The following is a 72,089-nucleotide window of genomic DNA, read 5'->3' as shown; positions in this document are numbered from 1 at the left end:
GAAGCTTAACTTTGACCTACCCACTGCAGGTGCCTATAGGAAACTCCAACTATCTGAGTTGGAAGAGCTTAGGAATGAGGCATATGAGAATGCTCGGATTTACAAGGAAAAAACCAAGGCTTTCCATAATAGGCACATTTTGAGAAAATCTTTTGAGGTAGGCCAAAAAATTTTGTTGTACAATTCTCGTTTGCATATCTTTCCAGGTAAGCTGCACTCTAGATGGGAGGGCCCCTATATTGTTCAAAAAGCTTATCCTCATGGGGCTGTTGAAGTCCTCAATCCAAGTACAAGAGCCACTTTCAAGGTCAATGGCCAAAGATTGAAGCCGTACATAGAGATGCCTACTCCAGTTGAAGAAGAGGTCATGGATCTCCATGAGCCTCTTTACCTTCACCCCTGATATCCTGGTATGTATCCCCTCCCTTGTCCTTGTTCTTTCTTTTCTGCATGCATTGAGGACACTGCATGAATTAAGTGTGGGGGGGGTGTGTTGGACTTTAATTGTGAATTTTGATTGTGGCGATAGTTTTTTGTTATATGCATAAGTCTCTTCGATTTGCAAAGCGAGAGTGAGAGGGAATTAGGTGCCCTCCTAGCATGCGAAATAATAAAAAATCCCTTTTCAAGGACGGTAGTTGGTTTGTATCCGGTGATGGGGATTGAGTTTGAAAATATGAGCGTTATTTCATTTGATGGTTAGATTCCTCTACGTGTTTTATGGACTTTTTGATCTTTTGGCTAGTAGTTGAGACCAATTTGTTTGTGGCAAGGTAAGGCATGAAAGTGGAAGTGAATGAAAAAAAAAAAAAAAAAAAAGGAACAGAAAAGAAAGTGGAATTCCTTGGGACTAGATAGGGCACTATGCCTCATGAAGCAGGGTGACTTGATCGAAATTCCTTGGAAGGAAACTCAAAAAACTCTTGCATCAATATCTCAATGTCTTATGGATATATGCAAAAAGCAAAGCTACCAAGTATTTGGGTGTCTGGTGTATGCTCCACCATGTCATTCAGAGAACAGTAATGGAGTAGAGATAGAGTTTGTGGTTGAGAAAGAAAAAAACTTTTGCCTTAATGCCTGAAAAAAAAAAAAGAGATATGGTCAACAATACTCAATGCCTAAGTCTTTGGTTCCATCGATGCTATGGGGGGGTTTACTTGAAGGTGGGTAGTGTTCAGAAAATATGAGGAGATCCCTTGAACTTGATGCATGCTTGTTACTTGAATTGATGTGGGGTGATAAAATTCAAGTGTGGAGGAACCTTTGTCTCCTTGATCTTTAGTTGAACACTTTTTGGGATTATCTGCACTGTCCTACTTATGCTATGATTAAAATTTACAGCATTCATTTACAATTGAATTTTGAGAGTACATTCACTGCAAACACCCATGAGACACAACTCGTCCACTAGGGGTAACCTAGGGGTTCAAAGGCTTGTTGCACATGCTAAGTGCAACCGTGATTCCTACGAAAGTGAGTTAGGATTTTCTGCATTCTAGGTTAGTTTTTCTTTTGCTTTACTTGAGGACAAGTAACGTTCAAGTGTGGGGGAATCTGATGAGCATATTTATATGTGAAATCTTAGGACATACAGCATACATTTTACCACATTGGACAGAGTTACTTGGTGCTTTCTTGTGCTTTTCAGGTTTTAGGTGAATTCTTATAAAAATGGAGGAGATGATACTAAGAAAATGTTTTTAAGCTATTTAGAGGTGTTAATGGCATGGATGCGTAGCCCATTGAGTCAGCTTCTCAACGGTTCAAACGGCACTTGATTCCGAATTGAAACCAAAAGGTTACGGCCGTTTCCGTAACGAAGCGCGAAAATGGTCTATAGGGGTTTATTTGTAATTATTGACAGTCGGCTGGGGATAAAGTGAAGCAAAAGTTTGGATTCTAGGGGCCTTAATGAAATAACCAGAAGTTATATTTCCTGTACCGAAAGATTCCATTTGGAGGGCTCTGGACAGTCCAACTTCAACTTGAGATATCTTGGGCTCCCCAACTCCAAATTGGACGAAATTTGGATCTATTTTGGGTGATTTTTCGCAAGGAACACAATGGTGAGGCCTATATAAGCACCCCATGCTCTATGTTTTCTGAATAATAGAATGGGTATTTTATTCATTCTTGAAGGAATCCTAGTCATCACTCTTACCCTCTCTCTCCACCAACTTCTCAAGGGCACTTCTAAATTCTACTTGGAATAGATTTATTTTGAAAGATATTCTCTCACCTATGAAAAGTTAAAAAGTCAAAGATGCTTTGATTTTATTGCTTGGAGAAGATATCTACGAAGAAAATGAAACACTTGTTAGAATTGGAAGTTTAATTTTCTAGAAATAGAAGGTCTATGTAAACAATCTTCTCTTTTTCTTTTTTCTATTTTTTTCTTTTTTCTTAGGATTCAAGGCATTGTAAAAGAGGAAAGAGAAGAGAATATTCTCTTTTCTTAGGGAATATTTCTCCTACACTTCCATCTTCTCTCTTCTCCTCTCTTCCACCTATAAATACCCCCTACCTCTCTTGTAAAAATTGCTCATTCACTTAGTGAAATTTTTTCTCTTCTTCTCCTTCTAATTTGTGATTTTTGACTTTTCTAAGTTCTAGTTTGTTTTTATGATTTTTAGTTAATGGTTATAATAGGTTTAGTTTATGCTTTAATTTCAATTTAAGTCTTCAATTGGATTGTAATTTCTTAATTCTAGTTTAGGTTTTAAGGTTTCTAGTCTAAGTTCTTAAGTTGATGACAAGACTTGAAGATTTAGAAGATGAGGCCATGGTAAGTTTATGCAAGTATTCAAGCTTTTCAATTACATTCATGCAAGTACATCCAGGTTTTACTATCTAAACTCTGAATCTCATTCTCCATCTCCTCTATCTCTCTCTATCTTCTTCTTCTTGCCCCTCTCTTTCTTTTATTTTAATTTTATATGGTTGTGGTTTATGGATGCATTTTTATTCCCTTATTTCTTTTTATATGGTTAGTATGTGTGACTGTATTTTTATTCCTTTCAATTCGCTTTAGTTTGATAGGTTAGATGCTCATGTGTTAGGACGCCGATTTAATCCCTTAATTTTGTTAGATGCTTATGAGTTAGGATGCATTGATTTTCGTTAGTTTAATTAGTTTAATTTAACACTTTAATTTGGTTCACTTTGCATTACTTTTAAGTTAGTTAAATAGAGTGGCATATATCTCCTCGTGTTCGACCCGTAGCTACGATTGACCCGTACGCTTGCGATTTTATTTTAACTCAAACAGGCTATGTAGCATTAAAGTACATACCCTATAATTCATTATGGAATATTAAAAAAGTGGAAGGGCTTATGTGCAATAAAAGAGTTTATTGGATACATGACATTATATGGGAGAATAAAATATTTATGATTGAATATCTTTTTATATTATGGCAAGAGATATTATGAGAATATCTCATGAACCATAATTTGGAAAGATTTTATCCCTTTTGAGATTTTATGTCTTCACTTTAATAGCAAATTGGAGTTGCAAAAATTAGAAGATTCACAAAACATCAAAATGAAAATTTGAGCCAAGGCCAAGATGAAAGGAGATCACTTGAGACCCAAGGATCTCCAAAACTATAAAAGAGGGAGAGGCAGGAGCCTCCCACGATTTTGGCAGTACTCTCTCCCACTCCCACGATTTCTCTCTCTCCACTCTCTTGTAGTAGTATATGTGAGACTTGAGTTAGAGAACTCAAGAGGCTTTGGTGATTTTTGTATTCTTCTAAAAGGTTGCAAGGATTGATCAAGCTTCAAAGTGTTGAACAATTTTTCAATCTCTAAGTTTGCACAAGTTGGAAGACTTATTATCTATAGGAAGAGTTTCACTTGCGACTTTAAGGTAACCATGAATGTTTTATTGAAATTGTTTCTTTCCTACTCTTGATCGTGAACTACAAGTATTGACCCGATCCAAATTTTGTTGCGCATCGGGTTTATTCTCAACAGTTCCATCTCGTGTGATTGTTCCTGACTCGAATCTGGAATCGGCACCAACAGTGGCCAATCGAAAGGAGCTGAGGAAGTCAAAGACCTTCAATGATTCTTCGTATTCAACTTCGTTTGCATCATCAGCATCATCGAGAGGTGGTGATGGTGGACTGAAGAGGGAGAAATCGCTTAGCCAAGATGAGTTGAATCGGCAAATTGAAGCCTTCATTAAGAAATTCAATGATATTATCAGGTTGCACAGGCAAGATGCGTATAAGCGTTAGATGGATATGGTCAATCATGGAGTCTATTGATGAGAGATAAATGCTTCATTAAATTGCTTCTGTTACATTTTCTATTTCTCTCTCTCCCTCAGAGGGAGATGCTGATCCACATTTGCAGGTAAGGTTGTCTGAACTCGATTAATGGTAGAAATCATGCCCTTCAATTTTGACAATCTGATTGAACTAATGGACTCATTGGATGATCTAAGTTCATGAGATTTGTTGTTATATTGTGTCGTTTGTCCTCATATCGTTAATTTTCTTACATTACAGGTCCTTCGATGTTGTTTAAGAGCAGGTGTAGATGGTGGAAACTACACTTGTGTTTCTGAATTAGAGGTAGGTTGTTCTAATGGAAATACACTCCGGTTTTAGTTACTGTTTAAAAGGAAATCAGAAATGATAAGTTGTTCTAAAGCTACCACGTTTAAAAGTTTAAGTAGCCTTTAAATTTAGCTTTTAGCTATTAGACGTAATGCTATAACGAATACTTTGTCATATTTGTAAGATCTAATGCTTCTGTCTCATGAAAATTATGCTTTCTTCTTCTTTGTGGATCGATCATCACTTCACAAATTGTGGGTCACAAAACCAGAATAGCTATACCAATTGGAAAGGAAATTCTATTGGAATCTATTTCTGGCTGTATTATGTGACAAACCAAATAGATCATTTAGAAGTTCCAAAGTCACCATTAAGTAGGACAGGTCTCTTACGCTCTTCACTATTTTCTCTTGCTTTTTTCACCGTTACATCTATATTAAAAGAGGGGGAGTTGGAGAGCCATCGTTAAGATGCATTCCAGATATTATGATCTTGGGAGCAAAATGAAGAAAAATCTATATTTTGTAGTCCCTGATTCAGGGGGAATCTTGGCAAGAATATTCTGATTTGTAACTGCAGAAATCGGAATCGGTCCTGGCCAATTCCGATCCGATTCACTACTTTTTAAAACCTTGCTCCCTGCACCTCAATACGTCTTTCTAATATCTCTTTATTATTCACTTCTGGCACTTCAATTCCTAATAAAATTCAGTTCAATATTTTCTAATAAAATTCAGAATCTTAGCTTTCGATTCAATTTTCTTTTACTCTTTATCGTACACCGCAGTCATGCCTAATCTGCAACTCAATTGTACAATTTCATTTCTTCATTCTTGTGTACAGTTCAACGTGATACTTACATGTGCTAAAATTATACTTATAAAATAACAGAAAAAAGTAAATTCTATTTGAAGAACATAAAAGTTTGAAAAAACAAAGAGGAAAACTTGGACTGGGGGTCGATTTTCTTAGGATATGGAACTAAAATGACGTGTGACCTACCTATGGAATTGTGAATACAACTTGAGACATCCTACAAGGAGATCAGAACTACAATGGGCCGGTCTTATTCCTAGCCTTCCGGTTATATTCTCAATGCTCTACTCGATCCGGAATGCCACATGTAAGAGAGAAGGATTTTGTTTTATGTAAACCACGTTAATGTAATCGAAATTGCACGCAGGGTTGACTTTGTGGAGAGACAGCAAGAGGGAGGACAAATATGTAGAGCTCCTAATATCACTCAGATAGTTCTCAAATCTCTTCTTGATTTAATTTTTGATGTTGTGTTTCATCTGGGCTTCATGCTATTATCCTCCCTTCTTCCCTGTTTCGGATTCTGAGGTATTAAATTTTTGATGCTCTGTTTCATTTGGGCTTGATGTTATTGTCCTCCTTTTTTCCCTGTTATGGATTCTAATGTGTTGGTGGTGTTGTTCCTTTTATTATAGAAGTGCACGAAAGCATGCTTCGTGGTTACTTATTCACTTGACTATTTTATCTCTCATTCTTATTTAAATACCACTAAATAACACGATTCCTCCACTCTCTTTTTCTCTTTCTTGATTATATTTTATAAAATTGTTGGTACCCTTTAGTATCTAAATTTTTAGTTTTTTTTAATCTTTAATACTTGAATTGATGGTATACCAAACCCTTTCTTCTCCTTCCCTCTCCACTGTCTTCTCCAAACCCTTCCTTCTCCTTCCCTCTCCACCGTCTCCTTCATCTTCCCCATTCTCGTTCTCTCTAGAAAGCCAAAACAGGTCTCTCTGTTTCCTCTCGTTTTGCAGCCGAAACATCGTCAGAGACCAGTCGAAGAATTGGTAAATTGGTGGTGGCACTACAGAAGACAGCAAAACCACTTGGGGTGACCAAACCGAAGAAGCAGAACAAAACGTTCAACGCTACGTGGAAGATGATCACCGATGGAAGAGGAAAGCCATTGACACGGCACCTGAAGAAGAGCGAGACATGGGACGTTCTTGTTGGAAATGTGTGTCCATCAAACCCGAATTATTAAATTATTGAATTTAATTTTTATATTTTATTATTTGGGCTTATAAGAATGTTCCATAGGTCTTTACCTTAAACTTGTCTGAACTGGGAACGGGATTGGACAGCTTGTTTATATGGTTTCCATATCGCATGTTACCCGAAATGGAGATTTCAGTGCATGGATGTGGGTACACGTCGAGAACATGTATAGATGAGAATCTGGTACGTATATCTTATGTATTGCTACTGGTTGCGTGTGTGATATACTTACCCGTCACTCGATGGCCCTTTGACCTGAGAGATTCCATTTGTTGCAGTGTGGCATTATGGATTTTGGTAAGCCAATGGTTGATGTCCAATCGGACTATAAATCGGTACACTGGATTCGTGATCCTGCATTGTAAGCAAAGGATTTCTCAACATCGAATCCACTGCCTGTTTACGGGGAATATTTAGGAGAGAGAAAGTCGATGATTGATGGACAAAAATCTGGATCCAGTGTTTATTCGAAATGTTTTATAAATTTATTTTCAATATAAAATTAGTATATAATATATTGAATTGTATTTCAAAGTTTTATAACCGTCCGATCACAATCACATATTCTCTCGATCAACGTACATTAAGAATTGGGGTTAAGTAGCATTAAAGTACATATCCTATAATTCATTATGGGATATTAGAAAAGTGGAAGGGTTTATGTGCAATAAAAGAATTTATTGGACAGATGGCATTATATGGGAGAATAAAATATTTATGGTTGAATATCTTTTTATATTATGGCAAGAGATATTATGAGAATATCTCATGAACCATAATTTGAAAAGATTGTATCCTTTTTGAGATTCTATGTCTTCACTTTAGTAGCAAATTGGAGTTGTAAAAATTAGAAGATTCACAAAACACCAAATTGAAAAATTGAGCCAAGGCCAAGATGGAAGGAGATCATTTGAGACTCAAGGATCTCCAAAACTATAAAAGAGGGAGAGGGAGGAGCCTCCCACGATTTTGGCAGTGCTCTCTCCCCCTCCCATGATTTCTCTCTCTCCACTCTCCTGTAGTAGAGTGTGTGAGACTTGAGTCAGAGAATTCAAGAGACTTTGGTGATTTTTGTATTCTTCTAAAAGGTTGCAATGATTGATCAAGCTTTAAAGTGTTGAACGATTTTTCAATCTCTAAGTTTGCACAAGTTGGAAGACCTATTATCTATAGGAGGGGTTTCACTTGCGACTCTAAGGTAACCATGAATGTTTTTTTGAAATTATTTATTCTCTAATCTTGATCATGAACTACAAGTATTCACCTGATCCAAATTTTGCTGCACATCGAGTTTATTCCCAACAATTGGTATCAAAGCGTTGCTTGTACGTTCATGGTTGGAGTATGATTTTGATAGAATAGGGTTCTCCATGATCTTAGAATAAAGTTGTTATTTTTTTCAATAAGAGGATGCATGTTTTGGTTTGATTATATTATGATTGATATGAAAAGGGAAGAAAAATAAATAGTTATTTTTATTAGACTTTTTAGTTCAATTTTTAGAATGCACTCACACTTAATAGTTAAGTAGGTGATTTGCATTCACCCAATTTTGCCACATGTTGATGTGGGATCACATGTATCATTACCTTATTGGACTAGATCATGGAGAATTTTTATTTTATCTTGGTGGTTATGGAAATAGATTTAATTTGTAAATCTATGTGGATGGTAGCATTTAATTATGGAATGTGAAATGTAGAATGTGATGTACGTTACACTCTTTTTCCCCTCTATCTATCTCCTCCCTTTTATTTTGATAAAATTATGTACTCCACCCCTTTGGCAATCCAATGGTGGGTTGTGTTTACCAATGGGGTTTCTTCCCCAAGGAAAGTGTATAGAGAACTAGGTTGTAATTTTATTTATTTTATATAAGTTTAACCGATGGAGAATTGAAGATCTTAAAGAAAGATGAAGGCCAACATATGATGATGGAAGGAGATAGAAACAAAGCATGGAGATGCCAAAGGATGGAGCAAGCACTAATTATTGTGCATCGCTTGATGCATTGGATGCATAGTTCTTTTTACATTAAATTTAATTAAATAATTATTGATTTAGTGGGAATAATAATACATTATTATTCTCATTAAACCTACCATCCCATAACCACAATTTATATATGTGTTACCTTGTGCATTACATTTTCTATATATGGCGATATATTTTGTGCGCGATCGTTTACCCTCCAACTCTTAAAGCATGTGTGATATGGATAGATCTTAATCGTTTGATCTTTGTTCATGACTCCCTTTTGATGATGGATGTAGAGGTAGGTAATGTGGTCCCCACAACAGAGTTGATAAGACGTTATGAGGATCTCACTACCATACGATCTACACCTTCTCCCATTGGATAGGAAATGGACATGGATAGTGGGAGGGCATTGCGTTAGTGGGCCATCTCTCATGATACCATGATTCATTTTGAATCATTAGGAATACACATGACTTGAGTGTGTGTCAGCTGATAGGATATGGATATGACACTCAAGTGGCCAATTACATTGGAAACCTAGGAGGCGGACAGAATAGTCCACCCAATCACCGTATGTGGGCTGATTCCCGATATGATAAGTTTTATATACAAGGTTTGGTGAGTTCCAATACATTTTTTTCATTATGGAGGGATATGAAAAAGATGAAGAACCATTGTTTAAGTTAGCCCAAAACTTTAATGGTCACGATATTCATTATGCTATCACTTATCACCCAAATAATATTAACTAGACCACATTATGAGGATTGACATCACAACATTATGCTCTTTCTCAAGCCTGAGGGACTTAACTCTGTCTTAACAGAAGAGTCTCCCACTGTACCATCCGCTGACATGGATGGGATTGAGGTTACTTCTGAACTTACCGTGGAACACCTAAAGAAAATGGTTGACATCTTCAAATCCTACCATCAAAAGGATTCAAAGACCCAACTGTACATTTTGAACTCCATTGACAAATCGATTGTCGAGTTTGTTAAGGGAATATCTTCTGCGGGTGACATGATGGCTAAGATCAAAGAGTTGTATAGCCAACAAGACACCCATGTAGAGTATGAGCTAGTGGATAAGATCCACAGTCTAGAGATGAAACCTGGAACTTCGGTCTTGGACCACGTGATGAAAATTCAAAACTTGTTCGAACAATTGGAGGGTTTAGGTTCTAAAAAGTTCTCCTTGAAGTGTAAGAGGAACGTCATTTTTAAATCTCTCCCCGACTCATTCAACTCCTTTATTTTCAACTTCAATATGAACAAGTTAAATGTTCAATTGACCGAGCTGGGTAATATGTTACAAGAAGCCGAGAGAGCGATTAAAAAGAAAAAGGCAGAAGTGCACCTTACTGAGGTGAAACAATGTTCTTCCAAGAACAAAGGGAAGAAAAAGAAGGGTAAGACTTAGAAAGAAAAAAGCGGAAAAATTCAGAAGAAGAAATCTCCCAAAAAAGGAAAATGTTTCTTTTGTGGGAAAGAGAGTCATTGGAAACGTAACTGCCGTGCATACCTAGCTTCCTTGAAAAAGAAGTTAGACGACAAGTATATCTCTTCAGAAGGTAATTTAAATGTTTTTGTCCTTTTTGAAACTAATATGTCTATTGGACCATCTAACTCATGACTTGTGGATACTGGATCTACGGTCATGTCTGCAATGTGTTGCAGGGGTTCAAGGAGACAAAAGACTGGACAAGAATGAAGTGTGTCTCAAGATGGGCACTGGAGCAAAGACCAAGGCATTGGCAGTTGGAACCTATAGTATAGAATTTGATTTTGCATATTTAGTTTTAAAGAATTGCTACTATGTTCCTTCTTTTAAAAGGAATATCATTTCCGTTTCAAAGTTAGTTTCAGACGGTTATGTATTTACTTTTGGTACTAGACTTTCAATTCGTTATAACAATAGTTTTGTTGCTTTTGGAGTTTTACAAGGTGACTTGTATTTTCTAGAACAACCATTGATGACGAATGAGATTTCAAATATTGATTTGAAACGAAAGAGAGCTCCAGTGAGTCCTACTTACCTATGGCATCTCAGATTAGACCACATCTATGTAGACAGAATTAGCAGGCCGGTAAAGGATGGACCATTAGAAAGTCTAAAGGTCGAACCATTCCCAACCTTTGAATCATGCCTACAAGGGAAGATGACCAAGAAGCCCTTTCCCAATAAAGGCAGGAGAGCCAATGGTTTGTTTGAATTAATTCACACCGACGTGTGTGGGCCCATTAACATCCAAGCTAGGTATGGTTATGAGTACTTTGTGACATTCACCGATGACTATTCTAGATATAGTAGTATCTACTTAATGCGTAAGAAGTCAGAGACTTTTGAAAAGTTCAAGGAGTTTCAGGCTGAGGTTGAAAAATAGTTAGATAAACGCATCAAGCCCATTCGATCAGATCGAGGAGGGGAATATTTATCAGACGAATTCAAAGCATATCTCCCGACCAAGGGGATTGTATCACAACTATAAAATCCCGGTACACCTCAACAAAATGGTATATCTGAGAGACGCAACCGGACTCTGTTAGACATGGTTCGAACCATGCTCACCTTTAGTGAGTTACCCTTATCCTTCTGGGTGTATGCCCTAGAGACTGGGATCTATATATTGAATAGGGTTCTGATGAGCACATTTATGTGTAAAATCTTAAGCCATAAAGCATACATTTTACCACATTGGACAGAGTTACTTTGGTGCTTTCTTGTGCTTTTCAGGTTTTGGGCTATTTTAGGTTATTCTGGACTATCGGGAGCTGGATGTCCCAAGTTACACGTAAAATTATCTTTTTTCTTTTCATGACTATAAAGAGTACTAAATTTGGAGCAAGTTGGACATGACGGAACGTAAGTACACATTCGTTTAGGCCACTATGCAATCGATTATTCTTTTCAAGCTAGGAAAGGATAATGGGTCAGAAAGGAGCTATAGTGCAAGCCCATAGTCTTTTTGGCACTGTCCAAGGACATTTTTGACATTAAAGAAGGTACTTCTAAGCAATGGTGGAGATCTACTGCAAGTACAGGGTTGTTTCGGTAAGTTTTCAATCTTGAAGAGAGCGAAGAGTTGCAACCCATATGGGGGGACCCACACTGCCTACACCCTCCACAATTTTTGACGGCCCACATGTTATCCACGATTTTTAGTGGGCATGATGGGTATTGCATTAATTATTTTGAGTGGAATCCTCGTCATCACCCTTATTCTTTCTCTCCTCCAACTTTTCAAGGGCACTTTTGGAAGTTTACTGGGATAGATTTTTTTTGAAAAATATTCTTTTATCCATGGAAGGTTGAAAAGTCAAAGATGCCTTGATCTCATTGCTTGGAGAAGATATCTACAAAGAAAAGGAAGCACAAGTTAGAATTAGAAAGTTACTTTTGTAAAAATAGAAGGTTTATGTAGTTAGGATTCTCTTCTCTCCCTCTTTCTATTTTTTCTTTTTTCTTGGGAGTCAAGCATTGTAAAGGAGGAAGGAGAAGGGAATATTCCCTATTTTTGGATTCCCTTCTCCCTCTCTCTCTCCCCTCCACGATTTTTAGAAGGAGAGAGCCCCAAAATCGTGGAGGCCTCTCTCCCTCTCTCCCTTTTCTCCCTTCTTCTCTCCTTCCCCCTATAAATACCCCTGCCCTTTGGGTTGTAACTAGCTAGTTCTAGTTTAGTTTTTAAGTTAGTTTTAGTTTAGTTTTAGTTCAATTCTAGTTCAATTAATTAGTGAAATTTCTTCTTCCCTTCTTCTAGTTTTTGGCTTTCTAAGTTCGAGTTTGATTTCATGCTTTCAATTCCATGGTTGTAATGCTTTTGATTCATGCTTTAATTTTATGTCTTCAATATGGTTGTAATAATTCCAGTTTAGTTTCAAGCTTTCTAGTCTAAGTTCCTAAGTTGATGACAAGACTTGGAGATTTAGAAGATGAAGCCATGCAAGGTTTGTTCAAGTATTCAAGCTCTTCAACTACATTCATGTAAGCAATTTTAGTCCATGTTAAGCGCATCTAGGTTTTTATTCTCTAAACTCTTAATCTCATTCTCCCTCTCTTCTATCTCATTCTCTCTTCTTCTATCTCATGCTCCTTCTTCTTCTTCTTTTTCTTTTTTTTATGTGGTTGTGGTGTGTGGCTGTAATTTATCCCTTCCAATCCGCGTTAATTTGATAGGTTAGATGCTTATGTGTTAAGACGCCCATCAATTCATGCCAATTCAGTTTCCTAGATCCGTATTTTGGTAGATGCTTGTGAGTTAGGATGCATTAATTTTTGTTAGTTAAATTTAACACTTTAATTTGGTTCACTTTGCATTATTTTAAAGTGAGTAAAATCGGGTGGCGTATATCTCCTTGAGTTTGACCCGTAGCTACGATTGATCCGTATGCATGCGATTATTATTTCTTACAAACAAGTTTTTGGCGCCGTTGTCGGGGAGATTATTATCCACGTTATTTTTTTGATTTTTAAGTAATTCAAAGTGCTTTATTTTATTTTACCTTTTCTTCTAAAAAAAAATAAAAAAACAAAATCAGTTTTTGAAAACCTCATCTTTTTTCTCTTCTGTTTCAAAGACTGTGCGCCCAATCTAAAGTCCTTCTTATGCTCAAACCCAACCTCTTTTGGTGTCCCTCATAGGATTAAGTTACCTATGACGCTGTATCTTGACTTGGTTGGATGGAATGGCATATGACTTATCTTTGGAGGTGACCAACTTTGATAACAGGAAAGCGGCATAGTGAGTGCCTTGGAAATAGAAATGTATAGTAGTCCTCCACTCTACATTAGAATCCAATTGCAGTCGCCCGTAGGTAGCTCTTGAAGACTATACGGGTTCTCTTGTTGTCAACCTATATGGCAACCTTACAGCTTTGGAACCATTGTTTCAAATTTTTAGGGCAATGCACCAACTGTCTATTTATTCCCTCATGTTTTTAGTGAATTTTTTCTTATCTTTTATTTTTCTTTAATTTTTCAAAGGGAGACCTCAATTTGGGATAGGTAGTTAGTTTATGCATGTCTGGAATAATGGGAGGTACACCTCCACCTATGACTTTAGGGGAAAGGTGGAACCAAGCTAAAGCACCTTTGACTTTGGGAGAAAGGTGGACCCATGCTAAGGCAACCATGACTTTGGGGGAAAGATTTAAATAGGCTAGGGAAGCCAAAAGTATTGAGATAGAGAATAATTTTGCACCACCCTAGTACAATTTTGCTCCCCAACCCAACTATGGTCTTTCAGGAAATTTTGATTGGTCACATCCCCAGACTATCCATGTTGTGGAAGGATGCCCTAATCTTTATGGGGGTAGCTTTGGTGATGAGAATATGAGTCATCTATTTCAGTATAATTCTTTTGGCACTTACAATCAGGGGTGGAGTGATCATCCCGATTTCTCGTGGGATCAATGGAATAACCAAGCTGGACCACCCAATTTCCAATGTCATGGTCAGTTTGGTCCTCCAATGCCCAACCCTCCAATGCATTCAACAAGAATGAATGAGCTAGAAAGGACTATAGATAGAATGGAGAAGCAACTCTCTCAACTGATCACCATGTTACAGGAGGAGGAAATGGGTACATTACCTAGTCAGCCTGAACCTAGTCTATGTTACCAGATTCCTGTTCAGAATGAACCACCCCATTCCCAGTTTAATGATGTTGAAAGTTCACCACCCCAGTTTGAGGTTAATGAGAGTCACTCCTAACAAGATGATTTTCAAGATGATTTATATGTTGAGATTGAGTCTCCTGAATATGTTAGTGAAGCTGAGTTTGATGAACTACTTAGGGAAGTCCAACTTTTGCTTGAAATTTCTGATCTTAGTGAGCCTAGTGTTTCCACTGATTTAGAATCAGATTTTCATGATAGCATAGAAACCCTGAAAATTCGATCTCCCCCTCTCCCTTTGGAAAACCCAGATGATTGTCATTTTGAGGATTCGATTGTCCCATATGTTAATTTGTCCAAACCTCCTAGGTTTGATGATTTTATTGAGGAGGACAATGTTAGTCATGATGCTTTTGAGGCAAATTATCGTGATCCTTATTTGGCAAACCAAGTTATGCAAAGGACGGATAGTTTTATTGTTAGGATTGATTTGAGTAAACCTCCCATTTTTTAATGATTATCTTGATGAGGTTACTGATATTTATGATCCCTTTCATGCTTACTGCGATCCATTTTTGGTTGGTTTTTCTAAATATGACATGTGTTCTACATTGCAAACGGGAGATAAGGGGAGGATTTATGGCCTAAGTTTCAATGCCTTCATTTTCCACTGTCCCATGAGGACAAATTTTTCTATTGGATATTTCTCAGTTGTGCTTAACTTCTATAGTATTTCTCACTTTACTAAAATTCATGGTCTAGTGTTTTCTGGTTCTAAAGCTCTTTCTATATTTGTCGACCATGGATTGAGATTTCTTTTGATGCCCCAAGTACTTGTTGTAGAGCTCATGACTCTTCATGATCCTCCTTGTGATTATATTTGGTAAGCCCCCTCATCCCCTCCCATGTCCTTCTTTATTTTTTGCATGCATTGAGGACATTGCATGAATTAAGTGTGGGGGGGTGTGTGAGCTTGCTTATTTGGTAAATTTTGATTGTGGCGATAGTTTGGTGTTGTGCATACGTTTCTTTGATTGTAAAGCGAGAGAGAGAGAGGGAATTAGGTGCCCTAGCATGCAAAATAATAAAAAAAATCCCTTTTCAAGGATGGTAGTTGATTTGTATCCGGTGAGAGGGATTGAATTGGAAAATATGAGCGATATTTCAGTTGATGGCTAGATTCCTCTATGTGTTTTATGGACCCCTTGATCTTTTGGCTAGTAGTTGAGACCAATTTCTTTGTGGCAAGGCAAGTCATGAAAGTGAATAAAACAAGAAACAAGAAAGAAAAGTGGAATTCCTTGGGACTAGACTGGGCACTGTTGCCTCAGGAAGCAGGGTGACTTGTTCAAAATTCCTTGGAAGGAAACTCAAAAAAAAAAAACTCTTGCATCAATGTCTCAAAGTCTTTATGGATATATGCAAAAAGTGAAGCTACCAAGTATTTGGGTGTCTGGTGTATGCTCCACCATGTCATTCAGAGAACAGTAGTGGAGTAGAAATAGAGTTTACTGTTGTGAAAGAAAACTTTCAGCCTTACTGCCTGAAAAGCATGAAAAGAAAGTATGGTAAAAAATACTCAAAGCCTAAGTCTTTGGTTCCATCGATGCTATGAGTGATTTACCTGAAGGTGAGTAGTGTTCATAAGATATGAGGACATCCCTTAATCTTGATGCATGCTTGTTACTTGAATTGATGTGGGGTGATAAAATTCAAGTGTGGGGGAACCGTTGGCTCCTTGATCTTTAGTTGAGCATTTTTTGGGATTATGTGCATTGTCCTACTTATGCCATGATTAAAATTTGCAGCATTCATTTACAATTGAATTTTGGGTGTATATTCACTGCAAACACCCACGAGACAAAACTCGTCCACTAGGGGTAACCTAGGGGTGTAAAGGCCTGTTGCATATCCTAGGTGCAACCGTGATTCCTATGAAAGCGAGTTAGGATTTTCTGCATTCTAGGTTAGTTTTTCTTTTACTTTACTTGAGGACAAGTAACGTTCAAGTGTGGGGGAATCTGATGAGCACATTTATGTATGAAATCTTAGGGCATAAAGCATACATTTTACCACATTGGACAGAGTTACTTTGGTGCTTTCTTGTGCTTTTCAGGTTTTGGGCTATTTTGGGCTATTTTGAACTATCGGGAGCTGCATGTCCCAAGTTACATATAAAGTTATCATTTTTCTTTTCAAGGCTGTAAAGAAGACTAAATTTGGAGCAAGATGGACGTAACAGAATGCAAGTACACATTCGTTTAGGCCACCATGCAATCAATTATTCTTTTCAGGCCAGGAAAGGATAATGGGTCAGAAAGGAGCTGTAGTGCAAGCCCATAGTCATTTTGCCACTGCCCAAGGACATTTTTGACATTAAAGAAGGTACTTCTAAGCAATGGTGGAGATCTACTACAAGTACAGGATTATTTCAGCAATTTTTAATTCTTGAAGAGAGAGAAGGACTGCTACCCACATGGGGAACCCACACTGCCTACACCCTCCATGATTTTTTAAGGCCCACATGTTATCCACGAGTTTTAGAGGGAGCACCAATGCTCCATGATTTTTAAAGGGCAAGATGGGTATTGCATTAATTGTTTTGAGTGGAATCCTAGTCATCACCCTTATTCTCTCTCTCCTCCAACTTTTCAAGGGCACTATTGGAATTTTACTGGGATAGATTTCTTTTGAAAAATATTCTTTCATTCATAGAAGGTTGAAAAGTCAAAGATGCCTTAATCTCATTGTTTGGAGAAGATATCTATAAAGAAAAGGAAGCACAAGTTAGAACTAAAAAGTTACTTTTGTAAAAATAGAAGGTTTATGTAGTTAGAACTCTCTTCTCTCCCTCTTTCTATTTTTTCTTTTTTCTTGGGAGTCAAGCATTGTAAAGGAGGAAGGAGAAGGGAATATTCCTTATTTTTGGATTCTCTTCTCCCTCTCTCTCTCCCCTCCACGATTTTTAGAAGGAGAGAGCCCCCAAAATCGTGGAGGCCTCTCTCCCTCTTCCCTTTTCTCCCTTCTCCTTTCCTTCCCCCTATAAATATCCCTTTCCCTTTGGGTTGTAATTAGTTAGTTTTAGTTCAGTTTTTAAGTTAGTTTAAGTTTAGTTTTAGTTCAATTCTAGTTCAATTAATTAGTGAAATTACTTATTCTCTTCTTCTAGTTTTTGGCTTTCTAAGTTCTAGTTTGATTTCATGCTTTCAATTCCATGGTTGTAATGCTTTTGATTCATGCTTTAATTTTATGTCTTCAATGTGGTTGTAATAACTCTACTTTAGTTTCAAGCTTTCTAGTCTAAATTCCTAAGTTGATGACAAGACTTGGAGATTTAGAAGATGAAGCCATGCAAGGTTTGTTCAAGTATTCAAGCTCTTCAACTACATTCATGCAAGTAATTTCAGTCCATGTCAAGCACATCCAGGTTTTTACTCTCTAAACTCTTAATTTCATTGTCCCTCTCATCTTCTATCTCATTCTCTCTTCTTCTATCTCATGCTCCTTCTTCTTCTTTTTTCTTTTTTTTTTTTTATGTGATTGTGGTGTGTGGCTATAATTTATCCCTTTCAATCCGCGTTAGTTTGATAGGTTAGATGCTTATGTGTTAGGACGCCCATCAATTCATGCCAATTCAGTTTCCTTGATGCGTAGTTTTGGTAGGTGCTTGTGAGTTAGGATGCATTAATTTTTGTTCGTTTAATTAGTTTAATTTAACACTTTAATTTGGTTCACTTTGCATTACTTTAAAATGAGTAAAATAGGATGGCGTATATCTCCTTGAGTTCGACCCGTTGCTACGATTGATCCGTACGCTTGCGGTTATTATTTCTTGCAAACAGGTTCCTACTAAAACTGTATCCAAAACCCCATTTGAATTATGGTATGGGCACAAGCCCAGCATAAAACACTTCAGGGTTTGGGGTTGTCCTGCGTATGTACGCAAGCAACAAACAAATATTAAGTTGGAGCCACGTTCTTTTAGATGCTTATTCTTGGGATACCCAAAAGGCATAATAGGTTACAATTTCTTTGATCCCGCAAATTAGAAAGTCATTGTCAGTAAACATGTTACTTTCATTGAAAAAGATTTGATTGCCAAGAGAAGCAACCCTGTTGTCATCGAAGAGATGTCTTCTATACCTGAAATGCCTAATCCATCAATTGAACCAACTATCAACCCCATCGAACCTGATATAGTTCTGGAGCCGCGATGTAGTGGGAGGACCATAAGACCACCCACACGTTATATACTTCTTACTGAAGAATCTAAGACCGTAGAAGAATTCTACATGGTTACCACTGAATCGGATAACGATTTATATACATATAAACAAGCTCTTCAAGATGTAGATGCACCCAAATGGGAGGAAGCCATGCGCTCTACAATTGACTCAATGTATTCTAATAATGTCTGGACTTTGGAGGATCCACCAGAAGGCATAAAGCCCATTGGATGTAAGTGGATTTTCAAGAGGAAGAGAGACGTAGATGGAAAGGTTGAGAGATTCAAGGCAAGACTGGTAGCAAAAGGTTATACTCAACAAGAAGGTATAGACTATGAGGAGACCTTTTCGCCAGTAGCTATGATGAAATCCATCAGGATTTTGTTGGCAATAGCCGCACACTACAATTATGAAATCTGGTAGATGGATGTGCAAACTACATTTCTAAATGGATTTCTTGATGAAGAAATCTACATGCAACAGCCAGAGGGGTTCACTTCAAAAGGTAAAGAGAACAAAGTGTGCAAGTTGTTGAGATCTATTTATGGACTCAAGCAAGCTTCCAGGAGTTGGAACATCCATTTTGATCATGTAGTTAAATTGTTTGGTTTTGAACAGAACATGGATGAACCCTGCATTTACAAGAAGTTTAGTGGGAGTAGGATTTGTTTTCACGTATTGTACATAAATGACATTTTACTGATTGGGAACGATGTTGGGTTTCTTTCATCCGTAAAGGTGTGGTTGTCCACCACTTTTTTGATGAAGGACTTGGGTGAAGCTAGCTATATCCTTGGGATCAAGCTTATTAGAGATCGCCAGAAAAGGATGCTAGGCTTGTCACAATCCACATACATAGAAAAGATACTGGCAAGGTTTAACATAGAAAATTCCAAGAAAGGAAATGTTCCTTTCCACCATGGAATTTCACTTTCCAAATCTCAATACCCCAAGACTCCAAAGGACATTGAAGAGATGAAGAGAGTTCCCTATGCCTCTGCAGTGGGAAGTCTGATGTACGCTATGTTGTGTACAAGGCCAGATATTTGCTATGCTCTAGGGATAGTGAGTCGGTCTCAATCTAATCCAGGAAAAGAGCATTGGACTAAGGTTAAGAATATTCTTCAGTATTTGAGAAAGACCAAAGATTATTTTCTAGTATATGGGCATGATGAGTTGTCAGTAGTTGGATATACGAATTCAGATTTCCAAACTGATAAGGATGATAGAAAGTCTACATTCGGTATGGTTTACCTTATGGGTGGTGGAGTGATTGTGTGGAGAAATGCCAAACAGAAATCTACAGTCGATTCTACTACCGAAGCAGAGTACCTGGTAGCTGGTGATGCAGCCAAGGAAGGTGTTTGGCTCAAGAAATTTATTATCGACTTGGAGGTTGTTCCAAAGTTAGTCAAGAACCCCATACCTTTATTGTGTGATAACACGGGGGTGGTTGTACAGTTTAAAGAGCCTAGGGCTCATCAGAGGAACAAACATGTGCAGCGGAAGTATCACCTAATTATAGAGATAATCCAGTAAGGTGATGTAGTTGTTTCCAAAGTTGGCACTGCTGACAATGTGTCAGATGCGATGACAAAATGATTAGCTGTCATACCCCAAACCACCCCCTGGGGGGATTAGGTAGGTGACCCAAATTGCGTAATGGCAATCCGCCAAATCCCACGGATCTAGAAGCAGTTATTAAATTCACGGACCCACATTCTTCACTTTACCATAAGCAAGATCAGAGTGCTGCAGATAAACTACAATTACAATAACAAAGAGAAGCGTAGCGATACGGGAAATGAAGATAACATATACATACATGTGTCTATCCTGATACATTCCCCAAACTACCCATAATTTGAGAAGTAAAGTTGTCAAGAACAAAAGCCAAAGAAAATACATACATATATATATGCAGGGTGAGATAACTCAACCCCAAAAAGAAAGTAAGAAAAACTATAGTAGATCCACAAGTAGAACGGGGATAATCTCCTAACAAAAACAAAAAGGAGTCCCCAAGACAAAAAGCATCAAGTGTACTCCTCAAAGGTCTTCATCAATGACCACTGAAAATGCATGCATCATTGGCACGACCTCCGTCAGGGTCCACACCAATAGCATCATAACAACCAGGGCTCTCCTCCTCGTAATGAGCCTCCATGCCACAACGGCATCGATCTGTAAAATCATCTAAGAAAAACATATATAACAGAGTATGAGCCCCACTAAGCTCGTGAGCAATACATATCAACATGCATGCACATGCAACCATCATTCACATGATCCTACATGATATGTAAGTCCAAATTGATTATTAGCCACCTAGCAATACAACTAAGTCAGGTCAGTGCTACTACAATCCCCAATACATGTATCCCTAGTACGGGCTTGGTTATCCCTTCCCGCGATACACCCATTGAGTTATCGGAGAGGACCAGTCAGCTCCCGCATTTGTTCACCAAGGTCAACCCGACCAGCCCTCTGTGATTAACCTGTAGGGCAATCCATCACTTTTCTCTTTTCTTTTCTTTTCTGGCTTATAGCCCATAATCACCATTCCGGTGCAAACACATTTCTTTTCTTTTCATTTCTTTCTTTTCTCATATACACATACGGTCACCCTCACAGGTATCCAACACCTTAACCCCTGTTGGCAAGGGTGCGTAGCACGGGTGATGAAACTCTAACCCCATGTCTCTATGGCATTGTATAAGTCAGGTGGTGTCAACCGCATCCCATTCTACGGGCTACCACAGGCCTCATATCCAAGCCGACTACGGCATCTAGTCTAACATTCACATTCATCAGATAAAATTCACAGTGTTGATCAATAGACAATCAATGTGTAATAATTTGAGTAATTGAACAAAATTAGATAACACAGTATTTATAATTTAAAATTCTTAACCGCATAATATCCGCATAATATCACATATCATACATATAAAAGGCCTCTAAGAACTTGGGATCAAATCCTAAATATAAATAAGAAATTGTTATTTTAATATTCCAATCTATCTCTGGGGATCCTAAGGTTAACCTAAGCTCATTAGGTTGACCCGGTGTTCAGTTGGTTTTCACTTGGAATTCTCTGGGCCTTGCACTGGGCCTTAGGCCTATGTCCCGGTGCATCATCCAAAGATGGTAGCTTAGGGATAAAATGGTCATTCTTAGGGTTAGTACCTGACCCTAGGTCATAATAAGCTTACAGTGCTGTCCTCAACTTGACAGTGCAGCAGGACCAAACACAGGCAGGGTTTCCAAGTCCTGCTGGGTCCACTTGGGTTCCCAAGCATTCCCTCATATGAACAGATGTGGAGAGGGGCTTTTAAGTCATTTTCCACCTTCTCACACCGTACCATGGCCAATGGGTGAGGTCCCCCAAGTCAGAATGCCAAAACAGCAGTGTTTTACACACTGGGCGATGGCTCTGGGCATTGGGTGCATTGCCTAGAGTCTTCAAACCGAGATTTGGCTGAGATGCCTAGGTTGCTGCTTATGGGCAGTGACCAAAACATCTCCCCATGCATGTTAGGGTGTTAGGTACCCCCAGGGGTGATCTCCATTTTGGTCCATGTGGATTCTCCACTGGGCCCACCACTAGGCTGCCCAAACAGCCCAGTGAATAGTGTCATAGGATTTTTCTAAGTAGTAGATCTGAATTTTAGTCACATGCAAAGCTGTAAACAAATGTAAAATGGTGATTCAAGGCCGCTACCACCTAGGGTTAGGTCTCATGCAGCCAGGGCTTGCATCCATGGCTCCATTCAGTCAAATAACAGTGCATCTGGCAGTGCAACCATGCACAGCCAGATTTTGGCTCCAAAACCAGCATATCAGACCTGTATTTTCACTCAAAAATCTCATATCTTCCATGCTCTATGCTTGCATGGCTGATCTGGAGCAGTTCTAGGCAGTTCCCAGCTGTTCTGGGCTGCCAGAGAGCTATAATCATCTAAAACACAGGCATTCAAAGGAAGCAGTAGGTAGGGGCAATGGTTTTATACCTGAGCTAAGCTTGGGTGCCACGAAATCTAAGCTCAGATGTGTGAGCTGCTCCTCCCTTCCTTCTTCTCCTTCGTTTCCTTCCTCTTCTTTCTCTTCTTTTCTCTCCCACGAAATGAACAGCACCAAAGGCTCTAAATGAGCCCAAGGCTCACCTATTTATAGGCCCAGCCCATACTAGGGTATGTTTGGTTGTTAAGGCCCATTTTCAAAATGAGTTTTTAAACTGATTCTCAGTGATTTTGGGCACACTGGTGGGGTCCATAGTGAACCCAGGGTATGAGGTGGTCCCTCAGACTCCCCTCTATCTATGGAGGGTGCCCATGTCCAATATGAGTGGTCACCATAATTTAAAATCAATTTAATATGCTGTTTTGCACTCTAGGCGATGTCTCTAGCCCTTGTCTACATCGCCCAGAGATTTCAGCAAGGCTGAATCTCAGTGGGGCTTGCACAGGGGTTTAACCCAGGGTTAGGACATTGTCCCCACATGCCAATTAGGGTCTTTTACACACTTTTCAAAGGGTGGGTCCCATAGATATGGAGAGGAGAGAGATTACCTGGAGTCCAAGCCATACATAATGCTATGAGCTGTACAGCTGCAAGGGTCAGTGATCCATCTACTGACAGGTATGTAGGTTGATCCACACATGGTTTCTTCATCAATCCAAATAACGAGAGTGATACTCCACAATGTTCTTGGTTGCCTAGTCAGGGGTTCCTGTTCTTCAGTCAAGATTCCAGTCAATCAGAGGCAGGGTTTGACATTTCCCCTCACCTTATAAAAATTTCATCCTCAAAATTTTCTTACCTTGCAATTTGAAAAGTTGAGGATACCTTTCCTTCATTTCCTCTTCATGTTCCCATGAAGCTTCTTCTATCGGATTGTTTCCCCATCGAACCTTCACAAAGGTGACCATGCGGTTATGGAGGTTATGCTCCTTTCTATCTAATATCTCCGTAGGTTGCTCTTTGTAGGTCATATCCACATCCAACTTTTCAGGTTCAGTTGATAGTACATGTGTCGGGTTGTTAATGTACTTACTCAACATCGACACAGGGAAAACATCGTGGACTCTCGACAAAGATGGTGATAATGCTAGTCGGTATGCTACGGGTCCCACCTTGTTAAGAATTTTGTAAGGACCGATGAATCTTGGGCTCAACTTGCCCCTCTTGTTGAAGCGGAGCAATCCTTTAGTTGGAGACACTCGAAGGAATGCTTTTTCTCCGATTTCAAATTCAATGTCCTTCCTTCGATTATCCGCATAACTTTTCTGTCTTGACTGGGCTGCTTTGATCTTTTCTCTTATGACATCCACCTTGTCACAAGTCGCTTGTATCACCTTAGGTCCAAGATATTTTCGTTCACCAACTTCATCGTAATATAGCGGAGTTTGACATTTTCGTCCATAAAGAGCTTCAAATGGTGCCATGCCAATGGTGGAGTGATAGCTATTATTATATGCAAATTCCACCAGAGGTATGTGAGCATCCCAACTACTGTTCATTTCCAAAGCACAAGCTCGGAGCATATCCTCCAGAGTCTGAATAGTTCTTTCTAACTGTTCATCCGTCTGCGGATGGAAAGTTGTACTAAGATTTAGTTGAGATCCCAATGCCTTTTGTAAACTCCTCCAAAACCTTGAGGTAAATCGAGGATCTCTATCAGACATAATATTGACAGGCACGTCATGTAAGCGGACTATATTTTCTATATATAATTGGGCAAGCTTCTCCATAGAATAACTTATCTTGATTGGTATAAAGTGACCTACCTTTGTCAGTCCGTCTACGATCACCCAAATCGCATTCATGTCCTTCCTGGTGTTGGGCAGATTTGTCACCAAATCCATAGTGATCCTTTCCCACTTCCATTCAGGTATGGGAAGTGGCTGCAATAATCCATACGGTCGGTGTCTCTCTGCTTTTATCTGTTGGCAGGTGAGGCACTTTGACACGTATATTTCTATGGTCTCTTTCATTCCCATCCATTAGTAATACTTCTTCAAATCCTTATACATCTTCATACTTCCGGGGTGGATTGTATAGGGTGAGTTGTGCGCCTCTTTAAGGATTCGGTCTTAGACATCATAATCATCAGGCACGCACAATCTATCTCAAAACTTTAGTGCGCCATCATGGGCCAAAGAAATATCTGGGTCTTTATGGACACCTTGTTGTACTTCCCAAATTTTATCTTGGCCAACTCGGGGTCCAATGGTTGCTTCTCAATCTCTTCTTGTATCGACGACTGTAGATTCATGACTGCTAATTGCATAGCCGTTCCTTCGATCACGAGTTCCAGATCAAACCTTTGAGCTTCTTCTACCAACTGCTCGCCTACGACCAAGGAAGTGAGAGATGCAGTCTGAGACTTTCTGCTTAATGCATCAGCAACAACGTTGGCCTTACCAGGGTGGTACTGGATTTCACAGTCATAATCTTTCACCAGATCTAACCACCGCCTTTGTCTCATGTTCAACTCCTTTTGGGTGAAGAAATACTTTAGACTTTTATAATCGCTAAAAATTTCACTCTTTTCACCATATAGGTAATGCCGCCATATCTTTAACGCAAAGACCACCGCTGCCAACTCTAAGTCATAAGTGGGGTAGTTCTTCTCGTGGTCTTTTAATTTCCTGGATTCATAGGCGACTACTTTACCTTTCTGCATTAGGACGCCACCCAATCCTATCCTGGATGCATCAGTATATACTACCATTCCTCCGGTGCCATCCGGAATGGTCAAGACTGGAGCTATCACCAATCGGTTTCTCAATTCCTGAAAACTTTTCTCGCATGCTTCATTCCATTCAAATTTGGCTCCCTTCTTTGTAAGTTTTGTCATGGGTGCCGAGATGCATGAGAAATTCTCAATAAACCATCGGTAATATCCAGCCAATCCCAGGAAACTTCGAATCTCAGTGTCACTCTTCGGAGTCTCCCACTCGAGAACTGCTTTCACTTTTCTTGGGTCTACTTTGATTCCATCCTCAGTAACGATGTGTCCCTAGAATCCAATCTGGCGTAGCCAAAATTTGCACTTACTGAACTTGGCGTAAAGTCGGTGTTCTCCCAACTGCTACAACATGAAAGTAAGGTGTTAAGCGTGTTCTTCCGCATTCTTGGAGTACACCAGAATGTCGTCAATAAATACAATGATGAATTTATCCAATACGTCATGGAATACTCTATTCATCATGTCCATGGACGCTGTCGGGGCATTGGTTAATCCGAACGACAAAACCAGGAATTCGTAATGTCCGTATCGAGTTTGGAATGCCATTTTATGAATATCACTGATTTTAATCTTCAATTGATGGTATCCAGACCTAAGATCGATTTTGGAGAAAACTCTTGCTCCTTGTAACTGATCAAATAGGTCATTGATGCACGGCAACGGATATCAATTCTTGATAGTCAGCTTATTCAGCTCACAGTAGTCGATACACAGCCACATACTACCATCCTTCTTTTTAACAAATAGCACGGGTGCTCCCTAGGGTGATATGCTGGGTCGTATAAATCCCTTCTTCAGTAGGTCTTGAAGTTGAACCGGTAACTCCTTTAGTTCGATTGGCGCCATCCGATATGGTGCCTTGGATATCGGTGCTGAACCAAGAATTAGATCAATTGCAAACTCTATATCGTGGTCAAGCAGTAGCTGCATCCATTGTCTAACAACTTTCGCGCCTGGAGGGCGGATAAGGTTATCCTCCTGGGTTTCCTTCTTGGTTCACTTTGATAGGTGAGGATTGACCCATCATCTATTTTAAATACTATCTTCTTCTCCACACACAAGACTTTTGCACCATAGGCGGACAACCAATCCATGCCTAGGATCATGTCAAAATCCTTTATATCCAACTTTATCAATCGTGCGGTTAGATTCTTCCCACAAATCTCAATCTGGCAAGGGTCGTAGACCTCCTTTAAACTCATGACATTACCCATCGGTGTGCTGACTACTAGCTCGTGCCTGATGTCTCTCGGCTGATCTTTCATCCTACTCACAAAAGTGGTAGAAACGAAAGAGTGGGTTGTGCCCGAGTCAAATAATACTCGTGCGGGTATGGTTGAGACACTCAGGGTACCTAGGGTTCGTACATAATTTAGGTTACATGAAGTAAGCCAGTTATTCCCTATAATTTAGTAGTATTCAGTAAACTTACCTGTCAATACATCGGGGTTCGCCTCAGCTTCTTCATTCGTCATCGCGAACACCTTTCCTCGCGTCCGATTGTCTCGTGATTGAAAAGGTCTAGCGTAGGGCTGATTTGGCGAGTTGTTGCCATACCCACACGATCTACAATCTCTAGTCATGTGTCCTTCCTTAATGCACACATAGCATTTATAGGGTGGAACAATAGGTGTTGAGGCTTGGCTCACTTGACTGGTAGCTGGTCGAGCTGGCGAAGCTACTGTTGTCGCTTGACTCGTAGTCAGTTGTGCAGGTCGATTGAATGTGGGGCGGAAAGGGTTTTGACCCACGTTAGGCCTACAACACTGAGTCGAGTTGGAATTTGAATTAGTTCCGCGGTAAGCTTTATTTGGCCAGCTATAAATCTGGAAATTATTTGGCCTTTTGCTACAGAAGACGTCACAGCTTTCTCCTACTCTTTCTCCTTAAATCTATCTTCCATAGTCTTCACCTTGTCGACCATCTGAGCATAATCTCGGATGTCCATGATTGACAATACTGATCCGATCTCAGTCTTGAGTCCTTTCTCAAATTTCTTTGCTTTACTAACTTCCCCTTTCAGGTGCTCTGGAGCAAAATGGAACAGGTCTTCAAACCGTTGTTGGTAATCCAACACTGACTTGGTCCCTTGCACCAATGCGATGAACTCAGCTTCTTTCTGATCCCTGAAACTTTCTGGGAAGTAGTTCTTGAAGAAAACTTCTTTAAATTGCTCCCACGTGGGATTCAGGTGAGTAGCTTCCAAATTAGGCTTAGTAGCTTTCCACCAAGCTTCAGCTTCATTCTGCAACTGATAACCTACACATATCAGCTTTTGTGTGTCCGTGCACTCAAGTACTTCAAATGCCTTTTTTAGGGCACTGATCCACCGTTCCAGCTGCATTGCCTCTAAAGTTATTTTGAAAAATGCGGGTGGTTGGAGTTTCTTGAATCTCTCCATAACCTTGGCGGTAGAGTTCTCCGCTAAGTGTTGAGGCACAGGTGGTGGAAATAGTATGGGCTGGTTGAGTGGTGGTGGTGGTGCCGCACGCTCATGCATCATGGTTGCAAACTATGTAGACATCTAACCAAGCAATTCTTATTGTTGTTGCATGGTCCGCATCATAGTGGTCATGAATGCAGTTACATCACCAGCTGCCACATTCGGCTGAGGTACTGTAACAGTGGCTTGTGCAGCCACTGGTGCCTCTAACGAAGCAGCCGATGCTTCCAAATTTTGAGCCTCAGTCCCATAGGGCAGTTCAACCTCCGGTATAAGACGAGGTTGTTTCCCTTTGCGACCACCACGTGAACTTCTTGTGTTAACCATTGTTGCTTCTCTGAAAAGAGGAGCATGTTCAATATTCCAATATCTCTCATCGGGGTCAACAATTATTTCCTAGGTACAAACCTAGTCCATAGTTCCAGTGAATTTCATGAGCCACACCAGGAAGGTGGAGTGTTAGATATGTTATCTTTGTTTATTGTGAGGTGTTTCTTTCACTTGGTGTTTTGTTTCTCTTTCTTAAACATTTTTGTGTGGTAATGTGCTATGCATGACACTATATGAGTGACTTCAAACTTTTTTATAAAAGACTTTTAATTATTTACCTAGTCTAACAGGCAAGCAATTCCAGCTTCCTTCCCGTCACAAACTCCATCGCAAGTAGGTATTCTATGTCGGCTCTTACTTCTTCAAGTAAGGACATATAAAAGTCTCGCTCCCCTGGTCCACTAATGGCAGCAAGGGCTAGATAAAAGTCCAACCAGTTCTCGGCTCGGGGTAGTACTAGTCGTATCCGTCTCAGTCTCTCTCGTAGCTGTCTAATGTAGATCATGATGCTGGGGTCTCCAGGCTTGGCTGAGGTAATGGGTCCTGTCATAGAAAATGGTTCTAAGCATTAGGTTATACTTAATTAAAAGAATTAAGTACATGCCTACCGGAATTTAAATGACTAAGAATCAATAAAAATATACTTGGGTTGGCTCCAGGTACCTTAGTGTCTAAAGTGTTTGATTGGCTAGACAACCTATTAGATCCTATTCTTAGCTGATCTAGTCCTGGGATAGGGTAAGATCTCCTCTCCCTACATGTCGTAAATACATATTACAACATACCTACATATCTATGTTCGGTTTTGCATAGTAGCACTCCACTCAGTTTGTACACCACAATATCAAACACATAATAACTAAATATTTTGCACGCACATCAATTCTCATAAGTATATACATATATATATATATATATATTTATCTAGTTTTAGGTACTTATATTAAACACATAAACAAGGAATTTCAATTTCCCATGTGCTTTACTAAGATCCCCTAGTAGGAATCATATTCTCTTAGTCTCATGAAATTTGTGTTAATTTAATTAATTATTATCATTTTTTTATATAATTTCATAAAACATTAGTGAAAATTTTTATTTCTATGTTTAACAAAGTTATTATAGGTGAAATCCAAGTTCCCATGTGTTAAAACTTCAAAATCAGCAAAAATGCATTCATTGGGCGATGTCTCTCGGCGTTGGATGCATCGCCCAGTGCCATCGCCCAGAGAATTGGGGCGCAAGTATATGAGTCCGAGAGGGGCTCATTTCACTTCTAACTTTTCCCCAACTTCCCTAAATACCTAGAGAAGCTCTTTGGAGGGTAGTGTGACCATTTCCACACCAAGTCCTCACATTTCCTTGGGTTTCCCGCGAATCTTCGCATGCTTAGGTAAGATTTCTCGGTTATTTTTACTAGAATAGGTTTCCTTGTTGTTCTTCCTTGCTTTGGCTAGGGTTTTTGTTAAATTTTCGTTGCCCTAACTACTTCTTCCCTTTGCTTTTTGCAGCAAAATGTCTACTAGTCACCGTACGGCTAGGAAATCGGTAGCCCAGAAGAGGTTTCGAGTTGAGAGTGATCATTCATCATCATCATCATCTATGGTGCCACCATCTTCACCTAGGGACGATTCATCTTCAGAGGAGCCCGAGTTTGACCGGTTCCTCTTCTCTAGGTATGAGCATTTTAAGGAGTGGGACAAGTTTAAGTCCCTAAAGATAGTTAATGGTCGGGTAGTACAGGCGGATGACTTCCATCAATACAGTCTCTTTCCTAGGTTCAACACCCTAGTTTGGGCCTCTATGTTGACTCCTATTAAACCTTATTATCCCAACTTGGTTCGGTATTTCTACTGCAACTTAGCCATCTGGGGCACAAGAGTTTGGGTTGATGAGTAGAGTGAAGGGAGTGGTTATTAGGTTGACCACTGCCTCACTAGCAGGGATATTGGGACTACCCAATACTGGAGAGAGGTGTTACTACAAACCTCGCATTGATATTTCTGAGATGTTTTCTTTGGAGACTAGGAGGGGGGTCTTCAAAGCATTGATAGGGTCACAGGACACACCTAAATCTAAGGCTTCCTATAAGCCTAGTGCTCGAGTGATTAGTAGGTGTGTAACCTACAACATCTACCCCAAAGGTAGTAATAGGGGTAGCATATCTATGATGAGGGCATATATCACATACTGCCTATTGGGAGCAGGCAGAGGGGGTCCAGTCATAAACCTCTCATATCTATTACTCTAGGTTATACTATATCACGCGCAGAACCCATCTGATGGGAACCTTCCATATGGGAAGTTCTTTACCTTAGTCTTTCAGCACTTTGAGGTTCCTTTGGCTGGTGAGTACATGGAGAATGATAGATCTAAGCCCATTGACAAGACCTCAATAATGAAGATGAAGGTGCCAGGGGGTGATCCACCAGAGGATGAGGAGATGGGGATGCCAGGTGATGAGCAGCAAAGAGATGAGGGGCTGGATGAGGTGTTGGGTGGTGATGAGCATGATGAGGAGGTGCAGGGTGACATCCAGGGAGAGCATGGAGAGGCGCAGGTTGATGGACATGATGACATTGAGGGCATTGGTGCACAGCTTACAGACTTGCCTACTTATGAGGTGACGGGTGCCACCAGTTCTCAGTTTCCAGGGCCTTCCGAGTGGGCACAGATGATGTCACATTTTCAGGGCCTCAGTACCCAACTTTCTGACATGGCGACTAGGATGGATCAGGGGTTGACCTCATTGGAGAGCAAGGTGGGATTTGTCGAGCAGCGCTTGGACTTTTGTGAGAGGTTCTACCATGTTGACTCGTGCCATTTACAACCTCCATCGGGCGACTTGCCTCCGCCGGAGTAGTTCTTCTAACCAGCATTGGTGTCTATGCTACGTGGTTCTGACTTATCTTTTTTTTTTTAGCTTATATACTTTTCTTTTGTTCGAGATGTATTTAGTTTGTCTTTTTTTGTCAGCTTATGTAATTATTGAAGTAATACTTCCAATCAAACTTATGTAGTGGCCCAGCCACAGTTGTCTTTAAATTTAATGGTAATTATGAAGCTTTTATTTAATTACATCTACCTCCCCTATAGCTTTTAATTATTACTTGTTTTAGTGTTGGTAGCTTATTAACCCTAATCTGCACTCCGTGAATGTAAGAAGAGCCTCACGCTCTGATACCAAACTCTGTCACACCTCAAACCACCCCTAGGAGGATTAGGTAGGTGACCCGAATTGCGTAACGGTAATCCGCCAAATCCCACGGATCTAGAAGCAGTTATTACATTCACGGACCCACATTCATCACTTTACCATAAGCAAGATCAGAGTGCTGCAGATAAACTACAATTACAACAACAAAGAGAAGCGTAGCGATACGGGAAATGATGATAATATATACATACATGTGTCTGTCCTGATACATTCCCCAAACTACCCACAATTTGAGAAGTAAAGCTGTCAACAACAAAAGCCAAAGAAAACACATACATATATATATACAGGGTGAGATAACTCAACCCCAAAAAGAAAGTAAGAAAAACTACAGCAGATCCACAAGCAGAATGGGGATAATCTCCTAACAAAAATAAAAAGGAGTCCCCAAGATAAAAAGCATCAAGTACACTCCTCAACGGTCTTCATCAATGACCACCGAGAATGTAAGCTTCATTGGCACGACGTCCATTGGGGTCCACACCAATATCATCATAACAGCCAGGGCTCTCCTCCTCGTAATGAGCCTCCATGCCATAGCGGCATCGATCTGCAAAATCATCTAAGAAAAACATATATAACAGAGTGTGAGCCCCACTGAGCTCGTGAGCAAAACATATCATCATGCATGCACATGCAACCATCATTCACATGATCCTACATGATATGCAAGTCCAAATTGATTATTAGCCACCTAGCAATACAACTAAGTCAGGTCAATGCTACTACAATCCCCAATACATGTATCCTTGGTGAGGGCTTAGTTATCCCTTCCCGCGATACACCCATTGAGTTGTCGGAGAGGACCAGTCAGCCCCCGCATTCGTTCACCAAGGTCAGCCCGACCAGCCCTCTGTGATTAACCTGTAGGGCAATCGATCACTTTTATTTTTTCTGGCTTATAGCCCATAATCACCATTCCAGTGCAAACACATTTCTTTTTTTTCTCATATACACATATGATCACCCTCACAGGTATCCCACACCTTAACCCCTGTTGGCAAGGGTGCGTAGCACGGGTGATGAAACTCTAACCCCATGTCTATATGGCATCGTATGAGTCAGGTGGTGTAAATCACATCCCATTCTACAGGCTACCACAGGCCTCATTTCCAAACCGACTACGACATCTAGTCTAACATTCACATTCATCAGATAAAATTCACAATGTTGATCAACAAACAGTCACTGTGTAATTGAACAAAATTAGATAACACAGCATTTATAATTTAAAATTCTTAACTGCCGGCATAATATCACAGTTACACATACACATATGATAATACTTCACTCACCTGGGTCTGGTTCTAAGAACTCGGTTGTAAATTCAGTTCCAACAGCAGTCTGGTTGTAGGCCTCGAGCGCGGGATCAAATCCTAGATCTAAATCATAAATTGTTATTTTAATATTCCAATCTATCTCTGGGGCTCCTAGGGTTAACCTAAGCTCACTAGGTTAACTCGGTGTTCAGTTGGTTTTCACTTGGAATTCTTTGGGCCTTGCACTAGGCCTTAGGCCTATGTCCCGGTGCATCATCCAAAGATGGTAGCCTAGGGGTAAAATGGTCATTCTTAGTGTTAGTACCTGACCCTAGGTCATAATAAGCTTATAGTGCTGTCCTCAACTTGACAATACTGCAGGACCAAACACAGGCAGGGTTTCCAAGTCCTGCGGGGTCCACTTGGCTTCCTAAGCATTCCCTCATATGAACAGATGTGGAGAGCGGCTTTTAGGTCATTTTCCACCTTCCCACACCGTACCACGGCCAATGGGTGAGGTCCCCCAAGTCAGAATGCCAAAACTGTAATGTTTCACACACTGGGCGATGGCTCTGGACGTTGGGTGCATCGCCCAGAGTCTTCAAACCAAGATTTGGTTGAGATTCCTAGGTTGCTGCTTATGGGCAGTGACCAAAACATCTCCCCATGCATGTTAAGGTGTTAGGTACCCCCAGAGGTGATCTCCATTTTAGTCCATCTGGATTCTCCACTGGGCCCACCACTATGTTGCCAGAGGCTGCCCAGACAGCCTAGTGAATAGTATCATAGGGTTTTTCTCAGTAGCAGATCTGAATTTTAGTCACATGCAAAGCTGTAAACAAATGTAAAATGGTGATTCAAGGCTGCTACCACCTAGGGTTAGGTCTCATGCAGCCAAGGCTTGCATCAAGGGCTCCATTCAGTCAAATAACAGTGCATCTGGCAGTGCAACCATGCATAGCCAGATTTTGGCTCCAAAACCAACATATCAGACTTGTATTTTCACTCAAAAATCTCAGATCTTCCAAGCTCTATGCTTGCATGGCTGATCTGGATCAATTCTAGGCAGTTCCCAGTTGTTCTGGGCTACCAGAGAGCTGTAATCATCCAAAATACAGGCATTTGAAGGAAGCAGCAGGTAGGGGCAGTGATTTTATACCTGAGTTGAGCTTGGGTGCCACGAAATCTGAGCTCAGATGTGTGAGCTGCTCCTCCCTTCCTTCTTCTCCTTCCTTTCCTTCGTCTTCTTTCTCTCCTTCCTCTCTTCTTTCTCTTCTTTTCTCTCCCACGAAATGAACAGCACCAAAGGCTCTAAATGAGCCCAACACTCTCCTATTTATAGGCCCAGCCCATACTAGGGTCTGTTTGGTTGTTAAGGCCCTTTTTTAAAATGAGTTTTTAAACTGATTCTCAGTGATTTTGGGCACACTGGTGGGGTCCACAGTGAACCAAGGGTATAAGGTGGTCCCTCAGACTCCCCTCTATCTATGGAGGGTGCCCATGTCCAATATGAGTGGTCCCCATAATTTAAAATCAATTTAACATACTGTTTTGCACTCTAGGCGATGTCTTTGGGCCTTGTCTGTATCGCCCAATGCATCACCCAGAGATTTCAGCAAGGCTGAATCTCAGTGGGGCTTGCACAGGGGTTTGACCCAGGATTAGGGTATTGTCCCCACATGCCAATTAGGGTCTTTTACACACTTTTCAAGGGGTGGGTCCCACAGATATGGAGAGGAGAGAGATTACCTGGAGTCCAAGCCATACATAATGCTATGAGCTGTACAGCTGCAAGGGTCAATGATCCATCTACTGACAGGTATGTAGGATGATCCACATAGGGTTTCTTCATCAATCCAAATCACTGGAGTGATAGTCCACAGTGTTCTTGGTTGCCTGGTCAGGGGTTCCTATTCTTCAGTCAAGATTCCAGTCAGTCAAGGGCAGGGTTTGACATTAGCTCCTATAGTGTTTGAAAAACATATTGAGAGCATAGGTGTAACTTTTGTTGGCAATTGGCTTTGATGTACAAGTGGGAGATTGTTTGAAATGTGTGTCCATCAAACCCGAATTATTAAATTATTGAATTTAATTTTTACATTTTATTATTTTATTTGGGTTTATAAGAATGTTCCATAGGTCTTTACCTAAAACTTGTCTGAACTGGGAACGGGACTGGACATCCTGTTTATATGGTTTCCATATTACATGTTATGAAAAATGGAGATTTCGGTGCATAGATGTGGGTACACGTCGAGAACGTGTATAGATGAGAATTTGGTACATATATCTTATGTATTGCTACTGGTTGTGTGTGTGATATACTTACCCGCCACTCGATGGTCCTTTGACCTGAGAGATTCCATTTGTTGCAGTGTGGCATTACGGATTTTGGTAAGCCAATGGTGGATGTCCAATCGGACTATAAACCGGTACACTGGATTCGTGATCCTGCATTGTAAGCAAAGGGTTTCTCAACATGGAATCCACTACCCGTTTACGGGGAATATTCAGGAGAGAGAAAATCGATGATTGATCGGATAGAAATCTGGATCCAGTGTTTATTCGAAATGTTTTATAAATTTATTTTTAATATAAAATTAATATATAATATATTGAATTTTATTTCAAAGTTTTATGGACGTCCGATCGCAATCACATATTCTCTCGATCAATGTACATGATGAATTGGGACTAAGTAGCATTAAAGTACATACTCTATAATTCATTATGGGATATTAGAAAAGTGGAAGGGCTTATGTGCAATAAAAGAGTTTATTGGACACATGGCATTATATGGTAGAATAAAATATTTATGGTTGAATATCTTTTTATATTATGACAAGAGATATTATGAGAATATCTCATGAACCATAATTTGGAAAGATTGTATCCCTTATAAGATTCTATGTCTTCACTTTAGTAGCAAATTGGAATTGCAAAAATTAGAAGATTCACAAAACACCAAAATAGAAAATTGAGACAAGGCCAAGATGTAAGGAGATCACTTGAGACCCAAGGATCTCTAAAACTATAAAAGAGGGAGAGGGAGGAGCCTTCCACGATTTTGGTAGTGCTCTCTCCCCCTCCCACGATTTCTCTCTCTTCACTCTTTTGTAGTAGTGTGTGTGAGACTTGAGTTAGAGAACTCAAGAGGCTTTGGTGATTTTTGTATTCTTCTAAAAGGTTGCAAGGATTGATCATGCTTCAAAGTGTTGAACGATTTTTCAATCTCTAAGTTTGTATAAGTTGGAAGACCTATTATCTATAGGAGGAGTTTCACTTACGACTCTAAGGTAACCATGAATGTTTTTTTGAAATTGTTTCTTCCCTACTCTTGATCATGAACTATAAGTATTGACCCGATCCAAATTCCGCTGCGCATCGGGTTTATTCCCAACAGTTCCATCTCGTGTGATTGTTCCTGACTCGAATCTGGAATCGGCACATTCGGTGGCCAATCGAAAGGAGCTGAGGAAGTCAGAGACCTTCAATGATTCTTCGTCTTCAGCTTCTTCTGCATCATCGGCATCATCGAGAGGTGGTGATGGTGGACTGAAGAGGGAGAAATCGCTTAGCCAATATGAGTTGAATCGGCAAATTGAAGCCTTCAATAAGAAATTCAATGATATTATCAGGTTGCACAAGCAAGATAGATGGATATGGTCAATCATGGAGTCTATTAATGAGAGATAAATGCTTCATTAAATTGCTTCTGTTACATTTTCTATTTCTCTCTCTCCCTCAGAGGGAGATGCTGATCCACATTTGCAGGTAAGGTTGTCTGAACTCGATTAATGGTAGAAATCATGCCCTTCAATTTTGACAATCTGATTGAACTAATTGACTCATTGGATGATCTAAGTTCAGGAGATTTGTTGTTATATTGTGTCGTTTGTCCTCATATCGTTAATTTTCTTACAATACAGGTCCTTCGATGTTGTTTAAGAGTAGGTGAAGATGGTGGAAACTACACTTGTGTTTCTGAATTAGAGGTAGGTTGTTCTAATGGAAATACACTCCGGTTTTAGTTACTGTGTAAAAGGAAATCAGAAATGATAGGTTGTTCTAAAGCTACCACGTTTAAAAGTTTAAGTAGCCTTTAAATTTAGCTTTTAGCTATTAGACGTAATGCTATAACGAATACTTTGTCATATTTGTAAGATCTAATGCTTCTGTCTCATGAAAATTATGCTTTCTTCTTCTTTGTGGATCGATCATCACTTCACAAATTGTGGGTCACAAAACCAGAATAGCTATACCAATTGGAAAGGAAATTCTATTGGAATCTATTTCTGCCTGTATTATGTGACAAACCAAATGGATCATTTAGAAGTTCCAAAGTCACCATTAAGTAGGACAGGTCTCTTACGCTCTTCACTATTTTCTCTTGCTCTGTTCACCGTTATATCTACATTAAAAGAGGGGGTGTTGGAGAGCCATCCATAAGATGCATTCCAGATATTATGATCTTGGGAGCAAAATGATGAAAAATCTATATTTTGTACTCCCTGATTCAGGGGGAATCTTGACAAGAATATTCTGATTTGTAACGGCAGAAATCGGAATCGGTCCCGGCCAATTCCGATCCGATTCACTACTTTTTGAAACCTTGCTCCCTGCACCTCAATACGTCTTTCTAATATCTGTTTATTATTCACTTCTAGCATTTCAATTCCTAATAAAATTCAGTTCAATATTTTCTAATAAAATTCAGGATCTGAGCCTTCGGTTCAATTTTCTTTTACTCTTTATCATACACCGCTGTCATGCCTAATCTGCAACTCAATTGTGCAATCTCATTTCTTCATTCTTATGTACAGTTCAACCTGATATTTACATGTGCTGAAATTATACTTATAAAATAACAGAAAAAAGTAAATTCTATTTGAAGAACATAAAAGGTTGAAAAAGCAAGGAGGAAAACTTGGACTGGCGGTCAATTTTCTTAGGATATAGAACTAAAATAACGTGTGACCTACCTATGGCATTGTGAATACAACTTGAGAGATCCTACAAGGAAATCAGAACTACAGTGGGTCAGTCTTATTCTAGCCTTCCGGTTACATTCTCAAAGCCCTATACGATCCGGAATGCCACATGTAGGAGATAGAAGGATTTTGTTTTATGTAAACCACGTTAACGTAATCGAAATTGCACGCAGGGTTGACTTGTGGAGAGACAGCAAGAGGGCGGACAAATATGTAGAGCTGCTCATATTGCTCATTTAGTTCTCAAATCTCCTCTTCATTTAATTTTTTATGTTGTGTTTCATCTGGGCGTGATGCTATTATCCTCCCTTCTTCCCTGTTTTGGGTTCTGAGGTATTAATTTTTTGATGCTCTGTTTCATTTGGGCTTGATGCTATTATCCTCCTTTCTTCCCTGTTATGGATTCTAATGTGTTAATGGTGTTGTTCCTTTTATTTTTTTTGTTGAATTTTATTATTTATGTTGTTCTAGGCGATTCTACGATTGTTTCAACTGGGCTTGATGCTATGATCCTTCGTTCTTCCCCGTTTTGGATTTTGATGTGTGAATGGTGGTATTTTTTTTTTTTTTAGTTGTAATATAGACAATGGAGTTTGGGCAGCAACTGCGTTCTTTGATCTAGGTTCAGCCAATCAGTTTGTTGGGAGGTTTGCAGATGATTATGTATAAAACCCTTATCAAATTCAGGTTAGTTCAAGATCCTACTTTGGTTCTGGTATAATCTGCTCGGGTTGATTATTATCATATTGCAATTAAGCTTTTAGGAGAATCCAGTTATGATTTTATGATTTAGGTTGTTCTAGGCATAGACATAACTCACTGGACTTATAGAACACTGTCTAAAATGACTCAAGAACCATTTTGTCAAGGTAGATTCTTTTTATTTCAATTCGGATTCAAAACCAATTGAATTTTATTGGGTTTTATGGAATTCTAAACATTTGTCCTTGCCCAGGATTCCCGATTTAATAACTGATCTTGAATTTGACTTTGTACAAGAGGCTATAATCCAAGCAAAGATTTGGATCTTTTTGGATTTACCTATGTTTTTTTATCCAAATTAGTCTCAACTTCTGGTTTTAGATTTACCTTAATCCAAATTCCTTTTATCTTTAAACACCAGAGGTTAGGTGGGGGTGGGGGTAGTAAGAGGATACTAACGACAGGTTTTTCTTTGGGAGAAGACCTTATATTAAGCATGTGCAGTTGTTTAATAATTTTTAGGACTTATATATTCATTGCTATCGATCTATCCTCAATTAATAATTTTTATTCTCATGCTTCTTTTAAACATTTCAGCAGCAGATGTTTTTTTAATTTATTATTCCAGCCCAACTAGAAAGAAGGGTGGTGGGGATACCGGCATGAAGCCAATTAGTTCTTTGATCTAGGTTCAGCCAATCAGTTAATTGTGAGGTTTGTAGATGATTATGTATAAAACCCTTATCAAATTCTGGTTAGTTCAAGATCCGACTCTGGTTCTGGTATAATCTGCTTGGGTTGATTATTATCATATGAAGCTCCTGTACAAACTGGTGAACACTCTCTCTCTCTCTCTCTGTCTCTCTGCATTCATATTTGATATATAGATAGATAGATAGATAGATATTGATAGAAGTTCCTTTTTTTTTTCTCCTTTGAAAGTTGTTCTCTGATAATTGTGATTTTTTTTTTTTTGTGCATTGTTTTTAGGTTCTTGCATTTGAGTCTTTGGGTTCCTTACCTGCCCTAAGACGATTCCAATTTCAAAGTTTGAACTTTGCTTAAATTGCAGCACCAGTGTCGGGTAGGTAAGAAAAAAGAAACATTGTTCCATTCATTCTATATTTAAATTTCAGGCAATTTGTAAGATTGTAAAGTTCAATTACTTGTGAACCATATGTTTATTACCCAGTAATTTTTCCTCACATTTTTTAACACAATATGTCATAAAAAAAAATACAGAAGAACAAGATCTTACTATCAGGTTTAGTTATGGTAACGAATATTGATTTGTCGAATTAGTTTTAGAAATTCCTTGTAAAAGTTCATGGCAAAGGGCTCTGCTGCTGTCAGGAAAGTAATTATATATCTCCCAAGGTACCTAGATCAGAAGGCACAGAGAAGTCAGAATCCAATGCATCTGCCATGGAATCAATCATGGACATAGTTCAAACAATGGAATATGAGGACCAAATTGGCTTTGCAGATTATGCAGTGAAGACAACTCAGGCTTGATCTTATCCCCCACCTTACTAATGTCACTAAGTGATCAATTCAATGTTGCTCTGATACAGTACTAGGAATATGAACTGGGGCTCCATCCAACTTGGCACTGGTGTTGGGATTCTTCTCAAGTGATGTTGACAGAAAGGCCTGGCTTGAAAAAGTCATGGGTTTTGTAAAATTCCAAGCATAAGAATTTGGATAGTAGGATGAATAATCTTCTGAAGAAATGTGCATGAGTGAGAAGGCAGCAGTGAAGAAAGCTATTTTTCTAATTAGAAAAATCAATTTCACTGGTAAAACCTAAAGACGAAGTCTTGCTCAAGATGGAGGGGCATGATCCTCTTGAGAATTTGAAAATTAGAAATCACCACCTTATCAGAGGTACAATTATTGTTCAATGTTTTGCATGGTTTTTCTTTTCTTACTATTCTCTTCTTGTTTGGAATTGTTGTGATGAGATTTTATTATAAGGAAGTGGACTAGGTACAAGTTTGGCCATGGTTTAAAACATAGGGTTACTTCATGAAATTCAGGGTTTGAAATTTCTCTTAGTTTTGAGGCTACTGAAGGCATAATTTAAGGCTATCATATTAATTCTTTTACTCCTAATTACTCATGGCAGTTCTTAAAGGGATTTCTGATGATTTATCATGTGTGAAGAAACCCAAGGAAATGGAGAAACTGGTGAGTTACGGCTCGTCATGGTGAATGGCCTCTCGAATCTCTTAGCTTAGCTTCTAGGCAAACAAAAAGTCATCTTATGCCATTTCATTAAGGTAATTATTCATCATATGAATGACTAAGTCTTTACTCCCTCTATGGTAGGTGTATTTTTATCTCTTTCGTCTTCATAGGATTGAAATAACTGGCAAAATTTGCAGACTTAAATGGCTGAATTATTTGAAACCAGACATGAAGCATTGAAACTTTAGTTTGGTAGAGCAGTGTGTGATTCTAAAACCCCATTACAAGTGGGGTAATAGGTGCTTATTGAATTATCATTAACTTCCTACGATTTAATCAACATTTTGTTGATGTCTCCACCATGGCTCTCGACTCTCCTTTTCAATTCGGATTATGGGCAGAAAATTTATGGAAATGTTTACATAGAATTGTAAAATTAGGCCCATCATGCATTTGCACGTGTGAGTTTACTAGCTACAGAGCATGAATTCGTGGCTACTTTTTTACTCAATTATCCTTATCTTTTTATTCAAATACCACTATTCTTCATTATCTCTTAACTATTGCTTTCTTATTTTAACCTTATCTTGGTACCCTTACTCTTTGACCTATTTTTTAATTCTAAAATAGGCTCTCTTTCTCACAAACCCTCTTCCTCTCTGCACGAATAAACTCTTTTTCTACCAAACCCTGTCTCTTTCTCTCCACCAATGACTACGCATCTTCAAAGAACAACGCCCCAACTCTCTCTCTCTCTCTCTCTCTGTCGCTTGTATATCATGGTATGATTTATGGTTTTGGGCTAGGGAATCAGTCTCTTCTTAATGGTCTGTTGGTGATACCTAGATTCTTTATTCAAAGCCCCAGCACTCATTTGCAAGGCCAGAAGTCACCGCCACTCACATCATCAATGACCTACAAATACTTAGAGCCCTATCATTCATCTGCAAAGCCACGAATCCTCCATCGACGTCCTTGTTCACATCCTCAAAGCCCTACTCCCTGCGTTTTAGGGGTAAACTCATGCATCTCTAATTTTGCAAGTTATTATATCTTTGTTCTCTCCCATGATTTGTTACACGATTGACATATCTTTGTTGTTTATGTAGTTTTCCAGATATCATACATTGGATATCATTTGTTTATTTTTTCTATTTTACTGAAGAATTCTCTGTGCTGATTTCAGAACTTACATTAAGAGCCAAGCAAATTACTTCTTTTAGTGAAACCAATTCTCTCTCTCCGCCTCTCACGTATATCATGGTATGATTTATGATTCTGGGCTAGGGAATTGGTCTCTTCTTAATGCTTTGTTGGTCAAACCAAGATTCCCTATTCAAAGCCCTAACACTCATTTGCAAGTCCATAAGTCGCCACCCCTCGCATCCTCAATTGCCTACAAATCCTCAAATGACAATACACATGCAACTTTATGTTCCTTTTTTTTTTTTTTTTACTGATTTCCATTCTAATGCATTTGTAGGTTTAATTGCTTGCTTGGTGATTAACGAAACTGTTAGGTTTTAATTTCTTCTCTCTCTGTTTGAGTTTCAATTTGTGTGTTTGATGGAATTCTGCTTGATGTTTCCCTCCTTGGATGCGATCATTTTTAATATTGATGAACCATATTTGTTTTAATATTGATTTAATGTTGTGGGTACTATTTTATGTGTTTAAGCTTCCATTGATTAAAAATTCTTATTAGTGAGGGAGTAGAATCAAGGGTAATAATTAAGAGAGTAATAATTCTATGAAATGATGATGATAAAAGGGAAGTTTAAAGCATCTCTTATATTTTTTTTGTGGCAGTTTAGGATATGATTAAATAGGAGAGAATTGATTGTAATGGAGGAGAAGGATGAGAAAAAGTCAGATACTTGTTCAGATTCTCAGTAGTTCTCTCTCTCTTTCTTTCTCTATCTATCTATCTATAGAAGAAACACAGGTTAGTCAGAGCTCAATTCCCTTTCACAACTCCCTCTTAGTCAATGTATGTGACAGTTCCACAGAAAATTCCCACAACTGAATCTGTGGCAATGGAACCAAAGGAGAGAGGCTCTTGAAAGGTGGGTTGGAAGTCCACAGACATGTTTGGATAGATAACCACTAAGTTTAGATAATGTGCGCCTTCTTTTAGAGTGGATAAAATGACACTAAAATCCTAGCATCTCTGCTAAGAAAGTTGGAATGTCTAAGGAAGGAATGTGGAACTGATTTCTGATATCTGATGCCAAATCTCATCTGAAATTGAGTTTTATTTATCTGTGTGCTGTTTATTTGAGTTTTAATATATTTTAGTTCACTATTTTGAAGCTGTGTTTGTCATCTTTTGAAGCAGTGTTCAACAACCATATAGTAAGCATAGTAAATAAATGTATATCTCAACCAAATCCTAAAGTAACATCATTCTTATTTACAACCCAAAATTGAATAAAAGATAACATAAAATCGATAGGCCTCTAGCCCACACTACTATGCTCCATAAGCACATGTCTCACAAGCACATCCAGCACTATGCTCCTCTTTGCCAGGAACACCCCAAGCCTCGTATCCATCTCCACACTGATAGTCCTACTCGACCTCGATCGGGTCCATCACACTTGCATCCATATCTAAAAAGAGAGGACCCTCGAGGGATGAGCTTCCAACAAAGCCCAGTGAGCAATTAAACCACATAAGCAAGCGCAATAACATATATGATGCTCAGTTCACACAATGCATGAATGCATTTGTTGATTTTCCCCCTAACAAAAAATCTAAGTCTGGGTCGAGTACTACTGTGACACTCAAGTAGCATCCTCAGCATTCAGTGCCATAAATTGGATGGCAATCCAACGATGTCACATCCGTGACAACATGGAAGCCTGCAGTACCCGACTCTTCATTGGATTATCTACAAACCCCTGATACAAAATCCGTCTTGGTGTTTAGCCCAAAATACCAGTCGGTGCCCGAACTTCATTGTGGGTTACCCTGAAAACACGATCGGGACCCATGGGCATGCCCAACACCTATACACCTGTCGGTAAGGGTTGTAGTACTGGGTATGTCATGGCTTAGCCAGCAAACAACTTATGTAATATAGAGGTACACAAATGTGGAGCCTAGAGGTCGAGTCCATAGTGTCAAAACACGGCGGCCCAGCTATCCTCTTGCCCCCTGTAGTTTACACATAAGCATACAAAGTGTGTCGGGTGTGATACCGAAATCACGATCGGCCGGTCACAACCCAATCTAAAGCCACAGCGCACACATCTCACTCATTCATTATCAACATAGCAATCTCATAACATACACTCATGGCAACCACAAGTTCGACGCCCACTCGCGGAACTTGGATCCCATTGCTAACCTTCACCGCATATCCAAATATTCCATTCAACATCATTTCGCATTTGTAAAACATAATCATCATTCGATACTCATTCATCATTCACTGTGATTCCATAATATGTATCCAATCCTAATCTTCTACATTCAACATTATAATTGTAAACCATACCTATTATAATCCATCATCTAATGTGAATACGAAATTGACATAGCATGCTTTTAGACTACCATAGATCAACATAACTAATTAGCACAACACATGCCTGGACGGCATTCGACACAATTCAAACAAAAACATTCCAAAAATTAAGTCTGTGTCTAATCCACTAACAATTGTCGTCACGTATGCCTTTGGGTTCCATGCACGTGTACACTCTTGCTCAAGTAAAGGTTACCCTAAAAAGTCACATTAAAGGTGTGTCATAAGTGAGAGAGGGTCTAGGGATTAAACCCAAAGTCAAAAGTCCAATTTATAGCCTATTCTGGCTTCTGCAGATGATGTCTGCAGAGGATCGATGGTTCCATCATCTGCAAGGACTTCTGTTGAATTTCAGCTCAGCTCGGGTCCAGGCTTGGCCTAAGGCCATGGGGCTTATAGGGGATCAATATGTAGGTAATTTTAGTCTTCTAAAATGCCATTTAATGGGTGGATTTAATCCATATGAGATCTCCTAATGGGAATCGGATTCCAACATTAAGAATCCTCAATTTTGGAGGTTCAACAAGGGGTTTTTATGGTGGTTTGGTCATGGAATTGGGGCTTCTCGAGGGTATTTATACATGCAAGAGGGGTCTTAATGGCTAATAATAATACAAACAAATTATAATATAATGGATCGGTTGCTTAGATACTAAGATACGTACTCATCAAGGATTTTAGGATGGATGCTCACCTAGTTAAATTCCTCCTCTGGAACCCTGAAGAACTTCCTTATTTCGATGCACGCTTCTCAGAGGCACCAAGTATCGATGTTACAAGACATGGGCTCCTCCTTCGGTACTCCTCACTTCGGGGGCTAGTGCTAGGAGGATAATCTACGAACTTACTGTCAACGAATCTCTACCACTTTCGGTTGAGGAATCTCTCTTCTATCGGCTTTCATATCCATGGATCCATGAGCTTATGCGTTGGCTTGATTGTCAGCTTAAACCAAACTCGTTGGCATAGGGAGCATCCTAAACTACGCTACAATACATACATAAGCTCAAATTAGTATGGATTTGGGTGCTGGTGTAACACCTTCCATATACCTTGAACATATATTTGAAATAAAGTACAACAATGATCTGCAATGATACTTGATGTCTATTAAATAAAAAATCCTAAGTATGCATGATGACGAATTTTATCAAACACTGTGCAAGCATGTATCAATCATAACTAAAAATAGCATTAACATTCCATAAATTAAGTCAATATCTAATCCACTTACAATCTCCTTAACTCGGGCGATTTAATCCCGTAGTTCACCTCCCAATGGCACCCGCTAGTCCTCACCTAAAGTTGAATTGAATCCTAAATAATAATCATAGAAGAACCATTTAATTAACAACATCTCAATCAAATAACTCAAAGTTCATACCCCAAGAAGTCCCAAAATCGGTCAAGGTTTGGTCCCCAAGGTGTGGAGATTATTATGGGCACAATGGGCATTACATAGGTGTAGCAATGCACCAAAATAGGGAGGCAGTTGATGGCCATCTACCTCTAAAATTGGAGCACCATGGGCCAGCTTTGCTGTATTTTCATCTTAGCTTGGTTGCAAGCCATCCCAAACTTCATGGAAGCTCTAATAATGATCTATATACCTCAGTGGGTCTAGGTACACCTGAGAACTAAACCAATTGATGAGAAAGGGTTCAATTTAAGGCTTAGAAGCCTCAAATGGGTAATCTCAATTGGTTTATAGATGAGGCATACCTAAAACTAGAAGAAGTAGAGTAGAGTCTAAATCCTCAATTAGATTACTAAGAAGATCAACTATGGAAGTAATCAAGCCAATTTCTATCAAATCCCCAATTAAAAACCCTCAATCAAGAGCCAATCAATGGAATAATTGAAAGAGTAGGGTGAATCTAGTAAACCTTGGAGATCTAGGTCAAGAGGGGCTGGTCCAGCTAAGTTTCCAAGCTTCTCCTCCCTTCTTCTCCTCCTTTCTCTCCTTCTTCCTCCTTAACTCCCTCCCACGAATTTGGGAAAGAGGTTGAGGAAAAAGGGGTTTTAGAATCGCATTTCCTTAAACAGACAGCTTAAACTAAGGCCCATTTGGTTGGTCTATGGAAAACCCATTTTAAAACTACATTATTTCATCATTTTGACCAAGTATACCCCACGCCATTGTTCCACAATGTATGATTGGGTTTTTAGGGTTCCACAATCCTTAGGGTTGCCTTAGTTTAGGTTGCATTAGGTCTTGGTGGGTGTTACAACAATAAAATTCTATTTTAGGCATTTCTTGACTGACGAGGCAGATAGGTTACTGATAAAATGATCTGCCGCCTACCAGGCGGTAGCTATAGCAACAAGGGGCTCAGAGGTAGGCGGCTGATGGGGATCTGCCATCTATTTAGATGGCTGATGGATCTGTATGGGGCTCAGAATGGTCCCAAGGGTTGCTAGTGAACCCAACTTCAGACCAGTGAGGGTTTGGGAACATGAAATGGGTTGCCAAATAGGTCAAGGACCTCTCCTAATGGTTTGACCAATGACTTGAGTCACTTACCAATGGTTATGGGTAGGTCCAAGTAGGGGGTGGATGTTACAGTACCACAAAAAAAAGCTTAAACTCTTACATTTAAAACCCTTCGCCTGATCAAACTCTTCAACTTCTTCTTTTCCTATGACTTAGTCTCCAAGCATCTCGTCTGCTGCTTTCCTGAAAGTCTTCTATTCTTCCTTGATAAATCAAGCATGAGTTGGCCAAGTCAAACTCTTGGAGGTTCAAAATCGATAGCAGAGCCTATGCAAGAAAGATGCACGATCCTCCCCTCTGCGGTAAACCTAGAGGTACTTGTTCCTCTAGATTATCATTTTACAGTAGGCCCTAACTTACAAGATCATTCTTTTTACACCATATTTTTTCACTATTTCGGTCAACAGAGAAATAGACCGAAATCTATTTCAATCAAGACTGAGTGACCGAAAAGAAAACGGTCAGTGATGGTGACTGATAAACAATTAGCGATCGATGGACTATGACTAACCGATGAATGGTCAGAGATTGATAAATTGTGTGTGACTGACAAATGGTCAAATGTAGCCAAAGAGTTTATCTTGGATACTATCTCATTCTTCACTCAGTCTTGTGCAGTTGATAACATATACTACCATGTTCAACGGGGACTTCTCAACATCCCACCACTGGACTAGAGTAGTACTGTTTCAGTTCCTTGGCCGCCTCCACTTGAACCACAAGACTTGCCATCTTTTTTTTATGAAGTAGGATCTTATCTCGCTAACATGTCACTTGTTGTGAATCAATTCTTTAATATAGATGAAGCAAATTAGGTTTTTGTGAACACCTTCGACAAGTTGGAGACTGAGGTTACTATTGAAACATTTCAACTTCGTTCAATTTTTTTAAATTGTTTTATGAGTTTTTTTATAATCCAAGTAAAGACTTTTAGTTTTAGGTGCTAATTTTGGGGATGAGTTTCCTGCGGAGGCATCGATAGGATGGAGCAATCATTTCTCCCTTCTCTATGTCTGGGCATGGGGGCTACATTTGGGTTATTTTGTTGCTTATAAGTTTGATCTTTCTTTTTAGGTGGTGGAGTGGATGCGAACTCTGGCGATTGAGGATGATTGGACCAACTTCACCATCCATGTACTTAGAGAAGGGGATAGAAAATGATAAAGACTACAATCTGAATCTCTTCATTCCTGACAGTACTGTGTATATGAATTTGTTAAATAATAGGCTAAGTGGAATGGTTTTGTATGTGTTATTTGGGAGCATGGCTGCGCTTGGAGTTGAGCAAATGGAAGAACTAGCATTCGGATTTAGGAGGAGCAACAACTACATCATATGGGTAGTAAGGGCATCAGAGACAGACAAGCTCAGTAACAAGTTTATGGAAGAAGCATTAGAGAAGTGTTTGGTGGTGTCATGGTGCCCTCAGTTAGATGTGTTAGTCCACAAGTTCGTAGGATGCTTTGTTACACACTATGGATGGAATTCTACTCTAGGGGGACTTTGCTTAGGAGTTCCAATGGTTGGACTACCACAGTGGACAGATCAAACCACTAATGCTAAGTATGTTGAGGATGTTTGGGAAGTAAGAATTAGAACTCGGGTTGATGGCAAAGGGATTGTAAGAAAAGAAGAGGTAGAGCTTTGCATATGGGAAATTATGGAGGGAAAGAGAAAGGAAGTGATTAAGAATAATGCCATCAAATGGAAGAGTTTGGCTAAAGAAGTAGTGGATAAAGGTGGAAGTTTAGATAATAATATTGACGAATTTGTAGCTCAATTAATTTCTACCTAATATGAATTCGATTGCTTAATAGGAATTCCCATATTTTATTTTCCCCCCTTTTTTTAAACCCTTTTTCCTTCTAGGGTTTGGTGTATCCTTGAGCTTCTTTGAATGGAAATCTCAATCTGCCAAAAAATAAAATAAAATAAATTTATGATTTCATTTAATCAAATGGTGGGTGTGTAAGTGATTTATGTTGGACAAAATTTTGCGACTGCTCCAATTGCAGGCACCGACTTGGAATCTCGAAGGGTACATTGGAACATACAAAAACCTAAGAGAGGTATTTGTGAACTGAAAGAGAAAGGGGATTATTCCAAGTTTGTGTCTGTTATTAAGCTGTTATTATGCAATTCAATTAAGCATACACTCTAACCGGCATGCCACCAACCAACCGACCAAACGCTGGTTTGCTACACTCTAACTTATTCACAATTATAAAAGTTTGTAAGGATCAGAGAGCAATGTAACTCCTCACACCCTATTCAAGGCTACTCAAGGATAATGCTAAGAGCATGTCGCTATTGTTGTTCCCTAGAATTTATAAGTGCATGCTTCTTAGGGGTAGTTTGGATGAAGTGACACTCAATTTGGTCATGACTGGGGTCATTGTAGAGAGTGCAAAGAGGTGTTATGTCTAAGGTTAGTAGTTGATGTAAGTGGTGGCACTTGAACGTTAGCTTATGCCATAGCTGAAACCTTCCTATCCTTGAAGTGTACAGTTTTGGACCTACAACATGTCGTTCCTATAGTAAGAGTACGAACTTTTTTTTTTTGTGGGGGAAATGAACTTTGTCTGGTCTAATTTTTATCCCCCCAAGTACGGTGCACTACCCGGTGCACCACACTTGAGCATCCGACGGTGGCCATGAGACTGAGAGGATGAACTTTAAAGGTTCATTGCGTGCACCATTGGATGCACAGGTTAGGTGTACCAGGTAGTGCACTGCACTTGAGAGGATAAAGATCCTTGCCTGGTCACATGAATCCTATGTCCAGACACAGGAATGCGTTAAATCATCACTTGGCCTCTTCTGAAATAAAAAATCCTACCTATATTGATGCCCTTGTGCACGTTCTCATTGACCGCCGCGCTGGTGCAGGGACTACACGACTAGGAAGAAATATCTTATTTTTTTTTTAAGGAGAAAACACTTGGAACCATTTTTTATTTTCTCCTAGTGGCCTCTATGCGAAGGGTCGACTCTCCCCCAAAGGAAACATTTCCCCAATAGACAAGTAAAAGTTATTTTTTTAAGTTCCTTTTAGTTTGTTAGACTACTTTAAAAAAAAGGGCATATCGGCCCATTGCACAAGGCAGTTTCTAGACTTGAACCGGTGACTACTTGGTCACATGGAGCAACTTTACTGTTGCACACAGACACGTGTAGACACCTCATCTTGTCTCTCCCCGGAGCGTTCCCGTAATGATTATGAGTACCCTCTAAGGCCCAGAGCTATTGCATCTATGGATGTAACGTTAGTGTGCACTGTCTGAATCCATTTACAGATCTTCAATTCCCCTTGGTAGAGCCCAAACCAGAGCTTCCAAGCCCTCCAAGATCTCTTGGAAAGGCTAGCCCTGCCCTTAGCAATTCTTTCGAAATTGATGATTTTAAAGCTCTCAAGGATTGGTTTAGCTTTTTTTTCTTCATTTTGTTGTATTTTTTTAAGAGATCAAGTGGAGGATCATGGAACATTTCATCGTCATTGATGTAAGCAAGAAGAGGCACAATGTAACCGGAAGAAAGCAATTCATTGAAATCAAATTCATCATCTACATCAGACTCAGATAAGAACTTAGAGGAACTAGAAGAAGAAATGGACTCAGACTCGGACTCAAAACTGGAACGAGAAGAACTACAATGAAAACTAAAACTAGGACTGGAATTGTCGATGCCTTTATAGAAGCGGTACTACGAAAACTGGGTGTAATTGGGTATAGCTCCTTCACCTGGGTAGATCATTGCTTGCGGGTTTTGATTTCAATCTTTAGTACCATCTAGTACAGTAATCACTCCTTCGAACAAGTCTTCAATATGGAAAGAAGCTGCTTCATCCTGCCAGTTTTAGTTGGAGTTCGCACGATCTTCTTTAAGTATCTCCAACCAGTCCATTTGATCCATAAAGAAGATTTCAAGACCTCGCATTCGTACCCTGGTTCCTTAAATCCACAATAAGGGAGGGTGTCCCCTTCTTTGATGAACACAAAGACCTTGGCTTTTGTGTTCTTTGACTTCTTTACCCTTTTGTACTTCTCAGGGTCCTCTTTGTGCAGCTTCTTCAAGTAAGCTTTATACCTCTTTTGTTTCTCTTTTTGGACCCATTTGAAGAGATCTTCTTTGGGGGGGGGGGGGGGGGGGGGGGGGGGGGGGGGGGGGGGGGGGGGGGGGGGGGGGGGGGGGGGGGGGGGGGGGGGGGGGGGGGGGGGAAGGGGGGGGGGGGGGAGGGGGGGGGGGGGGGGGGGGGGGGGGGGAGAGGGGGGGGGGGGGGGAGAAGGGGGGGGGGGGGGGAAAAGGGGAGAAAAAAAAAAAAAAAATGGGGGGGTGGGGGGGGGGGGGGGGGGGGAGGGGGGGGGGGGGGGGGGGGGGGGGGGGGGGGGGGGGGGGGGGGGGGGGGGGGGGGGGGGGGGGGGGGGGGGGGGGGGGGGGGGGGGGGGGGGGGGGGGGGGGGGGGGGGGGGGGGGGGGGGGGGGGGGGGGGGGGGGGGGGGGGGGGGGGGGGGGGGGGGGGGGGGGGGGGAGGGGGGGGGGGGGGGAAAAGGGGGGGGGGGGGGGGGGGGGAGGGGGGGGGAAGGGGGGGAAGAAAAGGGGGGGGGGGGGGGGGGGGGGGGGGGGGGGGGGGGGGGGGGGGGGGGGGGGGTGGGGGGGGGGGGGGGGGGGGGGGGGGGGGGGGGGGGGGGGGGGGGGGGGGGGGGGGGGGGGGGGGGGGGGGGGGGGGGGGGGGGGGGGGGGGGGGGGGGGGGGGGGGGGGGGGGGGGGGGGGGGGGGGGGGGGGGGGGAAAAAAAAAAAGGGGGTGGGGGGGGGGGGGGGGGGGGGGGGGGGGGGGGGGGGGGGGGGGGGGGGGGGGGGGGGGGGGGGGGGGGGGGGGGGGGGGGGGGGGAGGGGGGGGGGGGGGGGGGGGGGGGGGGGGGGGGGGGGGGGGGGGGGGGGGGGGGGGGGGGAAGGGGGGGGGGGGGAAAGATTGGGGGAGCCTAGACAGTTGGGGAGGGGGTGGTTGGGGGGTGGGTGGGGTTGGGGTGGGGAGGGGTGTGGAGGGGGGGGTGGGGGGTTGGTTTTTTTTTTTTTTGGGGAGGTGGTTTGGGGTTTGGGGGGCGGGTTCGTGGGGGTTTGTTTGGGGGTTTTTTTTGGGGGGGGGGGGGGGGGGGGGGGGGGGGGGTGGGGGGGGGGGGGGGGGGGGGGGGGGGGGGGGGGGGGGGGGGGGGGGGGGGGGGAAGGGGGAGAGATTCTCTTCCTAAGAAGATAAAATATGAGAATTTCTATTAAGCAATCGAATTCATATTAGGTGGAAACTAATTGAGCTACAAATTCATCAATATTATTATATGAACTTCCACCTTTATCCACTGCTTCTTTAGCCAATCGCTTCCATTTGATGACATTCTTCTTAATCAGTTCCCCTCTCTTTCCCTCCATAATTTCCCTTATGCAAAGCTCTAGCTCTTCTTTTCTTACAATCCCTTTGTCATCAACCCGAGCTCTAATTCCTACTTCCCAAACATCCTCAACATACTTAGCATTAGTGGGTTGATCTGTCCACTGTGGCAGTCCAACCATTGGAACTCCTAAGCTAAGTCCCTCTAGAATAGAATTCCATCCACAGTGTGTAACAAAGCATCCTACTGCCTTGTGGGCTAACACATCTAACTGAGGGCACCATGAAACCACCAAACACTTCTCTGATGCTTCATCCACAAGCTTGTTACTTAGCTTGTCTCTCTCTGATGCCCTCACCACCCATAAGATGTAGCTATTGCTCCTCCTCAAACCCAATGCTAGTTCTTCCATCTGCTCAACTCCAAGCGCAGCCATGCTCCCAAATGACACATAGACAACCGTTCCACTTAGCCTTTTATTTAACCAGTTCATACACATAGTAGTGTCTGGATTGAAGAGATTAAGATTGTAGTCTTTGTCATCCTCTATCCCCTTCTCCAGGTACATGGATGGTAAAGTTGGTCCAATCGTCCTCAATCGCCAGAGTTTCGTCATCCACTCCATCACCTAAAACGAGAGAGATCAAACTTATAAGCAACAAAATAACCCAAGTGTAGCTCCACGCCCAGACATAGAGAAGGGCGAAATGACTGTCCTGCCCTATCGATGCCTCCACAGGAAACTCATCCTCACAATTAGCAGCTAAAACTAAAAGTCTTTACTTGGATTAATAAAAAACTCCTAAAACAATTTAAAAAAATTGAACCAAGTTGAAATGTTTCAATAGTCACCTCATTCTCCAACTTGTCGAAGGTGTTCACAAAAACCCAATCTGCTTCATCTATATTAGAGAACTGATTCACAACAAGTGACATGTAAGCGGGATAAGATCCTACTACATAAAAAAAAGATGGCAAGTCTTGTGGTTCAAGTGGTGGCAGTCCAGGAACTGAAACAGTACTACTCTGGTCCGGTGGTGGGATGCTGAGAAGTCCCCTTTGAACATGGTAGTATATGTTATCAACTGCACAAGATTGAGTGAAGAATGAGGCAGTAACCAACCCAAACTCTTTGGCTACATCTAAAGCCCATGGTAAGAGTGAATCGTAAACAAGGCACTTGTCTGGGTAACCTGAGTCATTTAGTTTCTTTATGAGCTCAGTTAAGGTTTGTGAACCTCTTTCTTTTAAACAAGAGAGGTAGGTCTGGATGCTATCGGCTTTTGTAAAACCATCATCATCGAAGCCATCAGAGATGGTTTCAATACCAACTGAACTAGATTTGGCTTTCGTGGATTTGGAGATGAAGATGGTTACAGCCAGTGTGGCTTTCAGACCTTTTGACACTAATCGTTTAGAGAATTGAAGGGTTGGGTTTATATGGCCTTGGCTTGGGTATGGAAGTACCAGCACATGGCCTCTGCAAGCTTTCTTTTCCTTCTCCATTACCTCTCTCTCTCTCTCTCTCTGTCTCTCCACCTATGTATCTATATGTACTCCCAATTCCAGAGGAAATTAAGGCTGAGAATAGTTTCTTATCCATGGAAGCAAATGAAATCTGAAAAGCGGTACAGAAACATGTGACTTCCCAACTTTATGGTCGTAATGGATTCTGAGGAACGGTACATAACGGACCGCAGCCGAAAATTAAACGGACCTGATTTTTCCACCTTGGGTCTGCCAACAATAGAATTTTGTGGAACGTACAAAATTTCATGTCAATCTGAGTTAACCACATGGCAAAATAAGGAATTGCAAAATCCGGGACTACTAAGAGTGTGTGCGATACTCTGTACATACATGTGAGAATACGGGAGGATACACTTGACCAATCACTTACCAAGGAGACTTTGTCCAAGGACGTTTCTTTGGGAGCAAGAAATGTTCATATACAGAGTCTTGGCTTGTCAATTGAATTCCATTCGTAGTACGTATCAAAATCTCATAAATTGGCAGATTACTTGTCATTTATTCCCACTTTGGAGGAAATCAAGCAAGTCACTTTTTCTATTGGAGCCTTTAAGGCTCCTGGATCGGATGGTTTCCAGGCTTGCTTCTACCACAAATTTTGGGATGTTATTGCAAATGATATTAGGAGTATGGTTAATACTCTCTTTATATTTTTTACTTTCCCAACTAATAGTAACCATACCCTAATATGCATGATTCCCAAAAAAGATAATGCCACCTCAGCCTCTGAGTTTAGACCGATTAAGTTGTGTAATGTATCTTATGAGATTATTCTAAAGATCATGGCTAGTAGGTTAAAAGGCATTCTCTCTTTTATTATCTCACCCTTCCAGGCGGCACTTTTACTTGTAAGACAAATTTCAGATAACATTACCATTGCCCAAGAGATTTTTCACTACCTCAATCAGAGAAAGATAAAACTAAGTATGTGACCATTAAAATAGATATGACCAAAGCTTATGTATAGGGTAGAATGGCCCTTGATATGTAATCTCTTTAATTATCTAGGCTTCAATTCTACCTGGGTTTCTGGATACCCTCATCTCAACCACATCTTTTCTTTCAAAATTGAAGGCAATCCTTTTGGCTTCGTAAAACGAGAAAGGATTCACCGACAAGGTTGCCCTTTAAGTTCCTATCTCTTTCTTATTGTAATGGAGGTTCTGTTTAGAATTCTAGCAGCCTATAGAGAGTTAGGGTCATTCAAAGGCATACAGATTGCAAGAGGAGCCCTAAAAATAACCCATCTATTAGTTGCAGACGACACTTTTGTTTTCTATAGGGCCACTGATGAAGATATACTCACCAGAAAATCAATCCTAGACCTATTCTCTGATATTTCAGAGCAAGAGATCAATTTTTGTAAAAGTGAAATCTTCTTTAGTAAAAATGTGGGCATCATACAAAGAAGGAAGTTTTTTTCACTTCTTAGAATCTCAAAAATGCCATTAAACTCAACATATCTTGGAACTAAATTGTGTCATTCCCGATTCAAGATAAAGGACCTGGAGTATTTTGTGAAGAAAGGTAAGCTCAAAACTATCCACATGGAAAACATATTTTTTTATCCTATGTTGGTAGTAAATTCTTAATTCAATCTTATCTGATGTCATGTTTTTTATTTCAATATATATATATATATATATATATATATATATATATATATATATATATATAATTCTCTTGATTCTATTTGTCTTCAATTTTGGAATGGTGACTTTGGGACTAATAAGAAACTCCATCTCATTTGTTGGGACAGATTCTATTCTCCAACCATATCTGGTGGATTAGGCATTAGGAAAGCATTGACCCACAACAATGCTCTAATCCTAAAGTTGGGATGGAGACTTTTATTTAAGGATACTTCTATTTGGGCCAGAACTCTTAAAGCCAAATATTTCCTAGGACCTCAATTTTTGACCCAAAAATTATGACAAAAAAGGGGTCATGGGCTTGGAATACTATTACTTCTATACTACTAGTCCTTAAAAAAATTGTTTGGATGAAGATTGGAACTAGGAATAAAACCAACTGTTGGTTTGATCCTTGGATTCCTTCAATCCCAGGTTGCTCAATCCCACCCGACTTTACTTCTCTTCATACCATCGAAACGATTAAGGATCTAATTTCTGGCAATACTTGGAATTTTGATTTACTCATTAACATCTTTCCTACTGTGTTTATTGATGAGATTCTAATGATCCATATTACAGATACCGATGATCATTGGAGACGTTCTCTATCTAATAATGGGTTGTTTTCCACTCAGTAGACTGCAAAGTTCATTTCTACAAATACTCAACCCATTCAGTCAAAATGGTGGTGATTTTTCTGGAAAATTAGTATCCATCCGAAATTTAAAATATTCTTTTGGCATGTCTTAAATGCAGGATTACCTATCAAAGCAGCTCTCTCGAAATGGATGGCGATCGAGCCTACATGCGTTTTATGTGGTTCTTGTGATGAATCCATTTGGCATCTTTTTCTATCATGTGATTGGACTAAGCATATCTGAGCAACAAGACCTCTCGAATTGAGAATAGGGCTTCTCTCTAGTCCTTCACTAGCACGACTGTGTGTCTCTCTATTTCAATCCAGAGTCTTGGATAACTAATCTTCTTATCTCATCTAATAATGAATGTATATAAGTGGTTATTCGATTTGAACATTCACCCCCAACCCTAGTACCTACTACAACTGCTTCCCCTTTAATTAAATCTCAACACAATTTGATTCCATATGTCTCTAACCATGAACTCTATTGCCCTATTTTAATCTACACAGGCATATCGACCCGCACCTAAGATTAACCGGTTGGGCTTTTTGTATTTTGATAGCTGGACAGGGTGTTCTAACATCTGCAAATTATCATACTACAATAGACAAGATGAAAGCAGAACTAATCAGAATTGTGCAGGTATGGAAATATGCTAGAAAAGTAAAGATCAAATTAAAAGAAATTTGGAGCAGCTATAGAGATCTTAACGAGTTTCTCAATCCTTCTGACAATGTGAAAATTCTATGGAACTTAGTGTAGACACTAAATTTTGTCACCACCTCTGATAATGACAACAACTGAACACAGATGACTGACGACATCCCCCCACAGACACTTCCCCCATTTTCAAGCCCAGAAACACCTAGAAAGAGACAAAATGAATCTAAGCTGAGCCAGGCCCACACCCGAGCCACTGTGGAACAGCTTCCCTAAGATCGAACTACCGCGGCACCGCAGAGCTTCTACAGCGTTGTAGTAGCTCAAGGCACTACTTGCGGTGTCGTAGTAGCACAAGGCACTACTGTGGCCTCGCAACCGCGGCACTTCAGTAGCGTAAGGCACTATTGCGGCCTCGCAGAGGCACCTAGATCCCTAAAATCTTCCCCCAATAAAGAGGAAAATGAGCTCATATCCATACCAAATTTGGGTATGACAAAATAATCTATCATTCGAACTTGTCGAAAAATTTCTATGATGATTTATCGTTGTTCTTCAAATTTTCCTCTAGAGGGGAATTTTAGTCATTTTTTATTGATGATTTGTGAACGTCTTTGGAACTATAGGAAAATTTCTCAAATCCATAGATACAAGATCACCATGCATTGAGGAGGCTCATCATATCAGAGCGGCTTTCGGGGTGACAAAATGAGGTGTCTACACTCTCAGGCAGAGTCCATACTAATCTACCCGAGGAACAAGCAGTAATGTTATACCCGCGTCCAACATATAACCTAATTTCTTGGGCCAAATTGAATTTTCATTGGTTGGTGTTGCGATGCTGTCAACTGCCAACACCTATGACCTTGGGTCGTGACAGTCAAGGGGAAAGTTTGAAGTAAAGGATGGGAACCCCGTTTTGGTAAGCAATGAGACCACTCAAAGGTAAGCTTTTAACCCTAAATGTTATGTATACATACCCTCCTCAAATTCCTTGAAGTGCGGGTCAAGGCTCGGAGATTTTACTATTCTTGTTTAGCACTTTCAATAGGAACGGATTTACGAGTGGACCCACTACTAAAGAGTTTGTTTGAAAGTCCATTCATGCTGTTGACCTCTTTTGTAAAGGAAACTCCTATGGGACCCACATACCCTGTGCACCGAGCATCTTAGATGTGTCTCCGGACATGGTGGACCCCATCATTAAGCTTCCCTAACATGGTTGGACCTCAAATATGGGCCCACAAGGCTTAAAAATCTAATTTAATGTGTTTCTAGTTCTAATATACCAAACCAAGCAGGCCTTAAGTGGCCACTTACTTTAAATAGACCTAGTGAGCTTTATGGCTCATTTAATTCTTCACTACCAGATCGTTGGAGCAAGAAGAGAAGAAGAGAAAGAAAGAAGAGAGTGGAGAAGAAAGGGCTGCAATTTGGAGGAGCTACCTTTGGCTCCATTGTTTGTCCATGGTATGATCTCATTCTCTCTTTTCCCTCTCATCCCTTCTCCTTGAAACCCTTGAACCATCCATGGATCAATTCTAACCTAGGGTTCTACTTGAACCCAAGGTGCTACCTTAGGAGTATATGAGTTCAGTAATGGACTCTACCATCCATTGCATGCACCTAATAACCTACTTAGAACAGCCCACATTGCTGTATTTTTGGACTCTTGATCTAAACCCTATTTGATGAACCATAGAAGGATCCCAATTCTTAAAATCCCTAAGACCATGCTTAGGCTAGGTCATGACAACCCTAATGGATTGAGGAATTAGCCTCTCTAGGCCCTAAGACCATCAAACACCTAGGGATTAAGGTTGGAAATCAAAACAACTAAGAAATTCGTATACTGGTTCGAACGGACTTACGAACGGACCCAAGCATCGGGCCTCCATTCAAAAATCCGTTCGGCCTATTTAAGTGTAAATTTTGAGTTTTGGCTCGAACGGATTTACCAACGGACTCAGGCTCTTGCCTTCGTTCGAAAATCCGAGCTCATTTACCCCCTTTAGTCTCAGTTTTTCATTAATTGAGAACGGATTCACGAACGAAGGCAAGAGCCTGAGTCCGTTGGTAAATTTGTTCAAGCCAAAACTCAAAATTTATACTTAAATAGGCTGAACAGATTTTTGAACGGAGGCCCGATGGTTGGGTTTGTTCGTAAGTGTGTTCGAACCACCATACGAATATCTTAGTTGTTTTGATTTCCAACCTTAATCCCTAGGTGTTTGATGGTCTTAGGGCTTAGAGAGGGTCATTCCACAGTCCATTAGGGTTGTCATGACCTAGCCTAAGCATGGTCTTAGGTACAGAGAATAGGTACACCAAGATAGAGAAGATAGCCTATACGCTCGTGTTCATAGCAAGGAAGCTAAGGCCATACTTCCAAGCCCATACGATCGTCATACTCACAAACCCACAATTGAAGAAGGTGTTACACAAGCCAGACATATCAGGGCGACTGATCACCTGGGCGGTGGATTTAAGCGAGAATGACATCAAGGTCCAACCTCGAACGACAATCAAAGGTCAGGCCCTAGCGGACTTCATCGTCGAATGCCCTTTCTCGGAGACCGAGCCAAAAGAGGTAGGACATGAGGAGCATGATTGAGGATCATGGGAGATGTTCGTAGACGGGTCGAGTACCATAATAGGGAGCAAGGCTGGGTACACAATCACCAGTCTAGAAGGTTTTTGGATTCAATACGCACTTCGATTCACCTTCCAAGCCTCAAACAAGGAGGTAAAGTATGAGGCATTGCTTGTCAGACTACGAGTCGCAAGAGCTATCCTAATCACCCACCTATTCGTCCGAAGTGATTCACAACTCGTAGTAAACCAAGTAAATAGAGAGTATGAGGCAAAGGATGAGCGCATAGCAACCTACTTGACTCGAGCTCATGATTTAGTGGCCGAGTTTGAGAAGTTTGAGATGGTTTGAGTCTTGTGGATCGAGAATGCTATAGCAGATGCCATATCAAGGCTCGTAAATAATGAACTCCAGAACTTGGCCAGTGCGGTATACATCGAGGTACTTCATGAACCAACATACAAGGAAAAACAAGTCAACGAGATCGAGGAAGGACCAAGCTGGGTGGATCCCATTGTCAACTATCTATGGAATAATGTATTGCCCGAGGATAGGTTCGAAGCTAGAAAGGTGAAAATTCGGGCAGCCAAATACACATTGATTGATGGAGTGCTATACAAGAGAGCGGTCACGACATCGCTACTTAGGTGCCTAGGACCCGAGGGAGCTAGGTATGCCTTAGCAAAGGTGCATGAAGGAATATGCAGAAGCCACATGAGAGGGTAAAATCTAGCCTATAAAATCCTACATCAAGGATTTTATTGGCCTAAGATGTAAGAATAGGCCATAAACTATGTTAAGGCATGCGAGAAATGTCAGCTATTTACCTCGGTACCTCATCAGTCGGTGACACAATTGACTTCCATCCTTAGTCCTATGCCTTTCGCCATGTGGGGAATAGACATTCTGGGAGACTTCACACCAGCGTCTGGGAATAGAAAATACTTGGTGGTGGCGATTGACTATTTCACCAAGTGGGTCAAAGCTGAACCATTGGCGAAGATAATGGAGAAAGAGATGGAAAAATTAGTTCACGACAAAGTGATCTACTGGTTTGGGGTACCAAGAATTCTTGTCACGGATAATGGGACGCAATTCAACAATCCCATATTCAAGACCTTCTGTCAGACATACCACATTGACTTCCAACCCATCTCCATAGCTTACTCATAAGCCAATGGTCAGGTAGGGATAACAAATAGAACATTGCTCGAGGAAATCAAGAGGAGACTAGATGAAGCGAAGGGGAGATGGGTGGAAGAACTTCTCAGTGTCCTATGGGCATACCGAACAATAGTGAGGACACCTATGGGAGAGAGCCCATTCCGACTAGCATACGGAACAGAAGCTCTAGCACTGGTCGAGGTCCTCACCTTGTCACATAGAGTCTTATACTTTAATGAGTGAACATACGATGATGGCCTTTGGGAAAATTTGGATTTCTTGGACGAGGTTTGCAAGAAGGCATTACTCAGGAACGTGGCATACTAGCAGCGAACAGCCAAGTACTATAATCCAAGGGTCAGAGAGAGGCTATTCCATCAAGGAGACCTAGTTCTTAGAAGGGCTCGAGCATCACAGCCAATGATGGAAGGGAAACTATCGGCAAACTAGGAAAGGACCTACATAGTTTCCAAGCAGATATGACCAGGGACATATAGGTTGAAAACTCTGGGGGGCAAGAAGATAGATCAGCCTTGGAACTCTGAACATCTGAAAAAATTCTACCAGTAAAGGATCAGCCACATTTAGTTTAGTTTACTTATTGTCATGTTTCAAGAATTTTTTGAAGTTTTTTCAAGTTGAAGATTTTCAAGTAATAAAGGCTCTTAGTTGCACTTCTCCATTGTCGATCAAGTTCACACAAGCACCAAGGCATATCAGCCATGAGGCACTATGCCAACCAAGCCCTATCAGCCACGAGGCTCTATGCCAACCAAGGCCTTCGGCCACAAGGCTCTATGCCAAGTAAGGCCTTCGGCTACAAGGCTCTATGCCAACCAAGGCCTAGGGGCCACGAGGCTCTATGCCAACCAAGGCCTTTGGCCACGAGGCTCTATGCCAACCAAGGCCTATCGGCCATGAGGCTCTATGCCAACCACGGCCTTCGGCCATGAGGCTCTATGCCAACCAAGGCCTTTGGCCACAAGGCTCTATGCCAACCAAGGCCTATCGGCCACGAGGCTCTATGCCACCAAGGCCTTTGGCCACAAGACAACAGACAATAGTAAATCGTAATACGTACAAGAAAAGAAGTAAGACTCAAGAACAAAGATTCAAGGTAAAGATAGTACTGAGATTCTGAAAGCAACTACAAGTACATGAAAAAACAAAGTATCCTAGACATAAAAGAAAGAGATAACATCATGGCTCAAGAAGAGCAATAATGACAATGTCATGCTCGGGAGATAACACCCTCGAGGATGAAGGAGAAGGAACCCTGGAAAGTTGAGGGGGAACTGTGCTCGGGGATTGAACCACCTCAATACCCTCCTCCGGACAAGGGTCATCTGCTACTATCTCATCGGTATCCGCAGCGGCAGGAGGAACATAGCTCTGGAACTCGATAAAGTCGTAATCGGGAGTTCTCTGGAGGATAAAGCCCACGGCGTCGTTTATATCCATAGTATAAACCTCATCATTGTACGCGTAGAACATATCCTCACAAGCTCAAGATACTAGAAAGTTAGCCACAACTTGCTTATAGGCGTGGACAAGATCGACGTCATGCATCTGCCGTAGGGTACGAAGCTCATCCTAAAGGGCTCGGACCCTAGCAGATAAGTCTGTGGTCCCGGCCTCCAAGGTAGCCTTCTGGGAAGATAATACATGAATCTCCTCTGCCATCTTCCTCTCCTGGACGACATCCTCTTCACACGTGGCTTTTTGCTCTAAGACGTCCCTCTCCAAACCCCACAGGCACTGGGCATACTAAACATTCTGGAAGGCGTACTTCTCGAAGCGTAGCACCGCCTTGGCAGTACGATAATGGACCTGCAACCAAATTAAAGTCAGCAAACCCCCAACATATAAAAACTGGAAGAGAGAAAACAAAGAGGTGCAAACTCACAGAAGCCATATCTCCGTAGAGAGACTTCCTTAGCTCAGAATCGCTCATCCCTTGCTGGAGCTCAAGATCGAAAGGAAGCCGACCCTTGTCCATCCACTCTCGAGTGATCTCCTCGCTGGCCGTGACAGAATCCCCATCTTGGATTTCCCATGGAAGGACCAAGGGAGAAGGGGACGGTGGATCCTCACTAGCACCTACAAAAGAAACCACCCCCTTACCCTTGGGAGGGGGGGAACAGCAGCACCAGAAATAGCACGAGAAATAGTAGGAGGAGAAGTGACAACGGGAGCCGGTCGAGGAAGCTTGAACACAAGAGAGCCCTTTCTTGAGCATTGAGGACCAGGACCATCCTTCCTCTTGGCACCCACGACAAAGACAATGCTAGGCATAGATGTCGGAAGATCAGCCACGTTGGCATCCCTCGTCATAACTGGAATGGAGGAGGCATCCTTGTAGGGACGTGAGGCTTTAAGAATCGCCTTCATAGCCACCTTCCTCTTCGCGGTATTGGCCCGGAAGCAAGCAGGATCGGGTCAAAGATCCACTGACAACACAACATGAGAAGAAAACAAGTCAGCATCGAGATAAATAAACAAAAAAATAAGGTATAAAGGGCGAATAAAAGACCAGACCAAGAACTTACCAGGACTCAACTTCCAAAGGAATAGGAAGGCTTCCGACTCCAATTATCGAACATCAAACTTATTGCCTCTCAAGCAACAGCTGAGGGACTTGTTCTCAAAGTCATTCAAATCGGGGGGGGGGGGGGAGTTTGCACCCTGCAAGTCAATCTCCTTCCAATGGGTTCGAAATGAGCATTAAGGGATAGAAGAGAAGAAAAATCGGTCCCTCCAACGTTTAACTGAATTGGGCATCCCCTCGAAGAATTCAAAACTAGAAAGGAACCCTTAAGGGAATGGCAATCAAAATGGTACCACCCACCTCCTCCCCTCAATGTATAAAAATGTAAGAACAGGGGAACAGTAGTAGCATGACCGAGCCGAGCAAAGAACACAAAAACCCCAAGATAACCCTCCATGAATTGGGTAACTGCCAAGGGGTAAGATGCCAGTGGTCTAGTACCAATTCGGCAAACTTGAGAATAGGGAAGTGAAGACTATTAGCAAAAGAGATCTCGTACAAGCATATCTCATCGGCTCGGTGGGAAAAGGCTAGATCACTATCCCCAGGGATACAGAGAACTATGCCGAGAGAGCTGTGGTACCACTGACGTAAGGATGCCAAATCAGAAGAGGTCAAAGAACTATGATAATGTCCAATCCTAGTAGTCTCTATAGCAGGGATAGATACCCCTGAATCGTCTCCATCGGAGTGACCATCCGAGTCCGTGCTCTCGGCAGAATGGACAAGGCTAATGGCTCCCTCCCCCTCATCACTAAGTATAGGCCTAGGGGAAGGCAAGGGGGTAAGGGTGTCCACATCTGACTCGGACGAGGATGGGCCTAGTGTAGCCCCGTCGACATCAGATCTTCCACATATATCGTCAAAGTCAGAGCTACTCGACATAGCAATGGGAAGAGAAGACTCACTCAAATGAAGTTCTCTGACACCAAGATACCTCGATGACAAATCGAACTACACCTGTGAGAAAGAGCAAGTTCAAGTCAGTATTCAAAAAAAAAAAAAAAAGAAAAAGGAGAGAGAGAAAAGAAGAAGGTGATCGTCGAACATGAAGAGAAGGAGAGACGAGCCTAAGAACGAGGCTACAGAGCACGAAGACCCAAAGCACAAAGCCAACAGCCAAAGCCGCAAGTGACGAGGTTGCGGGTGACGAGGCCGAGGGCGGGCAATGAGCGCGGGCGAACAGCACGGGCGACGAGCGCGGGTGACCAGCCGAGGCTGAGTGCGGGTGACCAGCTGAGGCCGAACGCGGGCAACCAGCCGAGGACGACCAGGCAGGCAACGATCGCGGGCACCAGCTGAAGGCGACGAGAGCAACTAGAGCGAGGCCCCAGGCACCAAAAAAAAAAAGAAAAAAAGAAAATGCACTTGATCAATGAGGAAAAATAGCAAACACTTAGAGGGCAAGAGCAAACACACTTCGGGAAGAATGGTGAAAGGAGAGTTGAGTAAAAGCACTTGAGGAAGGATGGACAAAAGTGAAAATGGTAAGGCTTCAATGAAGGGAAAAAGTGAAGAGAAAAGGTAGAAAAAGAAAAAGAAAAGCAAAAAGGTAGTGGGGGAGATTTGAACCCCTCACCTCTCCCACGTACCAACTTCCTACAAGTAAAAATAGCCATCTATACAAAACTCCTCCCTAGAAGCTTTATTTGCAACAAGCCCCTCACAAGATTAAGACAACGCACATACTACTCTCTTAAGCACTCTGTTCCAAGAGAGTGGGGGGCAAGTGATAAACCAAAAATATACAGGCCAGTCCCAAGATGCCACGTGTCCTAACTCGAAGGGGAGGCTAGCTCAAGCCCGGCCGCGACAGAACCAGTTCGGTAACCCAAGAAGAATAGGACCCAAGAAGTCATCCCAAAGGCCAGGTCTACCATGCAAGCCACGGGGTCCAACCATGATGTCATTGGTAAGATCTACGTTATCCTATTACTAAAAGGTTGCAACTGGATGTATACCAAAGGGAGGACTATCCCAAAGAGGTATAAGTCTAACCAAACTCAACACGTGAAGAAGACGCTTAGGGAACCTCTTCCCTACTAGGACTCTACATCTCACGATGAATCATTCCAAGTACAACTCTACTACGTGATGATCTACCCTGCATAGCACATTCATCACCGATGAGGACTCTCCACACCGCCATACTCAACTATAAATACTCAGGTATTCCAACCCATAATTCATCTTGAATTCCAGTAATTCATCTGTTGCTAAGAGAGATCTAACTTAGGCATCGGAGAGTCCTAGGCCGGAACCACACCGGTTCTCCCTTGTCCCTGACGTCCTTTTGTAGGTTGCAGCACCCGAAGGACCTATCAGAGATTTCCTAACGCAATAGTTTTGATAGCTCCAATCGTCCCTGCTGAAGCTTCTGAACCCTCGTTGCTATGTATGACCCTCCCTCTTCCAAGGAGAATCGCCCGCTTGACCCGCCTACCACTGCAACTGTTGATTCTAATGGGAGTGGTTTTGTCGCATCCTTTGCAAGCATAGTCTCTAAAACTCTTTCATTTCAACCTGCTTCTATAGCTATCAATAGACCTACAATTCATCTTGGGACACAGTTTCGAGTTGATTTGGGAAAGATGATGGGTGATGAGAAAATATCTTCACTTATCTATTGTGATAATTATTTACACATATGTAATTACCAAACTCATTTTTTCATTTTACAATCTATTGAGTTTAGTTACCAAACAGTTTTTCATTTTTTTTTTATCAAAATGGATTTTAGTAATGATTTTTTTGTAAATAGGCCAAAATGAAAATGAAAAGTGATACCAAAGAACTTAAGGGTCTTTATGGTGTCGTTTTTCATTTTTTCTCGTGCATTTGGTTTCATTTTTTAGTTTTTATTTAAAATATATGAAAACACTAATGGTGTCAAAACAAAACCAAAATCGTTTACCGAAATCAAACCGAACCGTTTAAACCGAAACTGGCAGACCGTTTAAATAAATGGTTCAGTTATGGTTTTAGAAATGCCACCGTTTAGGTAAACGGTTTGATCCGGTTTAAACTGATTAATCCTACGGTTTCAGACCGTTTAATCCAATTACACCTGATTATAACTAGACCGTTTAAAAACCTAACAACTTTTTTTTTTGATAAACCAAACATCAAAGCCTAGCAACTACTAACCACTAACTCATTAACTCTAAGTAGTCACGTTTCTTCAATAAATGATTTCCCTTTTTCAAAAAACAGAAAACTAATAACTTCATAAGTAATAACTAATTAGTATTAGTAAATAGAAGGTAAACAGTTTTCTCTCAAAAAAGAAAAAGAAAAAATGGGTAAACACTAACCAGTAAAATCGTGCAGAGCCATTTAACCGAAACCCATGTATAACCATTTAAACGAAACCGTTTAAAAACCATATAACTGAAACCGTTTAAAAACCATATAACCGAAACCGTTTACTATACGGTCTAGGTTTTGGATATGCGACCGTTTAGTTAAACAGTCTGATTACGGTTTCTACCCTCAAGCAATTAAAACTGAACTGATCTGAACCGTTTAACCGAAATCGGACCCTTTAACACCCTTAGAAAACACCCATGGAAATCATAATAGATTCAAGAGTCTATTATGGATTATGGCCAAAAACATTTTCCTTCATTTTTTTTTCGGTCAAGTTTAATAAGCACGTGCTCATAAGACCCAAATATGAGGGGTAAAATAGATGTTTGCTTTTATTTTTATAAAGGCAAGACTCATCCTCCTTCTTCTTCCTGCAACAAGCCTTACCGATCTACTCGACAGAGTAGTTGTTCTTGAGTTCGCCACACTGCTGCATTAAGTTATCACTGAAATCCTCCATCCCATATTGCATCATCACATCCAGAAATCCACTGAGGACATCCGCTAACCCCACTTCTCTTTTCAAAACGAAATCAAACCATCATCATCCATTTCTATTACATTACCATCCACTACCAATCCTTCCTATTTTCACATCATTACCCTGTCTCAGTGTTATGTTCCGGTAATTGTGGTTAGTTATTATACGTAGTTGTTAAAAGTGAGATGTATTATAGGGAGAAATTCTAGGAGTGGAGAAGTGGATAGTTAGGATTATCTGTGTATTTATTGATGAATGAAGAATTAGAAAGGAACTGAAAAATTATTAATTTAATTCTTGAGTTTATCTTGAGAGAGGATTAGCGTTCTCCCAATTGTGCCAGGATGCCCGACTTTGTCTGTAAAGCCAACTATCTATTCTCTCCTATCTTTTCTCTTATTTTTCTATTTTCTCTTCACCAAGATTTGCTCACGTAACACTCACCTTACCCCATTCCCTTCACCCCCACCTTATCCGGCAGCCCACCCACTTACCTGCCACCACCACCCCACTGTTAATTCTTAAATGTTTTCACGATTGATGTCACCCATCTAACAAATTGTAGCTCCTCCCAGTTGATTCCTGGAGCACAGGTTGATGTTATATTTCAGGAGAGAATCCCCATCCCTTATGATTTAGAGTTGATTTGGGAAAGAAGATGGGTGATGGGAGAGTTTCTTCACCTACCACTGAAATATATATGGGCTTTGGGCCAATTTCTCTAAAAAAAAACTAATTTCAATGTTGAATTTCCATCACTTGGGTCCATTTGTTAAAAAATGTTATAAAAATTATTTACACATGTAGTTACCAAACTTATTTTTCATTCTACAATCTATTGTGTGTAGTAGTTACCAAAAATTTTTATTTTATGATCAAAATGGTTTTAAGTAATGAAAAATGAAAAATGATACCAAAAAGACCCTCGTCATGGTGAAGGAAATCTATTGACTATGGCTTTTCAATGGCAGGAGAACCTATTGGAATTTTTATCTTCTCAAGTGTGGTGCACTGCCCAGTACACCTTTAAAGTGTATCTGATGGTGATCAAGAACATGTTCTTGAATTTTTATCATCTCAAGTGCAGTGGCAACCATCGAATGCACTTTAAATGTACACTGAAAAGTGCATCGTACTTGCGAAGATGAAAATCCAAACGTATTGTGCCTTTGAAAATTGAACCACTCAGATGGTGGTTGTGCTTACACCCCATTTTCGGTCTATTTCGGTTAATAGAGAAATAGACCGAAATCTATTTCAATCAAGACTAATATGTTAATTAATGATCGGAAAAATAGTCAATGACTGAAAACAGTCGAAAAACGGTCAGTGATCGAAAACGGTCAGTTCGGTCAGAAACTATCATGATTAATGGCCAAAAAACCATGCATACTTCAAGGTCGTGCATTGCACATGCCATGTAATGGGTTCCTTTTTGAAATTTGAACAACAAAGTGGGAAGGTGGTGAAGGAGGTTATGTGCAATTATGTAACCACCTACAAGTGTTCAAATTTAAATTCAAATGTGAAGTGATGGAGATAGGAAGTTACTTAACCACCTAATGACTACAAGGGATTGCCAGCTACAACTTTATAAGTGATAATGGCGATGAAGAAGGGATTCTCAAATCAATCAAACAATTTGCAATTTATCTTTATCTTTTATCTTTTCTTTTTTAGGAGTAGTGTAATTGGAAATGGTTCTTGTTCTTTTCCTTAAAAGAACCTGTTGATGTTACTCTTCAACAGTATTATGTTCTTGGTCAAATTGAAGATTTCTACAGTCCTTCAATGGCAAGATGGAAGCATCTCAAAAGAGGCGTCATTGGGTGTTAATGGAGGGTTTGTAAACATTTTACCATATCTGAATCTGGAGAGTAAATTAATTTGATTTCTCCTTTTTCTTTTTTATGGCATTGCATTTGAAACGTCCTTGGACTACCAAAGCACCGGTAGAATTCACTTTTTGATTCAATTCATTTTGTGGCATCTTCAAATCATGCCGTCGATGTCGAATATAATGGCAACATTTTTGGCACGCCTGGTGGGACACCAGCCAGAATTGAATCTTATTGCCAAGAAAAATAACTGCCGATGAAAGGAATTCAATCCCAAATCAGGCACAGAAATGGTGCTCAATCAGGGGCAAATCTTGTTGTAAATGGGCACCAAAAAACCGTAACCTATCGTCAAGGGGCACGGTTTATTTACCAGCCGGCTGTTGGTGATTTTCATGACCGATAGACTAGTTACTGGCCAATAACCAGACCCCCCGAACGAGGGGCAATGCCGGTACTTCAACCAGGGGCAAACCCAGCAAATCTTGAGATAGAAAGCCACATTCTCACTTTTGTCAAGGGCGGCAGAAAACCGCCGTAGAGCTATTTTCTTTCGCAGGAGAGTCGGCTATAAAAAACAAAAAAAAAATTTAGATGCCGGTGGTGTACCGCACGTTGGATGTTTTGAGGGGCATGATCCATGTGTTTGAAGGGCAAGTGCGTGAATTACGTTTAATTCCAAAACCGTTTTGGGTCTACCATAAGTGACGGTTTTCACAGTCACGTTCTGCCCACCTTGTTCTTGAATATGCTTACCAGACATCAACGGTTTCAGAAGGGAGCAAGAGAGTTCTGGTGCGAATGAGTGGGCTCCACTAGCAACCGTTGTAACAACTTTCGTGACTGCAGAACTGCACCAACGGTTTTATCCATGCTGCAAACACGGTCCACATTGGATCCACACCGCAAGAGTCATGTCAAGGAAAGCTATCCAAAGATCACATTGCTCTTGAGAGAGACGACGCTTTGAAGGTATTTAATATAGAGGGGATGGAATCAATAGAAAGTTGAAGACATAGAATTCCTTACCTAAGCCGTCACAGCCTCACATGGTAGGTGCAAGTGGGCATTTTAAATCTTGATTTGTCTTTAGTTGCATGCTAAAGACATAGATGAAGACTATTAAATCCTTCTCGGATGGCCACCTCAAAGAGGACAAGTATAGTTTTAAGCTTGTCTCAAGCTTAGTTCTGATTTTTTGGAGACAGTACATAGAGACATTACTCAGAGCATGCGTGAGATCCTAGTTGATTGGCTCATGGAGCCTACTGAGGAGTATAAGTTATGTCCAGACACATACAAATTTGTCACTGCTAATTCCAAAATAAATCGGAAAACAGAATCGACCGAGTCCATTCCAATTTAAGCCCTAGAGCCAATTTCAAGTTGCAGCTGCCTATCCCGAACTAATTGCACGGCCTTGGCTTCCCTGACCGAATACGATTACATATCCACAATCCCATTGAACTAGCATAGTGACAGTATTCAACGGGATTGTGAGGGGTATTGTTTATACCTCATTTTTGATTTATTTCGATCAATAGAGAAATAGACCAAAATCTATTTAAGTCAAAACTAATATGTTAATTAGTGATCGAAAAACAGTCAGTGATTGAAAACAGTCGGAAAACGGTCAAGGACCGAAAATGGTCCATTCGGTCAGAAACGATCATGACCAAAAACCGTCAGAAAACAATCAATGGCCAAAAAATCATGCATACTTCAAGGTCGTGCATTGCATGTGCCATGTAATGGGTTCCTTTTTAAAATTTGAACAACAAAGTGGGAAGGTGGTGAAAGAGGTTATGTCTAGTTACGTAACCACCTACAAGTGTTCAAATTTAAATTCAAATGTGAAGTGATGGATATAGGAAATTACTTAACCACCTAATGACTACAAGGGATTGCCAGCTACAACTATATAAGTGATGATGACGATGAAGAAGGGATCCTCAAATCAATCAAACAATTTGCAATTTATCTTTATTTTTTATCTTTTCTTTTTTAGGAGTAGTGTAATTGTTAATGGTTTCTGTTCTTTTCCTTAAAAGAAACTGTTGAGGTTACTCTTCAACAGTACTATGTTCTTAGTCAAATTGAAGATCTCTACAGTCTTTCAATGGCAAGATGAGAGCATCTCAAAAGAGACGTCATTGGGCGTTAATGGAGGGTTTGTAAACATTTTACCATAGTTGTATCTGAAGAGTAAATTAATTTGACTTCTCCTTTTTCTTTTTTCTTGGCATTGCATTTGAAAAGTCTTTGGATTATCAAGGCACTAGTAGAACCCACTCTTTGATTCAATTCATTTTGTGACATCTTCAAATCATGCCGGCGATGCCAAATTTAGTGGCAACAGGCTGAAACCTTCTCGATGCCCCCACAAATATAGCTAAGTGTAGTAATTATACAAACCATTCTCATAACAATCAAAACGCAAAAAAAGAACAGAGATAGAAATTACAAAATCTCCATCGTTCAAAATTTAAACATAGATCTTCAATGCTTTTTTTTTTCTTGTATTGGCCATACCCGTGTAATCATGCGTTGATACTAAAAGATGGTTCGACCATGAATCAAATATTGGTATCGTATCAATGTGCCAATTAATATTATATCGATATCATCGGTACCCAATACTGATATGGATTGGGAGTATCAGCCAAAAAGTGACTGATTTCTAAATTTTGTCGCAAGTTACAGGAACCTTACTAGATAGGGAAATCGATTTCCTCTAGCTATGGCGGGAGCTGGAGGGTCCAACCCCCTTAAACGACAGTAAAAACAAGGGTGAGCTGGAGGGTCCAACCCCCTTAAATGACCAACCCCTATATTGGGATCAGGATCGTCTCCAAGGAGACCAGCGCCCAGGGTGTTGCCAGGGGGCATCCAGTGGCTGAGCTGTGCCGCACACATCTCGGTGCACACCTAGGGATGTGTGCAGCATAACCCAATGGCTGACAGCACCCTGGGCTTGTTGGGTTCCCTGGAGACGAGCTAAATTCCCTATATTGGAGGTGGTTTCCAAGCGCGGGACCCTCCAGCTTCTGCTACGGTTTAAGGAGAGCCAGATCCACTAGATAGAGTGTAAACTTTTAATTTTCGTCCTTCTCAAATATACAAAACAAAAACGTTGACCTATGTTCTGATGAGATCAAAGGCAAAATGGTCAAGTAACCAATCACGGGATGACAATAATTTGTTTGATGTGTTTTTTTTTTTTTTTTGTTTGGTAGAGTTTGATGTGTTAGTATTGTCGTGCTTTATCACATGTATTGTCCTTGGGAAAGGACGTACATAATGCCAACGTGTAGTTTTCTATTTTTATGCATGTCCTTTCATATCTCACCAATTGGTCCTAATCATGGTTTTGGTGCAAGGTATCCAATCGGGTATCAGTTACTTTCAAAATCGATACGATATCAATCGATAGTATCGATAAGGATCAGCCATTTCGGACAAGCTTATCCCTAATTTTCTTTAAATAAATAGAACTTTTGATTATTTTATCCCTTGTCCATACCGTTGCACTGATACGGTATTGACCAGGTATCGGTATCAGCCACCTTCAAAACCATGCAGTATCGACCGTATTGGGTGATCTGATACCGTAACCTAAAAGCATGGTCTTAATCCTTTCTCATCAATAAATGTCTACCCTTATTTGATGATTTGAAACCCTCCCTTGACCTTTTCTCATAATAAACATCTACCCTTATTTGACTATTAGTCATCCTCCCTGTCTATTGATGTAAAACTGATCTCAACCGTAGTATGAAACCCTCTCTCATTGTCATTATACGTCGGTGCCTCCAGTGGCAAACTTTTCAGTATCAACCAAATTACTATGTGGTGGGTATTGTTTGCAGAATGGAATGGGTGTGCACACAGCTATGTGGTGAGTAGTAG

General features: G+C 40.7%; 1 protein-coding gene and 2 long non-coding RNA genes across 3 annotated transcripts; 2 read left to right on the top strand and 1 right to left on the bottom strand.

Moving 5' to 3' along the window:
- The first annotated feature begins 31,221 nt into the window (after positions 1-31,221).
- On the top strand, positions 31,222-51,791 carry LOC122660899. Its single transcript, XR_006332801.1, has 4 exons — positions 31,222-31,236; positions 33,597-33,606; positions 47,853-48,086; positions 51,648-51,791. It is a non-coding gene; the product is annotated as an uncharacterized LOC122660899 (long non-coding RNA).
- LOC122660900 lies at positions 36,096-36,464 on the top strand. The gene is made up of 2 exons (XR_006332802.1): positions 36,096-36,206; positions 36,362-36,464. It is a non-coding gene; the product is annotated as an uncharacterized LOC122660900 (long non-coding RNA).
- On the bottom strand, positions 51,578-53,259 carry LOC122660898 (mogroside IE synthase-like). The gene is made up of 2 exons (XM_043856151.1): positions 52,575-53,259; positions 51,578-52,350 (listed from the first exon to the last, which is right to left on the bottom strand). Exons 1-2 carry the CDS (start codon positions 53,226-53,228, stop codon positions 51,628-51,630), a joined length of 1,377 nt encoding a protein of 458 aa, XP_043712086.1. The 5' UTR covers positions 53,229-53,259; the 3' UTR covers positions 51,578-51,627.
- Between the last annotated feature and the right edge of the window lie 18,830 nt (positions 53,260-72,089).

Source organism: Telopea speciosissima, chromosome 5 (genome assembly GCF_018873765.1).
Source record: "Telopea speciosissima isolate NSW1024214 ecotype Mountain lineage chromosome 5, Tspe_v1, whole genome shotgun sequence".
NCBI lineage: Eukaryota > Viridiplantae > Streptophyta > Magnoliopsida > Proteales > Proteaceae > Telopea > Telopea speciosissima.
This window is presented reverse-complemented; position numbering and strand designations above follow the sequence as displayed.

Coding starts and splice junctions, on each gene's coding strand:
- LOC122660898 (XM_043856151.1), bottom strand. CDS start 53,228: ATGGAGAAGGAAAAGAAAGCTTGCAGAGGCCATGTGCTGGTACTTCCA. Junction 52,351..52,574: donor TCGACAAGTTGGAGAATGAG/GTGACTATTGAA, acceptor CTCTCGTTTTAG/GTGATGGAGTGGATGACGAA.